Here is a 72,089-nt window from a genome sequence, read left to right as displayed (position 1 = left end):
CAAATGGAACTTGTGTATTATAAAGACCAGAGAGTTTCACCCTCAAATCCTCTTCTAAAATCATCTCTTAAATCATCTTTTACAATGTCTCTAACTGTTTCATCGAAATAATTCCCTAAAATAATAATTTGTTCTGAAAAGATATAATAAAGCCTAATAGTCAGATACCTAAATTAAGGGCCTATAAATCTTTTTGTACCTACAATTTGTATAGAATTAAGTGTTTTTTATAGCAGATACCCCCCCCCCCCCGTGCAACTGAACCCTCCATGTAACTGAACCCCTGTATAACCGAAACGCCGTACAACTGAACCTCCGTGCTACTGAATCCTCGTGCAACTCGACCCCATTTAACTAATCCCCGTGTAACTGAATCCGCATGTAACTGAACCCTCGTGCAAGTCAACCCTCGTGCAACTCAACTCCCTCAAAACACTTTTGAGCCATTTCTTGTTAATTTTTTTTTATTTCTAAACAATTTAAAATTGACAACACTGTGCAAATCAACACTTGTGTATTATACAGTACACATTCATTCCATCTCCTCCAAAACACTTTTCAGTCATTTCTTGTTAAAATTATCCAATCACTAATTACCCCTTTTTTCTCCACCTTCAAATAGACTAAGTCATCGCCCAGTTAACACTAAGATGTAAATTGAGTAATCCTCTCGCAATAACGAACCAAACCAGATTATACCCACCTAATCAGATAAAAAAATGGCGGTCACACTAACTTGATTAGTAATTGGATTCAGATATGCTACGAATGCACTTTCAGTCCTACATTCACGGGTTTCTGCAAAGTGTTATGGGCTTCATTGAAAAAATACCATTTTAAAAAAAATAAATAAACATGTATCCATGAGTTTGACCTCCAAAAAATGGGTGTCATAATAGAAAACCTGTCTGCCAACCCATGCAGAGTTCATTGTAATAGGCAAATGGCCCTGGTAACCCAATTACTTGAAAATATACACACATATCCATACCTCAGGCTTGTGAAAGTGCATGTATATTTTCAATGCATTGGGGCTTTACTACTGAGAAGCAGGGTATTGAAGAGGGAGGCGACTCCTTCATATACGGAATAATTTCTGTTAGTTTTGAGTTTTAATGTTGCTCCTTACTGTCAGTTGAGAAATTTTTTATTATTTAATAGCATAAAGGCTCAAGTTATTAAATAAAATAAAAAATATTATTATATGAAAATCAGGAACTTTTTTTCAGGTTCCTAGCGTTCGTTAGCTAATTTTAAACTTGATGAATTTTAAATATTTAGAGCCACAAGAAAGAGTGGTTTCATTTGATGTATGTATTGTTACCATAACTCCTTTTCTTAGAGATTCAGGTAATTTCAAGCTTTTGTGATGATAGTGTGAAAAGCGCTATGCAGGTTTGCCAACCCTACTGATTTATCACTATCTCTAGTGGATTTTTTATATTGCCTAAATGAAAAATCACTAAATCAGCCCATAAATCACTATATAATTGAAGAAAGTCACTAAATCAACCAAATAACCATCAAAATCTAGTGATTGTTTTCTTCGACTGGCAACCCTGGTACGGCATAGTACGAAAGAACTATAAAGCCTTTAAGCTGATTATTGCGGGGGGGGGGGGAATATCGGGGGAGGAGAATAAAAAACATTTGAAAATTCAATTATACATGTCCGAAAATCCTAGGGAATTTAGGATTCTGGGAAAGGTAAATAAAGACCTTGCAGCCCCTTCCGCCTGTGTAGATCCCTGCGTGCAAGATTTATAGTTGATTTACTTCAAGTCATGTAAGTTGACTCAAGATTGTTTAATGGCAACAATGTGCATTCTATCAGTATTATTTACCATGGCTTTGCTTACGACTTGATTGAGATTCTCGTGGCGAAAAATGGAGGAGTCCCTACATGTATCTGAAAAGATATGATGACACAAAAATCCATGAATGACGGAAGCTATATTGGATCCTATTCGAGTTCTTTAAGGAAACATGAAGTATACTCTTAGATAGAAACACATGGTTTGCTTGTAGGCTATAGCATGTTGCAACGCAATCTCGAAATCAAATCTTTCCGTTCTTTTCACTGGCTTAATATCAAACAGTTCGCGGTAAGCAACTGTAAGCGACCCGGCTCAATAGTAATAGAAACTCTAAAAAATGGAATTTTGATACCAATAGATACATCAAAAGAATCATATTTTTATGTTGATTTCAAATATATAAGTTTCATCAAGTTTTGTTTTAATCATCGAAAGTAACGCACCTGAGATAATTTTCCTTATTTTCTAAAAACAGGAGGAAACACCCCCTATTGTCATAGAAATTTATTGAAAATCACACCATGAGATTCAGCGTATCAGAGAACCCTATTAAAGAAGTTTCAAGCTCCTCTCTGCAAAAATGTTGAATTTTGTATTTTTCGCCAGAAGAAAGACCACGGATGCGTGTTTTATTTTTCCAGGGGTGATCGTATCGACCCAGTGATTCTAGAATATTGCGGGATGGCTCTCGAACGGAAATTAAAAGTTCTAGCGAACTTTTTAAGTGACAAAGAAAATGGAGGGCAGCTAGGCCCCCTCCCACGCTCATTTTTTCCCAAAGTCAACCAATACAAATTTTGATATAGCCATTTTGTTCAGCATGGTCGAAAAATACAATGACTATGTCTTTGAGGATGACTTAATCCCCCACAGTCCGCGGGGGAAGGTCCGCAAATTATTAACTTTGCCCAATGTTCATATATAGTAGGCCTATTGGTTATTGGGAAGTATACTGAAGTTTTCAGGGGGGTTTTTATCTGGTATTTGGGGGCGGATGGGTCGGGTTTTACGTCGGACGATCTTTCCATGGAGGAAGTTTTAATGGGGGAAGGGACATTGCTATGAAGGGAGTGCTGGATTTCCCAGCATTATATTAAAAAACGATCAGAAATTAAATAAAAAAAAAATAATTTTTTCAACTGAAAGTAAGGAGAATCATCAGGACTTAAAACCAACAGAAATTATTACGTATGTGTTTGGGTTCGCCCCCTAGACATTACCACGCTATTTACGCTAAAGTTTTTCTGTGCTTTCATCAGAGCTATTTATTCTAATTAACGGCCTTTGTGATTAAGGGGTGATTCTCGAAAGATTAGTAAACGATTTGAATTTTAGGATAAAAATTAAGACAATGACTTAGAAGTGAACCCTATAATTCGCGTATAAAAACGTACGAACAAGGAACCTTGTTTCGTTGGGTGATTCGGAATTTGCGGCATGGTAAAATATTGAATCTATTTTGCCAAAAAAAAAGAAGCAAAATTAATATCCAAATTTCGTTTTAATTATTCATGCACGGTGAGCCAAAATCAAAGCTGCATCAATTCAAAAACGATCAGAAGTTAAATATACAAAAACAATTTTTTTTTTCTTAACTTAAAGTAAGGAACGACATTAAAACTTAACAGGAACAGAAAGTATTCCGTATATGAAAGGGACTGTCCCCTCTTTAAAGCTTCGCTCTTTACGCAAAATTTGACTCTGTCTCACAGCTTTTGTTATTAGAACAATAAAAAACTTTACAATAAAAATACGGAACAATAAAATACGGAATAATTTCTGTTCGTTTTAAATTTTAATGTCGCTCCTTACTTTCAGTTAAATAAACTTGTTTTTTTTTAATTTAATTTCATATAAAAGAACCAATTAAGTTTTGTAATGTTTTTACTGCTGAAATGAGCGGTTAAGTAGAACATCCTACATAAAAGGCATTTTTTTTCTTTTAGCCTCTTTTCTGACATACGTTTAAGCAATAAAATGATTGGCTTACAAAAATATGTAATAAAAAATAAAACAAATACAATCAAAGACTTTTTTTTTAACACAAAAGTATAGAACAGTAATCCCTCATTTTCTTTTGAACAGTCAATAGAGAGTTTAATCTCCTAACTTTATATTTATATAGGGGTGGCTCAAAGCACCCAGGCCAGGGGTAGGGGGAGATCCCCTCATTTAAACGACTCTTAGATCATATTATACGACTCGTGGAAATTTATTATACATTAATCCTTTATCATTTATACTTATCTGCGGAAACAACAAGAAACTAAAACGGAATGTCTCATGTTAAATGCGCAACTAAGAATAGACATATTTGTATTCGCTCCTTCTTCAAAGTGGACCACCGCTGGACAATCTTGCTTAAGTTAATGACATCGGTGAGGTATTTCTCATTCGCCAACAACATGAAGGAATCTAGACGAGAATCAATAATGGCAATTCTCAGCAAATTCTTAACAAACTTGAGCTTGCTAAATGTTCTTTTGGCAGCAGCAACTGCAACAGGGGCTGTCGCAGCCAATTTGTAATGGCGATTAGCTTACTCAAACTTGTTGCCGGTGATTTTCTTCTCCTAGGACTTCTCTGAAGCAAGTAGAACCGTGGCAAAACTGAAACAGAACTTCAAGCTCTACTTCAAAAACCAGTAGAATTTGGAGTTCTTTGCTAGTTTGTAAAAACATTGTTACAAGGGCAGTATCTGCAACTGAAACCCTTTTCTTAAATGTGGCTGAAGCAAGGAACAAAATGGCTAAAAATTGACAAGGCAAGTTCTGAGATCATCTCCCATCATTGAAGTTAACCTTTCAAGCAGGATTCTAAAATGTTGTCTATAGAACTGATGCATTGAGGTCTCGGCTTGACTCTGAGCTCGGCTGTCAAAACGAGATGGTTCGAGGCGCCAACAATGATGTCTGACAAAATCTGCATCTGGATCGACTTCTCTCATTCTGAAAAACACTTTTGCACTCTGAATGAAATCTTTCATTTCATTCTCTGATTTTTCTTTCGAAAAGTTCCTTCTTTTCTTCAAGCATCTTGATTGCGTCGATGATGTTGATTTCCTCTTCTTCAAGTTTTTCTGTTGCTATCCTGATCTTGTACATGTTTTTTTTTTATATAAACATGAGGCAAGTGATAAATTTGAAGTTTAGAATTGTTTTCAGAAGGCCGCTAGCTTGTGCCTTCGAATTCACATCGGTGTTCTTAATCTGTTTTGTTTTGTAAATGGCTGCAACTATTGCTTCAAACAAAGTAACTACTGCTTATGTGGTTTCAGCCCTTACAGTTCACTGAGTTTGTGATTGGCTTCAGAGATTAAGGTTGTTTTCAATTGAAGAGAGTTTTTCTTCAAGAGCGGAAAAATGCTTTGTAGATGAAGTGAAGAACACGTATATTTCGTCAAGGATCTTGATAAGCTCAACTATTAAAAGAGATGAATTGCAACTATGTTCTATAACAATGATTAGTCTGTGGGCCTGGCAGGGAATATAGGACAAACAGCGATCAAGAACTTCAAATACTTTCATCCGAGCTCCATCAACCTGACCAGACATCGCACTTGCATAGTCATAAGACTGGAAAGCTAGTTTATCCAGAAGAATTCCTCTCCTTGAAAATGTTCCAATTATACTTTTTGCCATACCCTGTCCGGTTTTGTCATTGGCCGCACTAACATCTAATAGTCTCTTTCTATTTGTCCCTTTCAATTTGATATTGCGGACAACGACCAAAAGAATGTTCTTATCTGAATGTGAAGCATCGGGTGTCGAATCCGGCATCACAAAATAAAATTCTGAATCCAAAACTTTTTGGAGGATCTTCTCCCTGACTTTTGCAGAAAATAATTCAATAAACCCGCTCTGAGGAATTGTGTGTTAATAAGTAATTTTGTATGGTCTATATCGGGTATCAAGAGCTCAAGAGCCCTAGAGCTCAGGGCCGAGCTCAAGAGCTCAAGGGCCGCTGCAAATGCCCTAGGGCCCTTGCAACGTCCCTATTTTTTTTTTGAATTTTTTTGTTTCTCTCTTCACATTTTGCTTGCTGCAAAACCTTAGTTCGAGTGCTTTTATCAAGTAGAAAATCCACATGACTGTTGTTGTTGACGAAGTGACAAAAAAAGAAAAAAGCTCCTTTGTGTGACTGGGAAAGTTAATGACTTGCCAGTTTTCCTTTCTTCGCTTTTACTTTACTCTTCATTTGGTGCCATTGTCGCAGACAGTCTTCCACCCAAGCTTTTTCCAACCAAGCATCTTTCTCGATATTGTGTTCTAACTAACCCTCATACCATCCCGCATGAAAATGTCCATGTTTGATTTTTTATATTGAAGGATCAATTGAATATACACTCAGCTTTGGTTGATTAGGACCGCATGAAATAAGCCACTTCCTATGGTTTTCGCTAGACATTGGCTTCCTTATTCCGGGATTCTTGTGGACTATACTTTCAAAATCGTCACTGCAATTTTCAACAGCAACTCCACTTAATTGTTCTAAAATTAAGGCAGTTGGCCCTTATCGACCGTTAACTCTATTAGGCAGTAATAATATCTGGCAGTGCAATCGACCGTTAACTCTTTGCATAGCTCAAACACAGAAGATGACGTAGATTGGATTTCCATCAAGATGTCTTTGGAATTCAACGTAAAATTTTCCAGCACAGTCTTAACAACGGTATTGGAACGAGTGACTAATGATATAATGTATTCCAGCTAGGTAGCACAAGTAAAAAAATACCTTGTTCGGTCTTTGATCGGACATATCTTGCCCTACATTTGACTCCTTCTCATCATTTGTGTCGATCGATGGTGTTACATCAAAAATTACCATAAAGAGCCGAAGGCACACATTTGGAACTAATTTAATTTAATTTAATTAATCTAATTTAAGAACACATTTATCTAATTTCTGTTCTTTATAAATTTTAATGTTACTCATTACTTTTGGCCCAGGCAAAAACTTACTTCTACACATGAATGAGCTATCCAAGTGTTCTCAAAAACACTCATATCTTGGGGACAAAAGAATTCTAGGTACACAGCCAAGTGTTGATTGTCCTTCTCAAGCGTTGTATCCGTCTCAACCTCGTATTGTAATCGATTTTCTTTTCTTGTATGCTTTTCTTTTCTTTCACTGTCATGTATGCTCTTGCTTTGAAAGGGTCTTGTGGGACTCCTTTTCTTTAAATTCCAATTACTTTTCAATTGTTTTTAGAAATTTATTACCTTCTTTTCCACTGGTAGTCAAAGTTCGACCCACATTTTATGCAGGTAACCTTGTCTCTTGCTTTTGTTTGTGCATATTAGTCAGGCTTAAGTTGAATTTTCCCAAATTACTGAACCAACAGACAGAAATAAATCATATACGACCATAAACACATTTCTAAGGCGAGTTGCTATGCAACTAGTCCAGTCTCTTTAAACCTTTTTTAATTATCACGACTCTGTTTAAATTCGAAATTATAAAAAATAATAATTAAACGATAAAATAATACTACTCAATTCTATTTACATTTAAATTCGGTTTTCGGTATCCACGAGTGAAGCCAATCTGTGATAAAATCACCCATTAGTCTGCTGAGAAGTCTGAAAATCCCAAAGTCTTTTCAGGAGTAGGAAATACAACGTAGACTATCTAACTGAATTGAGCGAATGGGAACTGGATGAGGGCAAAATAAACGACTTATATGACTTCACAAAAAGTAGGGGCTAGATCTGAACAACCAGACATAAACAAATCATGAGCGAGCATAATCAGGTTATAAGGCACGAGCTGCTACCTGTCACGTCCATTTAAACCTGATTTAATTTAAAAGGCTTAAAAAAAATGAAATAAAAAAATTAAACGATAAAATATAACGAGTCTATTCTATTTGCAGTCGAAATTGGTTTTTCGTATCTATGACTGAAGCTGATTTTTGTCAAAATCAGCCATTTGTTTACCGAGAAGTTTGGAAATACAAAAGTCTTTCCGGGAAAAGGAAAATACGACTTAGATTGTCTCTGAATTGAGCACCTCGGAGCTCAATGAAGTCAAAATAAACAACTTATACAACTTTGTAAAAACTAGGGGGATGATTCATTCTCCCTCCTCCCCACCCTGCCCCCTTCGAGCTACCCCTGTATTAATTTAACATCATTAGATAAAATTTGATCTAATATTGTTAAGATTTTCTTCAGCAATCATTTGGGAGAAAAAATTTTGTATTCCCTTTCAGCTTTCTTCACGTATAATTTTTAAATAGGCTATTATTAGTCAATAAAGTTTCAAGGATATTTTAAAATCTGATTATTTGAATTGGTCATGGGGAGATTTACACATCCATATATGTTAGAAAATCAAGGAAATAACAGAAATTAAATTTTGATTAGTAAAAGTGGCTCTATATGCAGTTATGAAGCTTTCGGTGTTAGCGGGCGACAAATTAAAAAAAAAGAAATGCGGGGGAAAATTCTACCTAAAAATGAGCTAAGAACAAATGGTGCCAAACAGCTAAAGGATTTGTGGCTTTTCCTTGAAGGTGTAGTTGTCTTTGGGAATCAACATAGAATCAACATATGATTAACGTTTGAATTTTCACAAACAAAAAGCATTGCCAAATTTAGCCAGATAGCTCTCCTTATTACATGGCAAGACTGAGGAAAATGTCGTACTGTCCTAAAACTTCATAATTTTGAAACAACCGAAACAAAAATCTCAGAGAATCATGATTTTTAGGTATGTACAAGGCCGTACCCAGAGGAGGGGTCAGGGGTTTGAACCCCCCCCCCCCCTGAAATGTTTGTTTGACTCGTAAAAACGTAACAAAAATGGACATAAATAAATTTTTTATGCGTTTTCTGAGTTTTTTTGTGTAACTCCCCCCCCCTAAAAAAATCTTTGAGTAAAACCACCTCCGAAAAAAATCCTGGGTACGGCCTTGGGTATGTAAAGACCTAAGATAGCCTAGGGGACAAAAATAGTTGTGTTTTAATCATGGCTGGATAGTCAGTTATAAGTTGTAATCGACTCCGACTCCAGACATTTCAATATACTGATTCCAAGTCTATTCAGAAGAAATTTACTAGGAACCCGACTCCACAGCCCCGTTTTAAGGCTTTATTTAATTAAATTTTATAAGTTATAACCGACTCCAACTTCGACTCCAGGAATTTTCAATATACCAACACTTACTCTGACTCAGACTCCATTCAGAAAATAATTACTAGACTCTGACACTCATCCCACGACTCAGACTCCACAGCCCTGTTTTAAATCTTCATTTAACTAAATGTTATAACTTATAACAATATTCTACTTCAACTCCGACTCCAGGTATTTTAAATATACAAACTCTATCTCGGACTCCGTTCAACAGAATTTTACTAAGACTCCAGACTACGACTCCACGACTTCGACACCACACCTCTGGTTTTACAATGTCCCTGGTTACTTAAAGAATGTAATGCTACACTTTTTTTTAATTTAGCGTTGAACTTGCAACAGGTTAATCGACATCATCTAAGACAAATAAGTTAGAAAAAATAAAATCTACATATAATCCCTATACCATACAGAAGTTGCGCGGGATGTTTGGAGAGTAGTACATTTTCAATCTTAATGAGAAAACGTGGAGTCAGTCATCTCATAGTTTAAATTATGTACGACATCGCTTACTGATAAGGACTTGTTGATATTTAAGCAACGAAAGCATGGGGCATTGCAGCTCAAAATTTTGTGATATGTTACACAATTTCGTTTACTAGAAACACCTTCAATATATTGTAGGTGTAAATGTATTCCAAGAAGGAAGACACGCCTTCCTTCTTGGAAGACGTGAAAAATCGAAGTTGAGGTTATTTTCGTTTTTTTTTTTAGCATTAAACTCTAACTCAACAAATTCCTTGTTCAAACCGAGAGAATCTCAAAGAAGAATAGTAGTTTACTGATACTCTATTAAAGTACCAGTGAGATCAACATCTAAACAGATTTTGCCCCTGAATCCATCTCAGGTCTATTTCGTACCTTCAAATCGCAACCGTTGAATAACTATAAATTATTTTGGGCAGTACCACATTTTCGTCAGTGCTACCACTTTACACCGTCAAAATAAACAAGTAAGACTAATTATTTATATTTGGCAACTTTTGTCAAAATTCAAATATTAACAGCCTGCTCATCCTAAGGTCAACAACGCCTTCAAATAGAAGGAACACCTTCTTATGGTGTTTGGTGTCTAATTTCTTAACTTATTTTTTTGCTGACTTTTAACGTGCTCACCTACTTGTCTGTTATTTTTTCTTTAATTTGGCACCCGCTATTACCAAACACTGCATAACTCTATGCATAACTAATATGAAACATGTTTCATATTGAACTTCCAATTTTCTCAATTTTTTAAATATATATGGATTTGGCATTTATCCAACTTTCATTTTCATTTCATTTCATCTTGTTTTCATCATTTCCTTTTCATTTCATTTCATCTCATCTTCGTCATTTAATTCCATTTCATTTCATCAACAATCAATTTCATTTTTACTGTCCTTCGTACTCTCAGCAAATTTAGTTACTCCAGACTTTGATTTCTGTTTTGTGAGGGGGTGTGAAAAGGGATAGCTTCACCTTTTTTTTGTTTCTAGGCTGTATACTATTCTGGATGTACCCATCTGAAGTTGCAAGGTGTTTCCCATATGAATGATAATTAAAAGGAGCGTGGGCGTAGAAGTACCCCGCAAAAATAAACAAAAAACAGTTAAAGCTAGAGCAAACATGACAACTATTTTTTGTAGAGTCCACGAGACGCATTCGTAGAGTCCACGCGACGCTTTCGTTACCGGATGCGTACTACGAACAGAACTCCTCAAATACAAAAAAGGCAGTACTGTTATCATTCCTTCGACAACAATGTATCTTTTAAACCTGTACAATCAAGGGTGGATCCAGGATTTTTTTAGGGGGGGGGCGCAAAATAAGTTAATCTGATAAACTTGCGTTAGGAGCAAATTTAATTAACGCAAACTTGAGTTAATTAAGTAAATTTCACTACTTTGGACTACGCTAGGGGAGCGCGCCCCCTGGATCCCCCACTGTGTACAATAAACAATTTTCTTTCCCTCGTTTAAATGTGAGTTATTTCTGAACAACCCTCGTACTTATTTAATATACCTGCCTTCCAGAGAAAAGGAGAGAAATTTGATCATAATTGGAAAACTAGTTCAGTTAAGCGGTGTCCTGAATGTGTTAAAGAGCTGCTGCCGAAAATGATATGAAACCGCATCCTATACATGAACACCGATCAAAACTATTCTTTTAGATAGTATGACAGATCGTTTCCGATGTTGTGGTTTTGATTTTTATATATTTTTTGTGGTTTTTCAATATTTTGACGGAAATGCTATAATATTGGACCATATTCCAATTACAATCTTGACAATAAGTATCAATGCGTCTGCATAAATGTTCAATAACTACTCCTGGGAACTACCAGTGTTAATATTAGAACTGCTGGAATTTCATCAACATTAGGTCCATACTGCCAGCAGAGCCTAACGGACGACAAAATATAACCGCAATAGGAAGATAAAAGAAAGCTGTTCGCCCCTCCCCCCTGCTCAACGCAAAATTGTTAGTCCCCTTAAGCAAAGCAAAAAAGTCACAGAAAGTTTCTACTCGATCCTGCAGCACCGGGCAAACTAACTGAATATATAATTTTGGAAAATGGTCATTTAAGGAGAGAATTGACACCCCCCACCTAACTATAAATATATTATGATGTAACCAAAAATGGTCTAATGAATATAGGATAAAAATAGACAACGTCAGGCCGGGGTATATCTTTGGTAACGCCTTCAAGTGATCTGTAGAACACGCATTTTTCTTCATCATTGGCTTTATTTGTAGGGCCGTAGCACACAACGACAGTTTAGCATGTGTTCCGAAAAACCTTGTAGTTAATATTCTCGGGGATGCACGAGTCCATTTTGGGGGTGACGTATGGGTATGCTTTGGCATCATCACGGCAACTCCGGCTTCTCGTATATTTGCTGGACCGCTGTAAATGATGGTGGGGTCAGCATCAAGGTTTTTATTCCTGAGCCAGTCCACCGAATTTCTGACAATGCCAGAAATTCTAGGTGGTAGTCTGCCATCACTTTTTGCACTTGCTCAGTTGTAGATGGTTAATACATTGCTCGTACCCCTGTATATAAATTATATACAGTATAATCACGACTCAGTAATGTTTGACTACTACAGTCTTGGCGCGTCTAAAAGCTCCACCCATATCCTCGTCCATCCACAATTCAGTGTATATTACCCTGGAACACGTATTTTGGCAGAAACTTTCTCAAAATGCCTTTGAACCCAACTCGAGACTTTGAAACCTATATGTAATTTCTAAAAACATCTAATAATAACATTTACACTACTAATTACCGATTTTTATATATGTATTGGAATAAATTAGTTAAAATTAAATTCTTTAGAATTTAGTGTTACAAAGGTGAAGCGTTAAAGAGAAATCTGACTTGTCTACCCGTAAAAAAATCTAATGCGGCTATGTTTCTACGTTCTCCGGAGAACTTGCATCTTGGTCCGGCTTTCTATAATGGTTGACATCGGGAATGATTGTACTGTATAAGTGTATATACAGTGGTTCGTACATTCTAAAAACCAAACTTCAGGTTATTATTCGCTTTCATTAATCGTGTCCTTGGGCACGCTGGTGTTGTCATCATTAAAGGGTTCAATCCGAGGCTCAATCTTATATATTTCAGTTGCTGTTTGAATTTCCCTTAAGAAGGAATGCCTTCAAGGTCCCGGGTATAAGTTGCACGCCCACAGCCCAGCCCTCCACCTTCTTCTAGGCTTGCGACTGGCTGACTGATACCTAAGGCACATTGGCAAGCGGAGTTATTTTGTAGTTTTTGTCAAAAATTATATTTTATTTTAATATTATCTTTTTTGCTTACAAAAAGCACGTAGATATAAAAATTATCTTTCAAATCAACCTTTAAACTCTAGGATGTAGAAAAAAATAATCAAAGGTAAGAAAATATGAATACCTTAAAATTATCAACTTTTATGGTAATTCAGAAGACTTGAAATTCGTTAATTTTACAGTCACCAAACAAAAGTTATGAGCCTGATAAAAATTTACTCCACGAAAAAGGGGTAAACACTCTTAGAACTTCTTTCTTCTTCTTCTTCTTCTTCTTCTTCTTTTTAGAACTTCTTCTTCTTTCATTTGCAAATTGATCTCAGTTTCAAATTTATTCTAGCTAATCTTCCATCATTAATTCCTTTCAAAATCATTGCTTTAGTCGCTTGTTACTGCATAAAAGAAGTTAAGTGCCAGAGAAATTGTGTTAATCCTTGCAAAAATTTTTACACTACCAATCTAGGATGTTGTCAATTAATTTCTAAGTAGGCCTATTGATATATAAAACTTAACAGCAAAGAGTGTGGGGCATATGAGAGGGGTGGTCCCAATCATTTTTTAGATTGGCCTGGGCATGATTTGAAAACGATTAAAAATAAAATTTAAGAAACAAGTTTTTTAAAGGAAAGTAAGGAACGACATCTAAGCTATAAAGGAACAGAAATCATCCCATATTATGAGGGGAGCTGGCTCTCTTCACCTATATCTCTTTATGTTAAAATCTTATACCACTTTACGTTGTCTGATAGTGCTATAAAAGTACTTTTTATTCCAATTAAATGACCCTTGTGTTTAAGCAATCGTTCTTGAAGAATTAGAATGAAAAAAATTAAACTTTAGCGTAAAGAGATAGGATTTAGAAGGGGGCAGCCGTGCCCCCTCAAATATGAAATAATTTTGTTTTTTCTAAGTTTTAATGCTATTCCTTACTTTCATTTGAAGAAACTTTTTTATTTAGCTTGTCAAAATATAACATTAAATATGGCTTCTAATTTCAAGGCCGTACCCAGAATTTTTTTTTGAAGGGGGTTTTACTCAAAGATTATTTTTTCGCTGGGGAGGTTACACGAAAAAACTTCAAAAAACATATTAAATTTGTTAATATTCACTTTTTTTATGTTTTTACGAGTCAAAAAAACATTTCGGGAGGGGTTCAAAGCCCCGAACCCCCCCCCCCTCTGGGTACGGCATTGTCTAATTTCTACCTCTCTTTAATTTTTTCACAAGATATGTGTCACTTTATCACAAAACTAAAGAGTCCGACGAGTATACATCGGTATCTTTGAAAATTTGTGGCATAAAAAATTTAATATTATTTTCATGAATGTAAAATAAACTCATGAAGCTTGTTTTTCATTAGACACTTTTTTTCATTACATTTTTTTTTTTATACTAAGGGGAATGGGTGGGGAATTGTAAAAAGGGAGGTTCAAACCTCATTTAAGGATTTCAGACCGAAGAGACAATAAAGTTACTTCTAATACACTTTCCACCCAGAAGACGCAACATGACACTTTACAATGGTGTAAAGTGTCAAAGACAAACTTACAAAAAGCGCGTTGAGAGTTTCAAAAGCTTTTAAAGGAGCCATTAAACATATCTCTGCGATCTTATGATAACCTCCTAGCTCTGGAAGAAAAAAAGTATTAGAAATAAGCAATTAGATCCATGCTACCAATGTAAAAAAATAGGTTTTCCTCCTTTTTCACGTTAGGGGGCTTAAAATCTCCAGTTGAAGGTCTTAGACCATGACAAACCGGTTGTATTAGAATTTGCGTTTCCAGGCATTTTGACCTCTTAGGGCGAAAATTGAGGTTTTGTGGCACATAGTGGCAGAGCTGCCACTTCCCCGTGGCATGATTTTTTTTGGTACCTTCAAAGGTCATCGTCTCCTAACAGTTTATCAAAAAGCTAGGTGATCACTCCAGCATTCATGTGTTTATCAGCTAACGATTCATGAATAAAACGGAGCTCACATGCAAAAAAGTGATTTTCCTTTTTGTTAAAAGTGAGGGTTTATAATTCTACTATAGAAGGTTTTCGACCATGGCAATTCCAACGGTACACTTTAAATTTTGATCCGACATCATTTTTTAGGAGGTTCGAACTCTCTTTTTTGCGATAAACTTTTAGCATTAAGATTATTCGAAATAATAGTTAAAATTCCAGAATCAGCTACAAATGACAACTTTTTTTTGTTTTGTAAGCTGGAGAGTTAAGATGTCTAGGTCACGTTTACGAAAGATGGATGATAGACTGCCAAAAATTTTCTTTTTGGCCATCCATCTAGGGCCACACAAAAGGGAGGTTCCCTCTACATGGAATGGGAAAAGATAATGAGAAAGAATTTAAAGGGAATATTGAGTTCATGGGAGGAAATAAAGAGTGATGCTTCGAACAGGTTGGGGCGAAGGACAAGCATTTGCAGCTGCATTGGCGTTATGTAGCTCTGTGCTATGGGCCCTAATTATTTGCCAGTTATAAAATTAGTAACAATCGCTGCAAAAAAAGGTGGTCTGTACTCAGTCTGATCACTTTTTTTCCATTTTCGAGCTATTTGAAATAGATTTTGACAGTAATTCGTAATATTTAATGTAACAGTAGTATATAATGGTTATGCAGACCTATGGTGTTGGTTTACATGAGATCCAAAAGAACATAAATTTATTCCTGATTTGTGGACTATGGGTTGCGACCACCCATTCTAAAGCGCAATAATTTTACTCGTTTTAAGCATTTATCGCTCTTTACTTAAAAAAAAAAATTCTTAATGTTCCATTAACTTCCTTTCCCTCTCTTTATACTAAATTTTCCTTGCATGTCTCCTTTCCTTTCATGATATACTTACTTTTTTTTTTTTATCAAAGTCCTCTTTATCTAATACACAAATGTTTTATTTCTGTTAAATTGACATCTAATTCACTGACACACCTATTTACTTTAAGCTGGGCATGTCAGTACTGTGGGCTTAAAGCCCCCGCCCCTTCCGCCCAAGAAATGTTTCAGGATTTTTATGGTTTTCCCTATAATTTCCTGATTTTCATATATATCCCCGTTGTAAATGTCCACAGCAGTGTTGACCACCTGAGATGTGTTCCCTCCTCCTAAAAACATATATCCCAGTATGCGCCTATTCTCAGCATACAATTTGGTGTCACTTCCTGTAAATTATGAAGTTGTATGCATGGAGGAAGGGGACGGGTAAATGTTTCAAAGTGAAAATAGCCTTATGTCTAATATATCTCTTTTGGGCTACAACCTTTCAAATTCTCCCTGAGGATGGAGGAGTTCTTATAAAATCGTTCTTTTCATTCCAGTTTTCAAATGATTAACTAGGCAAAGGTTCGCATTGAGGGACTTTATCTTAATAGTTCTGGATGTTTCGTGCCATCTCAGGGTCACAAATCGGCACATGAAGCATAATAAAACAAAAGCTTCATATGTGGGTAATGCCGTATCCAGGAGGAATTAGGGGGTTTGAATCCCCCCGAAGTGTTTTTCAGACTCGTGAAAACTTAACAAAAATGAATATAAACAAAGTTTTAAAGCGTTTTTTAAACTTCTTTTATAAACCCCCCTCCCCTGAAAAAAATCCTGGATACGACCCTGTATTAGGGTTTTCGATAATTCTAAATTGTTGAGAAATCTCAGAACTTTTCAGTTTGGCTCTTTTTCTCCTCAAAATTTACATTGTTTTAGAGTTTCTTACAGCCGGCAACTAAGCCGGCAACATTGTTTTAGAGTTTCCTTCAGCCGGCAACATTCTTTTATAGTTTCTTTCAGCCGGCAACTAAGCTGGCAACAATGTTTTAGAGTGTCTTTCAGCCGGCAACTAAGCCGGCAACATTATTTTAGAGTTTTTTTCAGCCGGCAACTAAGAAACCATAAATTAGCTCAAGTCAGACACGACTGTAGGTGGACAAAGCCTTGGCCTATATGCTCTTTCCATATTTTGAGATTATGCATTAGTGTTACATCAGCAGTGGGGCCCTGTTCGTCATTTTCTGTTCTTATTTTGTTTACTTTTTTGTGTCACTGCACTTTTATTTAAAGTTAATGTTGCATTAATTGGTTTATAGATCTATCCATCTATACAGTTTGTTATACCAAGTCTTATATTTTCCGTATAACTCACTAATTTTTTATTTTTTTTAACTCTTGCACCCCCACCCCAAAGCTGTTCCTGTACATGTTTTGGTTCAGGTCATGCGTTATATACCTTTATAAAATTATGGGGTAGTTTTCAAAGCTAACTACTGATCTTTAAAATTAACATTCTTAGGGACAACTACAAGCTAAACGTAATTTTAGCAAAGTTAAAGTACTCAAATTTTGGCAACCTTGATATTTTCTATATCATTAGTGCAAAACTCAAGATGATTCCAAATTTTCCGTACAACTGACTAATTTTTATTATTTTTTAAAGTCATGCCTTTCCTCCCCTTAAATCTATTCCTGTGCATACTTGTAGTTCAGGTCAAGCATTATATACCTTAATAAAATTCTGTGGATCGTTTCAAAGCTAATTATTAATCTTTAAAATTTACCTTCGTAGGGACACCTTCAAGCTAAATTTAATTTCAGGAAATTTAAAATACTTAAATGTTTGGCAACCTTGATATTTATTACACTATCGTTGCAAAACTCCAGATTATACAAAATTTTCCGTACAACTCACTATTTTTTATTATTTTTTGAAGTCATGCCTTCCCTCCCCTTAAATCTATTTCTGTTCATATTTGTGGTTCAAGTCATGCATTACATACCTTAATAAAATTCTATGGGTCGTTTCAAAGCTAATTACTAATCCTTGAAATTAATCTCCTCAGGGATACCTTCAAGCAAACCCTAATTTTAAGAAATTTAAAACCCCTAAATATTTGGGAACCTTGATATTTATTACATTATCGGTGCAAAACTCCAGGTTATACCAAATTTACCATACAACTCACTATTTTTTATTATTTTTTGAAGTCATGCCTTCCCTCCCCTTAAATCTATTCCTGTTCATGTCTGTGGTTCAAGCCATGCATTACACACCTTAATAAACTTAAATAAATAAAAAAAACTATTTTTTTTTAAACTGAAATTAAGGAGCGACGTCAAAACTTAAAACGAACAGAAATTATTCCAAATATGAAAGGGGCTGTCCCCTCCTCAACGCCTCGCTCTTTACGCTGAAGTTTTTTTGTTGTTTAAAAAAATAGAGTTGTGAGAAAGTCAAACTTTAGAACGAGGCGTTAGAAACTAGAGCGAGGCGTTGAGGAGGGGACAGCCTCTTTCATATACGGAATAATTTCTGTTCGTTTTAAGTTTTAATGTCGCTCCTTTCTTTCAGTTAAAGAAAGTTGTTTTATTTAAAATCTGAATTTTTTTGAATCAATATGGATTCTGATTTTGTATCACCGTACATAAGTAATTAAAACCAAATTGACATTTTCATCTTACTTTTATTTGGTTAAATGGCTTTCTGGAACGATGTTTAGTTTTATTTAAGAACGTTTTCATTAGCAATTAATATAAGGAAGTTACGAATTAAGTTAAGTAACGAACTTCTATATTCATATATTTTTAATACGTATGTTAGGGGGTCAATACCCTTACCCCTAGTCAATACCTCGCTCTTTGCGCTAAAGTTCGAATTTTGTTCCAATTCTTTAAAAATGAGCCTTTAATCACAAAGGCCGTTAATTAGAATAAAAAGCTCTTATGAAAGTACTAAAAAATCTTTCGCTTAAAGAGCAAGGTATTGACTAGGAGGCGAACTCAATCATATACGTAATATTTTCTGTTCGTTTTAAGTTTTGATGTTGCTCCTTATTTTCAGTGGAAAAATAAATTTTTTAAAATTTAATTTCTGATCTTTTTTTTAAAATAATGCTGGGAAATCCGGCACCCCCTTCATAGCAGTGTCCCTTCCCCCATGAAAACTTCCTATATGGAAAGATCCTCCCACATAACCCCCGTCCCCCCCCCATAACTAGAAACAATCCCCCTTGAAAACGTCTGTATACTTCCCAATAACCAATACTATATGTTAACATTGGGTAAAGTTTATAACTTTCAGCCCTCCCTCCGGGGACTTTGGGGGATTAAGTCATCCTAAAAGACATAATTATCACATTTTCGACCATACTGAACAAAATGGATATCTCAAAATTTTGATCGGGTGACTTTGGTAAAACAATGAGCGTGGGAGGGGGCCTAGTTGCCCTCCATTTTTTTGGACTCTTAAAAAGGACACTAGAACTTTTAATTTCCGTTCCAATGAGCCCTCCCACGATATTCTAGGACTACTTGGTCGATACAACCACTCCTGAGAAAAAAAAAAAAAAAAAAAAAAAAAAAAAAAAAAACACATCCGTGATGTTTCTTCTGGCAAATAAAAATATAAAATTCAAAATTTTTGCAGATGCTGAATCTGAGATTCTGGTTCTCTGATATGCTGAATCTGATGGTGTGATTTTCATTAAGGTTCTATAATTTTTAGGGGTCTTTCTCCCTTTTTTTGAAAATCAGCCACATTTTCTCAGGCACGTAACTTTTTATAGGTAGGACTAAACTTATTAAAACTTATATATTTTAAATCAGTATTAAAATTTGATTCTTTCATGTATCTATTGGTATCAAAATTGCGTTTTTTAGAGTTTTGGTTACTATTGAGCCGGGTCACTCCTTACTTACAGTTCGTTACCACGAACTGTTTGATTCTGTGGATCTTTCAAAGACAATTACTAATCCTTGAAAATAATCTTCTTAGGTACACCTTAAAGCAAAACCTAATTTTAAGAAATTTAAAACACATTAGTGTTTGGCAACCTTGATATCTATTACATTATCGGTGCAAAAACTCCAGATTATTCCAAATTTACCATACAACTCACTAATTTTTATTACTTTTTGAAGTCATGCCTTCCCTCCCCTTAAATCTATTCCTGGTCATATTTGTGGTTCAAGTCATGCATTACATACCTTAATAAAATTCTGTGGATCGTTTCAAAGCTAATTACTAATCCTTAAAATTAACCTCCTTAGGGACACCTTCAAGCAAAACCTAATTTTAAGAAATTTAAAACACCTAAATGTTTGGCAACCTTGATATTTATTACATTATTAGTACAAAACTCCAGATAATTCCAAATGCATAAAATAAAACTGCAGAGTTTGACAATTTATAGCCTCGCCCAAATTCAGGTTTTTATACTACAACTAAACCGCATTTGAGCTGTGAGGTTAATTTTAAACTTAATTATGATGCATATACCTTAATTATTATCAAGAATTCAAACTCGATCATAATTTTGTGTAGTTGTACGTAAATAGCAATCATACTCTTTCAAAGTCTGTACGCATCTCAGTTTTTTTTTTTTTTTTTTTTTTTTTTTTTTTTTTACAAGAACTTGTTTGATCGAGGCATTTTTCCAATTCAGGCTATTTTCATGTAGCTGCCAACTTACTATTATCACCACAATAGCGTTTGCAATACTACCAAGATATTCTAAAAAAAAGTAGTCTTTAAGCTGGCTTGAAAATAGTTATACAGTTTCGATAAGGATTATTATAATCGTAAATAATCGTCAATAAAGATAAAGCAACGGTATAAAATAATTAGTCTTAAAAAAAATGATATTAAATGAAAGTACTTGAAAAATTACTTTGTTTTTTTAAGGTCGCGATAGTTTTCTAAGCTTAGAATCTTATAAATACTCACTAAAAGCAAAGAAAAAAGAAATATAGAACCTAATTTTCTCTTCAACTGAAATTATTTTGACAAAGATTTACAGAAATACTAATCAGACATGGTGACTTTCCTATCTTTAACAGGGGATTTTTAATATTGTGTTGGTTGGGGTTTAAGTATGTTTTGTATCTAATCCCCCTAAACTGTTTTGCATCATGTGCCCCTATAAATCATGAAAAAACACAAAATACAATACATTTTAAATGTTTTCACTTTTTTAATTCTAATAAATAATTATTACGACTTAAATGAATAAATATCAGTTTATATCTATTAAACTGATAATCCACGTTCCTTTGTTGTTTTTTTTTTTTTTTTTCAGTAAAGGGCAAATTATGTTCTGATCTTGTGAAGGCATGGGGGTTATCAGCCCTAGATATTTTAATTTTACTCGATTTTAGTTTGACTCGGTTATTTATTGTAATTTCTATTTGTTTTGGGTTTTATTTATTTATTGATGGGGTTTTGTGGTAGTTTTATGCTTGAAAGATTACTTGACTGTATTTGAAAACTGCTTTCCATTGAAAAACTTATTTTACAAAAAGTTTCTTAAATTAATTATTGTCCGCTTTTTATTGATTAATCTTTTTTATGGAAAAAGAAAAGAATATTGTATGTCTTTTTGGCTTTCCATTTCTACGCTATTCCATAGTTTGGTTTGCTTTTTGTATGTTGGAGAAACTTTTTCTAAAATTTTTAACATTAGCTTATATATCCTTTTGAAAATCTTGACACAAATAATATTTTTAAATTTAGCTTTATGCCTCCTCAATTTAACCTAAAAAATAACACTCAATACCATTCCCAAGAAATAATATCTATATTCTTTCATAACGTGGATACACTTACACTCTTTTGTTTTTGTTAAATTGTAAGAGCAGAAGTGGTAATAGTGGTAGCCCTGAAAGTTTCAACTTAATATCCTCAGTCGTTATTGGGATATTGCTGAGATGTCGTATTGGCTACCAGCATACACACAGTGCTTTTTGGCTTAGCTTTAAAGCACCATTTATTTTTAAAGCACAATGGGAAAATTATATAACTGTGGGGGATTGATATATTCAATATCCCTAGAGACATAGTTTCTGGACTGTTCGACTCTGCTGAACAAATTGGTTGTCTCAAAATTTTGATTGCATGTGTTTGGAAAATTAACCGCCTTGTGAGGAAAGCTGATTGCCCTCAAATCACTTTTGACTCTTAAAAAGACCATAGAACTTTTAATTTCCAATCAAATTAGCACCTTTAAAACTTTCAACAATATTGCTTGTTATGATAGAGCAGTGCCGCCTATAATATTGATGATATACCCTTTTGAAAACCTGAATGCATATAGATTTTTGTTTAACTGAAACCCCCCGGAACGTTCCCTAAAAGTTTCACTTTAATACCCTTAGCGTCATTAGTTACAGTAAATGTAGCAGTAGTATTAATAGTATACACATAGTGCCATGTGGCTAGTTCAAAATCCGCCACAACTTACCTTGAAAGGTGTAAGTTAATAATGTAAGCCGTTCTTGAGACATTACTTTGCCACCCTTTTGACAATCTACATGCTCATAGTTCATTTTGATTTATTTCAACGTCCGTCTAAATATTTCTTGAAAGCTTCACCTTAATAGCTTTTGCGTGCGTAGTAACAGTAGTTGCAATAACAGTAGAAGCATTAGTAACAGTATAAGCTTAGCACGTTTGGTTTTCTTCAACATCCCCTTAAGAACACGCTGAAAGTTTCAATTTAAAACCAACAACCGTTCCTGAAGCATTGCTGATACGTCCTGTTGACAACCTGGGGGTATAGTATATAATACAATTTCAATATTTACCAAAATTTTCTTATTAATACCCTTAGTCTTAGTAGCAATAGTAGTAGTACCACTATTTTTGCCTGAAGTTGCAGAACCAGTTCGCAAGCCTGACAAACTGTGATGAAGACCCTACCACCCGATGGAAACAATTTCGAAACACCACTGAAAAGGTGGCCGCCGAAGTTATCGGCTATGCTCCTGAAAAGGAAAAATTATGTCCCAGAGAAAACTATAAAACTAATTGAAGCTAGGCGGCAGGCATCAAACGCATCAATCGCAGTAAAAAAGTCACTACTTAAACAGGTTAAAACAAGCTTACGTCAAGACCGCCGACAATTTTGGGATAAGGTTGCTTTAGAGATGGAAAAAGCAGCCCGAAATAATGACACGAGTAGGCTGTATAGAACCCTCAAAGAAATAACTGGAATCAAGTGACCTATTTCTAGTCTCTTAAAATACGCTCAAGAAAGTGCAATCCTTGACATACAAGGTGAACTTGATCACTGGAAGAATCACTTTAAAGACCTGCTTAATCAAAATACAGATGGGCAGCAAGCAACACCGATGCTGCCAACAACAGCTGAAAGACCACCATATGAAATCGACATAGCACCACCTTCAGCTTCAGAGATACTAAACGTGATCAAACGGCTAAAAAACAATAAGTCTCCTGGAGAAGATGGTCTCCCTCCCGAGGTCTACAAGGCGTCGCCACACGTTGTAACGGAACAACTAGAAACCCTCTTCAGTCTGATATGGGAGAAGAAAACCTTCCCGTCTGATTGGAGGATGTCAGTAATAACCCCAGTATTTAAAAAGGGGGCCAGATGCGACAGCCACAACTACCGAGGGATATCACCTATGGATATGGCTACCAAAGTATTTTCGATGATTTTGCTTAAGAGGTTTGAGGAAGCAAGGGTTGAGGGGACACGTAAAAATCAATGCTGATACCGGAGAGGGAGAGGGTGCACTGACCAGGTCTTTACTCTTCACCTTATTCTCCAACAGTGCCAACGTTACAAAATCCCTATAATTAACATGTTCCTTGATTTTGTGGCTGCTTTTAACTCTGTAACTCGCAAAAACCTTTGGCGAATCATGTTAGAAGATGGTATGCCAGTAGAATTCATAGAGCTGTTGAAGGCCTACTACGAGCATTGCAAATAGACAGCAAGAGTGCTTGGCGAAAAAACTGAGCCCTTTAATGTTGAAAGTGGTGTGAAACCGGGGTGCATATTGTCCCATGTTTTGTTTAGCTACAGTATAGACTGGATTCTAGAGAGTTCACTCACAAGTCTTGATGGGGTTGTTATGGGATGGCGTATTAACGTGCTTGACCTGAACTACACGCATGATACCGACGCGCTTGCTGCTGGCCCAGAAACTGCCCAAGCACTGTTAAATGAAATAGTACATTTCTCTCAGCTACTGGGTATGAAAATCCACACGGCCAAAACTAAAGTCATGAACCTAAACTTGCACTCGGATTATCAGCTTGTGCTTTACGGACAAGAATTGGAAAAAGTCGACAGCTTCACCTATCTTGGCTCAATAATAGACTCTCGTGGAGGCTGTGACCTTGACGTACAGAACAGAATCAACAAAGCCCAAGCCATCTTCTCACAACTCCGCCGCCATCTGTGGATCTGGCGGGAGATCAGCATGAAGACAAAACTTTCTGTTTATAATGCGGCTGTTAGATCTGTTCTCTTCTATGCAGTAAAAACTTGGCCACTGAAGGCGCTTCATCTCCATGATTTGGAAGTCTTTGACCACCGCTGTCTACGAAAAATCCTGAGGATTCGATACTCCAATAGAATCCCAAATGTTGATGTGCGCCACCGCTGCTGTGACATCTAACCCGCTGCCATGATTGTCAAACAGAGAAGACTGCATTGGCTTGGTCATGTCCTTAGAAGACCCAATGACCGCATCATAAAGCAAGTGCTTCTAGTTGTCCCATTGCCAGATTGGCCCTGGCGATCTGGCGGTCAATTTGAGAATTGGCGGAAAACTGCCAAATACGACCTCGAATCCACTGGCGGATTTCGAAAGTTTGGCAGAACGTGGGAGCGCTGCCAGCTCCGATTTGCTGAAGAGCTGGGACAAGATCGCGACAAATGGGAGTCGATCATACGTAGTCTTCTAGATGCCGGGTGAGGCGTCCGCGTCTGGTCCCGCGACAAGTACAAGTACAAGTGTAAGTAGTAGTAGTGTGAGTAGAAAAAGTAGCATTAGGATGCAAATATTGTCTTTTATTTAGTTCAACACCCCCACCCACTCCCCTAACAAGCCTTGGAAATTTCAACTTCACGTACCAAACTGTTTCTAAGATATTTCTGATACGCTCTTTTGACAACCTGCAGACGGCGTATTTTGATTCCCTTCTCCTCCCTCCATCAAAATTATCTGAAAATTTCACAATCATACCCTTAATTATAGTTTTAATAGTAGTCACAGTAGTAGTATTAGTAATATGTGTGGTAGTATTGAAAGTAATAGAACTGCTACTAGTAACAGGAGCAGTATTAACATATTGCCTTTTGGTCAGTTGAACATCCCTCTTGTCATGTCTTGGAGGTTTAAACTTAATACAGTTAGCCGTTGCTATGACATTGCCGATGTGTCCTTTAGATAACCCGTATATTTATATACTTCTTGAAAATTTCATCCTAATGGTCTTAGCTTTGCAAGTTGTTGCAATAGTACTAGTGTCATAGCATTAATGGTGATAGTAGGAGAAGTAGTGGCAGCATGAGTGTTATATTGGTAGTATTAGTAACCGTAGTAGCTGCAGTATTGATAACAGTAGTAGCATGCACATGTCGCCTGTTAGTCAGTTGAACATCCCACTGATGATCCCCCAGAAGTTTCATCTTGATTCCGATATCCGTTCCAAAGATAATGCTGATACGCCAGTATCAGCAATCTGTATGCACAAAGTATGTTTTGATTTAGTTCAACTTTCTCCTCAAAGTTTTCTCAATTGTTCATTTTATATTCTCAGCCTTGGTAATACTCGCTACAGAAGCAGTAGTTTTAGCGGTAGTAGTAGTAATAGTAGTGGTAGCAGTAGTAGTAGCGTGCCAATATTGCCTTTTTGGTCAGTTGATAATCTCCCTTATCATTGCCTGAATTTTCCAAATTAATATACTCAGTCAGTCCTGAATTACGCCCTTTTGACAACCCGTACGCACAAAACTTGTTTTTATTTAGTTCAATATACTCCCCTTAACATTCTCTTAAAGGCTCACCTGAATGCCATTCGTCGTTTTGGAAAGTAAAGGTCAAACATGCCCACCTTTCTTAATAAAATATTCTATATGTAAACAACGAACGAATTGTCTAACTTACAGCCCTTGCCCTGAGGGCTATGGGGGGATTGAAATCTCCAAAGAAATAAATACTGGACCTTTTAACAATGCTGAAGAAAATAGATGACTCAAAATTTTGATTGGAGGTTTGTTTTGGGAAATGATGGGCGTTGGGGGTGGGGGGGGGGGGATAGTTGCCATCCGACCACTTTTGCCTCTTAAAAACGACACAACAACTTCCAATTTTCAACCAAATAACCCCCATCCAAAGTTTATATTTGGGATAAAATATTTTTATAATACGGAAGGCATTGTTATATGTTCTCGCACTATTTTGAACAAAATGGCTCTGTAAAAAATTTTATCAGATACATTTTGGGAACAAAATAGGGAATGGGCTGTTTGCCCTAGGCTCACTTTTGACTCTTAAAAAGGGCCCTAGAACTTCTGAATTCCAATTGAACGAGCCCTTACCAAAGTTCATACGATCGCCCCTTCCATAAAAACCTTACATGTTTAATAATTGGCGCTTAGTGCAACTTATAGCCTTTGCTCGGAGGGCTGTTAGGGGGAAGGGGCATTTCCAAACACATAATTACTTGACCTTTAAGCTATGTTGAACAAAATGGCTATCTCAAATTTTTGATTGGGTGTGTTTGGGGAAATTTGTTGGCGTGGGGGGCGGTTGGTTGTCCTCCAATCACTTTTAGCCAAAGAAAAAGCACAAAATAGTTACCTGAAAATGTCGATTAAATGCCCTAAGTAGTAGCAAAAGGACCAGATAACAAAAATAGTCTTAGGATAGGGTCTGGTTGGTCTTAATCCTGGACATTATAGGGTATACAATACACATTGTCAATGTGGACATTTATCTTAATGCTAAAATTACCTAAGTTGATCCAAATGATTTTTCATGAAATTATATTTGGTGATGTATAATTACGTATCTGGTACTATAAAGGTGGGACAGTGGGTCATTGTATAGGCTACGGGGTTGCCAGATGTCTAAAAGAGAACATTTCAAAGCCCAAATCATCTAATTCTATATGAGCCTAATATAAAAATAGGAAAAGGTCTAGGGGGAATACAAGTTAATCTATCATCTTCTTCATTTAGACTTTTTCGCTGATCCTGTTTAGAAGCTCTTGCAGACTTTGCTTGCACGACTGTAGCATTGTTTGATACTATCAGTCGCGGAGTTGCGGAGAATGAAGTCGATGATTATCAAAAGTAACGGGGACAATACACAGCCTTGTTTGACGCCAGATATAATTCGAAAGTATCGGGTTTGGCCTTCGGCTGTATTGATGCAACACTCGCTGTCTTCGTAAAGAGCTATGGTAATTGCGATGATTTTAATTGGGATCCCATAATAAAAATGAATCTTCCGCAAACTTTCCCGATCTACAGGGTCGAAGGCCTTAGCAAAGTCTATAAAAATCATAAAAAGCTTTGAACGCCATTTCCTACTTTCTTAAGTGAGGACTCGCAAAATAAATATAAGATCGGTTTAACAACGGTTCGAGCCCGACCCGTATTATTCGTCCCTTAGGTGCTTATCGAGCTTATTTTGGATCCTCTTCAGAACGACATGACACAGTAGTGTACTGAGGACCCAAAGCAAGCTTATTCCTTGCCAGTTTCCTGGGACAGTGGCATTACCCTTTTTGATCAGTCGTATTAGTATGCTGCGCTTCCAATCAACTGGTACCTTTTCATATTCCCATATTGTAGCGAAGAAGGCGGTCCCGAATGTTATTAGTGCTACAACTGAGACCTTTATTATCTCTACTGATATATGATTTTCTCCTGGGGATTTACTATTCTTCAATCTCTTGGCAGCTGCTTGAATCTCTACAGCACTTGGCGCCCCCACACTCATGTTTAGGGAGAAGGATGACGTTGCGGGAATGTCTGGTGACTCATTGGGTGGTAGCCTATTGAGGAATCTTTCGAAGTGGGATGCCCATAACTCATTCACTGCTGCTGGTTCGGTTACGAGTACACCAGATGGGTCAGGATCTGGGTCGTTGAAGGTACTGTTCTTTCCAACGATGTCACTTGTGATCTGATATAGGGCTCTAGAATCTCCTCTCTTGGCTGCTTCCTCAGCAAGTTTGGCGTTGTTCACGATCAGAGTTCGGTGGTCATTCCTTGCGCTCTTCTTTCCGGCTTTGTCGGCTTCGCGGCAGCGTGTGTATATCAAGATTAAACGGCCTGGTGTTTTGCTTTGAATAAGGATTTGTTTTGTGAGTTTCCTCTCCCTTATGAGATTCCAAGTTAGGTCAGAGAGCCATTGGTCTTGAGGGCGTTTGTTATACCCCAGTATTTCTGTCGCCGCCGCATGGAAGGAGTTTTTCGCAGTTTCCCACAATTCTTCTTTGCCTGGATTTTCTAGCACGGAAAGTGATCCGATTCTATTAAAAAGTTCAATCACGAAGTTTCTTTTTTATGTGAACGTATGTCTATGAGGCTTGTGCGCCATTTGCGACTCACTAAGCAGCGGTCGATCTGATTTCCGGTGACGCCATCTGAAAAGATTCAGGAATACTTGTGGATATCACGGTGTAGGAACAAACTCCCACTAATTACTAGGTCATTTGTGAGCGCAAAATCGATTAGAAGCTCACCATTTTCGCTCCGATTACCGAGGCCATGACAACCCATAAAGTGAGGGTAATATTCGTGGTCGTCACCAACTTTGGATTGAAATCACCGACAAAACAAGCTATGTTATGTCTAGGTATATCACTGGCAACTGACTGCACGCTTCTGTAAAAAGTTTCTTTTACATCATCGCTTGCTTCGTTTGTGGGTGCGTAACAGACCACCACAGACAGTTTTTCATGCTGGCTGGCAAACCTAGCGGTAAGAATTCTGGATGAAACTGGGTGCCACTTTAAAAGGGATAGACTGGTTTTTCTCTTCATCATAAGGGCAACTCCGTGTTCTCTCCTTCATTCAAAGCTTTTCCGTCTTGGACAACTAGTGCAGTGTTTGAACGTTCCAGAATCCAAATTTGAAGAAATTTTATGCTGTCAAAAATCCTGCCCCGGGGCAGGCTGTTGTCATAAAAAAACAATCATATCCGAGGCTTTTCTCATTGGATGTTTCTGTTGCTTAGGGTTTTTTTTAACAGGTGTGGGTCGCCAGCCGATGACCAAACCCTTCCTCTTTATCCTGGCTTGGGAAAAGCTGCATATGTAGGCGTATGCAGCCTTATGCAGGCACAAAACATTCTTTATCTAGAAAATGTCTGACAATACCTTATGAATGATAATAGGCACCAGAGAGTACCATAAACCAGTCACAGAGTTCCACAAGCCAGGAATTCACTTGGAGTACCATAAGGGGTTTGCTTGCGAAAACACAAAGCAGTGGATTTAAGAACAATCGTTATAAAAAAAAATGTCTGAAAATATCCCAGGGGTAATGTGATTTGTTTGTAAGAACATGAAGCAATGGATTAAAATCATGATTCATATCAAGAAAATGGCTGAAAATGCCTTAGGATTGATAATATGTGTCACAGCATACCATGGGTCAGCCACAGAATGCTACGGGCCATGAAATGTCATGGAACATCACGATCTATCAATGAAACGGCAAGTCCCGCTGTGCAAATAAAAACATCTGTCAGAATATTTAAACGTCTGGAAACGCATAAGTGATGATGAAAGGTGCTACAGAGTAATATGGGCCCGCCGCAGAGTGCCACGAGCCAGTGCTTTGAAAACGAGTTGGAAGAGAGTAATGATATAACACGAGGAAAAGCTCAGTTTTGAGAAATCATTTGTTTTTATATCTCAAATGTCATCCCATGCTTAAAAAGTATATTTTGATGACTTTTACATATTTTGAATAAGCATAAAAACTTCATTCTTTTGATGTTTATTTCTGTATTCCCTACGTTTTCATATACTTATCTATTTTCCAGTTTTGTTTTTCTGTACTCCATTTGATTTTTGTAAATGACGTTCCGGGCAAAATCAATAGCCCGTAATGTTTTGTTTCTTGCCTCTCATCTCAACCTTTAAAGCAACATGGAAGCCAGGCTATTTGCGAAAAAATCAATATCCCATAATATTTTGTTGCTTGATGTCATTGACAAAGTCGTTTGAATTTTCATATATAGACATGCGAATGAAACAAAAAAGGGACTCCTGGGAGCTTAGCGATCCAGATAAAAATCCACTGAATTTTCCGAGTGGGAAACAGACGTCATTGATAGCATTGGATTGAATTTTTTTCTAAAAACATAATAATAACAATGACTTGTTGGCTAAATTGACTAACGCGTTGTTCCATAGGAAATCTGGCGTCTCATGTTCGATTCTTACACCGGGCAAAAACCTTTGATGTCGGATTATAAAGGTTCCCTGAACCAAAACACGTCTTGCACAATCGGTTTGAGAAATGCCTTGAGGAAAAGTTTCAAAAAAGAAAAAATATGTCAAAGAAAAAAAAACCTCTCGAAGAAAAATAAAAACGTCTCGAAAAAAAAAACGTCTCAAAGAAGGAAAAAAACGTTTCGAAGAAAAAAACATCTCGAAGGAAACAAGTGCGTGTAAATTTACAGATGGCCCTGAGGGGAAAACATCTTGAAGAAGCAGAAATATTGAAGGAAAAAAACATCTATACTATTACGTAATACCCACGTCTGCACAATAGATCAATAATCAATAACACCTGCTGGTTGCTATGGCACAGCGGCCGGATCTGGTTGCTCGGGTGCAGGGGCTAGATCTGTTTGCTAAGGCACTGCGGTCGGAACTGGACCCCCCCCCCATATTTCTAGCCCCTCTTGATTCCCGGTAAAATTTTTGGTCTAAACATTGCGTGCTTACTGTTTGTGAGAAGGGCGTATCAGCAGTATCTAAAAAACTACTAAGGATTTTAAGTTGAAGAAAAAAAAATGTCTCGAAGAAAAAAAAAACATCTTGAAGAAAATACGTGCGTTTGAATTTACAGAAGGCCCTGAGGGGAAGTCATTTTGAAGAAGCAGAAATCTTGAAGAAAAACATCTAAACTGTTACGTAACACCCATGTCTGCACAATAGACCAATAACCAATAACACCTGCTGGTTGCTAGGGCATAGCGGCCGGATCTGGTTGCTCAGGTGCAGCGGCTGCTTCTGGTTGCTAGGGTACTGTGGTCGGAACTGCCCCCCCCCTACTTCTAGCTCATCTTGATTCCCGGTAATATTTTTGGTCAACACACTTTGTGCTCTTTGTTTTTCAGAGGGGCGCATCAGCAGTATGTTAAAAACTTCTAAGGGTTTTAAGTAGAAAATTTTTGGAAGTTTTTTTAATTAATTCCCGTCGTTTTTCATTGCCAAAGTTTTGTCATTGGTTAACATAATGAGTATTTGTGTTGTTTTTCACGGCGTAAGAATTGAAATATCTGATTTTAATTTTTAGATCTAACTAGTGTCTTTCAGTTTATTTAAATATCCCCTCGACATTCCTTAAATTTGGAAGGTCCTGAAAGTGTAACTTTGTTACCCTTAGCCGCTCCTAAGATATTGCAGATACACCCTTTTGATACCCTGGATGCACATATTGGACACAGTACCGATCTTAAGTAAAGGTAATCGCAGTCGCAAGTTGTCACAGTTTCTTCAACGGTTGGGGAGGGGGCGATGTACATTCCTAAAGGCATAGCTATGACTAATTTGAACAAAGTGATTATTTAAAAAATTTGGATCAGTATCAAGAGGGTCTAAAGATGACGATAAGGGCGATTTGCCCTACAAGAACTGTTTAACATGTCCTGAAAGTATCAACTTAATATCCTCAGCCGTTCCTGGCATTTTGATGATGGGCCCTTTTGACAATCATTATGCACATAGTGCGTTTTGATTTTTATCCAACGTCCCCTTCAACATTCCCTCATTGTAGTCACCAGCATATTCAGTAGCAGCTGAAAGTTGTTGCAGTTTGAAGCGGTCACAGTAGAAGTCGCAACTGGTTGTATTTGCAGCCGCAACGTAGTAGCAGTAGTGGCCCTGGAAGTTTCAAGTTAATTCCCTTACCCATTCCTAAAATATTGCAGATAGGCCTTTTTGATAACTTGGATGCAGATAGTTTCTTTTGTTTTATCTTAACATATCCCTCAACATATCCTGAAATTTCAACTCAATACCCATAGCAGCTTCGAATAGACTTAGGATCAGACACACCCCTTTTCCGTATGATAAATCTTGCATGTAAAAATAGACAAGTTGTATAATTTACATTCCTTGCCCAGGGGGCCGTGGGGGCACGGCAGCCCCAGAGGCGTAGCTATTAGTCGTCGTGACTAATTATGGCTTTTTAAGATTTCTATCATTGCTTAGGTGGTTGAAGAGATTTAAAAATTCGAGAGGGAAGGGGAAGGGGCTGGTTGGCTTCCGTTCCTTTTTTGGCATCCCTCTTAACTTGCCTTTACAGTTTCAACTTAATACCCTTAGTCTTTCCTTCAATGTTGCTGTTATGTCCTTTTGACAACTCTCCGGCATGTAGTGTGTTTTGATTTTGTTTGACCCCCCCCCCCTCAATATTTTCCAGAGCCGCGTTTTCAGGCTCAGCGAGTTCGAACACGGGTTGTTCTCGTCTAGTTTCGAGTTACTAGTTTTTCGTCTAGTTTCAGCGGGTTCAAAGTTTCAACCCCGTGTTATCCTCGACAAATCGCTTTGTGAAAACGTTTGATGAACTAGACGAGAACAATCCGTGTTTGAAGACGGGTTGTTCACGGCTCAGCGGGTTCGAGCATGGGTAGTTATCGTCTAGTTCATCAAGCGTTTTCACAAAGTGGGTTCTTGAGGAAAACACGGGATTGAAACTTCGAACCCGCTGAGACTAGACGAAAAACTAGTAACTTGAAACTAAACAAGAACAACCCGTGTTCGAACCTGTTGAGCCTGAAAACACGGCTTTGGAGTTTAACCTTAATAACCCTTAATCTTTTTGGAAACTCAGGATCAAACATGCCCCCTTTTCCCAGTAACCAACCATGTATAAATTAAAAAAAAAAAATAAGTTTTTTAAACTGAAATTAAGGAGCGACATTAAAACTTAAAAAGAAAAGAAATTATTCCGAATATGAAATGGGCTGTCCCCTCCTCAACGCCTCGCTCTTTACGGTAAATTTTGTTGTTGTTTAAAAAAAATAAAGTTGTGTGAAAGAGACAAACTTTAGCGTAAAGAGCGAGGCGTTAAGGAGGGGATAGGCCCTTTCATATACGTAATAATTTCTGTTCGTTTTAAGTTTTAACGTCGTTCCTTACTGTCAATTAAAAAAACTTTTTTTATTTATTTAATTTTTGAATGTTTTTGAATTAATACAGGTTTTGATTTTGGCTCATCGTACATGAATAGTTAAGACAAAATTTGAACATTAATTTTACTTTTATTTGGTTAAATGATTTTCCCGAAACTTGTTTAATTTTATTTACGAACGTTTTTATTAGAAATAAATATACGTAACTTACGAATTAACTTACGTAACGAAATTCTATATTCATATATTTTTAACACGTATATTAGGGGGTTCGCCCCCTAGTCAATACCCTGCCCTTTAAGCTAAAGTTCGAATTTTTTTGAAATTCCTTAAAAATGACCCCTTAATCACAATCAGTTGATCAGTTGAAAAACTTGTTTTTTTTTATATTTAATTTCTGATCTTTTTCTTTAATAATGCTGGGAAATCCGGCGCCTCCTTCATAGCAATGCCCGTTCCCCCAAGAAAAATTCCTTCGTTGAAAAATCCTCCCATATAACAAAAGACCCTCCCCTCCCCCCACATCCCAAAAACAATCCCCCCTGGACACATCTGTGGATGCCACCTTAACTAATATTACCTGTTAAAATCAAATAAACCTCATGACTTTCAGCCCTCCCCCCAAGAATGGCGTGGAGATAAAGTATCCTAAAAGTCATATTTTATCATATTTTTAACTATGTTGAAGAAAATGGTAATCTCAAAATTTTGATCGGGTGACATTGGGGAAAAAATGAGCGTGGGAGGGGGCATAGTTACCTTCCAGTTCTTTTGGTCCCTTAAAAAGGGCACTAGAACTTTTAATTTCCGTTCCAATAAGCCCTCCCACGATATTCTAGGACCACTGGGTCGATACGATCACCCCTGGGAAAAAAAAAAACAAAAAAAAACAAACAAATAAACACGCCGTGATCTTTCTTCTGGCAAAAAATGGAAAATTCCAACATTTTTGTAGATAGGAGCTTGAAACCTCTACAGTAAGGTTTTCTGATACGCTGAATCTGATGGTGTGATTTTCATTAAGGTTCTTTAACTTTTAAGGGGTCTTTTCTCCCTTTTTCGAAAATAAGCCAAATTTTCTCAGGTTCTTAATTTTTGATGGGTAATACTATACTCAATGAAACTTATATATTTGAAATCAGAATTAAAATTTGATTCTTTTGATGTATCTATTTGTATCAAAATTTCGTTTTTTAGAGTTTCGGTTACCATTGAGCCGGGTCACTCCTTACTAACAGTTCATTACCACGAACTGTTTGAAACAACTTATATAACTTACAACGCTTGCCCCATAGGCTAAGGGGGTTGTGTCATCTCTGGAGGCATAGTTATTAGATTTTTAGACGATTTTGAACAAGATGGTTACTCCAAAATTTTTATCAGATAACTTTGAAGAGAGGGGATCTAAAAAGGGAATCGGAGAGAAACAGGCTGCCCTCCGACCACTTTTTAACATTCTGCTCAACATACCCTGAAGGTTTAAACTTAATACCCTCAGCCGTTTTTGAGGCATTGCAGACATGTCCTTTTGATAAACTAGACACACATAGTATCTTCTGATTTAGTTTAACATGCTCCTAAATATTTCTCCAAGTTTCACCTTAATACCCTTAGCCTTTCTAAATACACCCAGGATCAAATATCCCCCTTTTCCTTTTGACAAAGCCTGCATGTAAAAAAGGCCAGATTACATAATTCGCAATCCTAGAGGCTGTGGGGGCATTGCATCCCTGGACGCATAGTTACTAAACCTTTGGACTATTTGAATAATATCGCTTTTTCAAAATTTTGATCAGAGATCAGGGAAGGGAGCATCTAAAAAGAGCAAGGGGGGCTGCTTGCCATCTGATGCCTTTTCAATATCTCCTGAAATTTTCAACTTAATACCCTTAACTACTACTACGAGTACTACTAACAACTCACTGCAGCACCAAGCCGCCTAAGGCTAACACAAGTAAGCACGCTCCTCCTCCATTCCAATTTATTCAAAGTCTCCTTTTTACACCCTCCCAGGAAATTCCCATTTCCTTTAAATCTTCCCTTGTGACGTCCACCCACCCCAGACGAGGACGACTTGCTTTCCTTTTAGCCCTAGAAGGTTGGACGAAAAGGACAATCTTCGGCAATCTGTCTTCCTTCATCCACACAACATACCACACAAAGTTTGAGATAGCTAATCTCAACCTTTCTTTCATTATAGCCCTAGACGACGGCATTGAACCACATTTTTCGTACAGCCTACGGTTTGAAATACGGTCAGTCAACCAAGTACCCAGAACAATCCGTAGGCAATTTCTCTGGAAAACATATAGCAAATCTTCATCCGCTTTTCGGAGTGCCCATGCTTCAGAGCCATATTTGACCACCGTCATCACTGTAGGTTCCAATATCCTAATCTTTATTTGCAGACTTATCGTCCTATGCTTTCAAACTTTTTTAACTGTGAAAAACAACCTGAATCTTGGCTGTTCTACTTTTAACATCTTCACTGCTCCCACCGTCTTTACTAATAATACTACCAAGGTAAGTGAAGCTACCCACCTGGTCAATCTTTTCGTTACCCAACATCACCTTTTCATCTTTATTCCTAGCCTTAGTGACTTAGACTTCTTAATATTAATTTTCAAACCTATTCTAGCACCCTGAACTCGCAAAACCTCTAAAAGTTCATTCATTTTGCTCACACTTTCCTCTAGGATGCTTAAATGATCAGCATAATCTAAGCCCAGAAGACTTTTTGCTCCCCATTTGATTCAGTGGTCTCCCATTGCCTTTCCTGTGCTCCTTAATACAAAATTCATCAAAATAATCCATATAAAGAAAGATAGAACACAACCCTGCTTAACTCCTGATTTAATACAAAACCAGCTGCTAACCTCATTTCCTACCTTAACCGCAGCAGTGTTATTCTCGGACATAGCACTAATCCCTTTAATAAATTTGTCTAGTATACTATACAAGCATAAAACCTTTGCTTAAGCTCTTCTATCAACAGAACTGAATACTTGCTCATAATCTATAAAACTGAGGACCAAAGGTGTTTGACAAATTACTTCTGAATTATTAACCTAACAGTGAAAGTTTGGTCGACACATTCTCTATCTTTTCTACCATTCCATAATTTCGATTTAAAAATTGGAGTATATTTGATTCAATTGGCATTGATTACCTAACAAACAAGACTGCAACCAACTGCAACCCCCCTCCCCTCCTTGCCCTTTTTTGTGCCCTCTCTCCTCAAGATGGTTAAAATTTGTAACTATAATTTTCTCCATACTATTCAAAAGGTGTTACACCTTTAGTCCTTAGTTTCATAGATTATGAGGAAGCGTTTTATTCAACTGATAGAAGAGCTTTGGCGAGGGTCTTGCTCTTGTATGGTTTTAAATTAAAAAAAACAAGTTTTTTTTAACTGAAAGTAAGGAGCGACATTAAAACTTAAAACGAACAGAAATTATTCCGTATCTGAAAGGGGTTGTCCCCTCCTCAACGCTTCGCTCTTTACACTAAAGTTTTTTATTGTTTTAAAAAATAAAGTTGGAAGGCAGATTCAAAATTTAGCGTAAAGAGCGAGGCGTTGAGGAGGGGACAACCCCTTTCATATACGGAATAATTTCTGTTCGTTTTAAGTTTTAATGTCGCTCCTCACTTTCAGTTAAAAAAAACATGTTTTTTTTTTATTCAATTTCTGAACGTTTTTGAATTAATGAACGTTTTTCGTTCGAATCACAAACCCCTGAATCACAAAGGCCGGTTAATTAGAATAGATAGCTCTTTTGAAAGTACTAAAAAAAACTTTAGCGTAAAGAGCGAGGTATTGACTTTTTGGGCGAACCCCCTCATATGCGTAATCATTTCTGTTCGTTTTAAGTTTTTATGTTGCTCCTTACTTTCATTTGAAAAAGAACTTGTTTTTTTTATTTAATTACTGATCGTTTTTTAAATAATGCTGGGAAATCTGGCGCCCCCTTCACAGGAATGTCCCTTCCCCCAAGGAAACATCCTCCGTGGAAAGATTCTCCCCCATAACCCCTACTCTGACCCCCTCCCTCCCCCCACCTGAAAAAATTTCTCCTGAAAACGCCTGTATAATTCCCAATAACCAAAACTATATGTAAACAATGGGCAAAGCTTATAACTTGCAGCCCTTCCCCCAGGAACTTTGGGGGATTAATTCATCCTCAAAGATATTATGAATTAGATTTTCAACAATGCTGAACAAAATGGCTATCTTAAAATTTTGATTGGGTGACTTCGGGAAAAAAATGAACGTGGGAGGGGGCCAGGTTGCCCTCCAGTTTTTTCTGTCACTTAAAGAGGGCGCTAGAACTTTTAATTTCCGTTCAAATGATCCCTATCACGATATTCTAGGACTACTGGATCGATAAGATCACCCCTGGGAAAGTAAAAAAAAAAACAAAAAAAAAACATGCATCCGTGATCTTCTTTTTGACAAAAAATACAAAATTCCACATTTTTGCAGATGCTTGAAACTTCCGCAGTTGAGTTTTCTGATACGCTGAATCCGATGGTGTGATTTTCATTAAAGTTCTATGACTTTTTGGGGGTGTTCCTCCCTTTTTTCGAAAATAAGGCAATTTTTCCGAGGCGTCTAACTTTTGATGGGTATGACGAAATTTAATAAAACTTATATATTTAAAATTAGCATAAAAATCTGATTCTATTGATGTATCTATTGGTATCAAAATTCCGGTTTTTAGAGTTTCGGTTACTATTGAGCCGGGTCGCTGATTTCCAGCCCCAAATCGGTCATTTCGTTTTTCTTTTCAATCTCCTTTATTGTTCTTTATGAAGAGAATTTAAAGTTTCCCTTTTCAAAGAAGAAAAGTTCTTCCATCAACAGTTTCCCATATTTTTCCGGACTAGTAGCTCGGTAGCTCTCCCTTTTTTGTGTTACCGTTAGAAACGGATTGAGTGTTGAAGTGACAGGGACAAATTTGATTTTTTACTTTAACGCTCTCGTCAATTATTAAGGCGACAGAGTTAAAAGGTGCAAATACCGACTTCTACTGCTTCCTATGATTACAATTGGTTTTTGATTTCATTTAAGGCGTCACGCTGAGGGTCCTATTGAGGAAGGAATTAGACGGACTGAGTTTCATAGTAGTATAAAGTAAGAGCCTTATTGATGACAGGGGCAGAACTAAGGAAGGGTTTGAGATGCTCGGAGCTCCATTTCAAAATGAGAACGTTTTTTATATAACAGGGTATCTTAAAAGTCACTACATATTCTTGTCAAACTGGACGCTAAGTATTGATTCGTGAAGTCGTGGCCTTGCAGAGACAGTCACAAAAACTTTTCAGCGCCTTCATAAAGGGTTGCTGGGTCCTACTAGAACTGACTGTCCTATTCTTTAGATTGGATTTCCAAGACAAATCAATATTTCACTCCTAAAATTTCCTAGGTTGGAACCCCATGCCCTATAGGGATATTATTGAACCCCCTTGCTTCGCACAAAAATGTAATCCCAACTACGGCAATGATTACATTTCATAAGTTCAGCTTAGGCTATTTTTAACGGGCTGTCCTGTAAGGGGGACTGGTTAGAGTAACTACACATCACCTGCGCTTTTACAGGACGTCGACCCTTATTGATATCTATTATTCTTCGGTAATCTGTCATCTTTCTTCCGCACAGCGTGCCCTAGCCACCTCAACCTTTCTTTCGTTATAGCACTAGAAAGCGGGATTGCACCACATTTTTGGTACATCCTACTGTTTGAAAAACGGTCAGTCATTTATTGGTCTGCTTTAGGTCGGCCAATTACAATTGGAAAGAAGAAGATGATGAAATAGCATTAGCTGGGGCAATTTCAGGACATACAGCTCAATTGTCTACATTTGATAGACCTCAAAACTTCTTTGAGACTGAAAATAAGCGTGTTTAAACCCCCAGTGTGGTTTTTTAGAAGAAGAGGAACACGGCAAAAGACCAAACGAAATGCTGCACAGTTGAACAATTAATGGGTGGTAATCCATAGCTGCATGTGACCTTGAGCACCTTATCACATCCAACAGTCAAAGGGAGGAAAGACTGATCTAGTGGTTTTATTTGTTTTTTTTTCAACGTTTGCTAGGTCAGGAGAGGTCAGCAATATGAAACTTTTCCACCTTTAACGAAGTAGGAAATACTGTGATGAGGAGTAAAGGGCAATTATTAAACTTTTAAAAGAGCTTTACTTCTGGTTTTGAAAACAATTATAAATCAAGGAGCAGCCCACCATTATGTTATTTGGTGACTGTAACTGTTCTGAATGAAGACACCTTGACACCTTTAAAGTGGGCCACATTTTCGAAAATCCTAGCCATGAAATACTTTTTGAAGAATCTCTTTATTAGAAATGACCTAAGCATAAAACAGATAGTTCGAGAAGCAATTGAAATCAAACTTAAGATTAACAAAAATATTTCCTTAAATAGGGACTTGGGGGAATATTTACTAAACGCTCTATGCGTAAATTTAATTAAAAATGACCTTACAAAATATTAAAAAAACAACAAAAACAGTAGACATTAATACAGAACCGGTCACAAAAAAACTTTGAGGTCAACTGCCGAAACGGCAGGTTTAGCCATAAGAATGTGTTTTTAGTTATTTTTCTTTATTTTAAGAATCGCCTTGTTTTACCTCATTTTATGTATCAGTCCTAGTTGAACTTCGTTGGAGTAAGGATGCCAGGACTGTTTTGAAAAAATTTTGCATTTTCGTTTTATTTGTCGCATGTTGTTGTGAGTCTTTTTTCTTTTATATATTTTTGTTTTGCTGAGGACGGCCATTGGACATAGGGCCGAAATATTCATTCAAAATATCTTCACTGTCTTCTGAAAAGAATTCTCAGTTGTTCTTCTTGTTTTTGTTGTTTGTGTATATATAATGAATCGGAAGTAATAGGCTTGAGACTCTCTCTGCATGATTTCGACTCTTGTTGACAGAAGAGCACCGCCAAAGGCTGAAAACGATGTTGTGACCAAGATGGGCCCAGGATTGCACGAAGCATCCCTTCATACTGGAGGTCCCCAGGGACTTGTTGCTGTCAGTTCTAAGCCGGCTTAAGCCCTTCGGTGTAGACTTGAGAAGATATGTAATCACCGTCCTGCACTGGTAGCTAGGATCATTGCTTTTCCTGAGACCCAAATAATTTCAATGATTTAAAGAGCATGAAAATTGGAACTTGGGATGTCACGACGCTCATCGTATCGACATTTTGACTGACGAATTCAGATGATTCGAACTGAATTTATTAGGAGTTTCAGAAACTCATATCCCAGGGGTAGGAAGCATGAAATTAGGTGATATAGAATTTCTTTACTCAGGCAAGAAGGATGGGATATATAGACAGGGATTAGGGCTAATGATGAATAAGGAAGCTGCTAAGTCTTGTTTAGGCTGGGAAGGTATTAATAATATAATTCTAATTGCTTATTTTATGACTAAAAATGTCAGGGTATTACTTATAGTAGTATATGCCCCTGTAGAACCGACTAACGGAAATACTGGTGAATCAGATGAATCTTACAGTTATAGGAGCAAATAGACAGGGTCCCAGGTAGAAATAAGGTGTTATTGTTAGGAGATTTTAACGCCCAGGTCGGTAGAAATAGAGGAAGATGGTATCCTTGCCTTGGTAAATTTAGTGTAGGAAAAGAAATCAGCAATGGACCTTTTCCATTTTGTAGGTATGACAATCTAGCTATAACCAATATAGTGTTTGATCATAAAATGGCCGATAAGTTGACATGGTATTCGTGTGATGGTAAGACAGCAAACCTTATTGATTATGTTATAGTAAACCAAAGACTGGCAGTGTCAATACAAGATACTAGGGTATATAAGAGTGTTGTTATTGATGTTAGAAGTAAAGATCACCGTCCAGTAGAGTCTAGGGTTAATTTAAAGCTGAAATCTTGTGAAGGCTAACTACCTCCCTGGAAGTTATGATGTTGGTTGACTCCAGGATGAAAATTTGAGAGAAAATTTTCAGGAACTGTTGAATACTAAACTTGAGAGTTTAAAATTTGACAATGTGGAAGATGGTTGGAATACTTTTAGAAAAACAATTTGTGAAGTTGCTGAAAGTGTCTCAGGGAAGAAAGTTAGGACTGCAGCTAGGAATATTGGTGAAAAAGCTTTATGTTTAATAGAGAGGAGAAGGGGCCTGTGCAAGAGTTATCGGAGTGATATATCATGAAAACAAAAGGAACGTAAAGAAATTGGAGAAAGCATTAAAATATGAACTAAGGAGGTGTGAAGTGGAGGCCATCGATAGAACTGCCAAGCCTCTGGAAGATACAGCTAGACGGCAATTAAATAAGGCAGAACCAAAAGAAACAGTAGCAATATTAGAATTTAGAGCTTTGGTAATATCATCTTTATGCTGTTGTAAGCTTTTCTCTAAATTCTGGTGAGTTCTACCTACATATTATTTGCCAAAATCGCATGATATTTGATAGAACCCTCTTTGGCGAGTAATTGAGGTTTTATCTTTACCAGAATTTAGGAAATTTATGAGTTTGGAACTATTGGTAAATAGTACATACAGATTATTTTGTGAGTAAACTTTTTTATTCATAGTGATTTTTGAAATGTAAGGGAGGTAAATTATGTTTGAGGGCTTATCGGAATTCTCACATGGTATACTACCATTGATGTTACGGGAGGCAGCCAGTAGTAAATAAATTAGCTAGGAAGAGGTTTTTCAGCCCGAAAACGCCCCTCAAAACAGACCAAACCAAGAAGAATTATCGATTAATCAGAATCCCGTGCGAATGCTGTGTCGTTTACTAGGCTATAATTTCCTCGAGGGGCACCACTCCTCAAATGGGGATAGAGGTGACCGCAAGTTTCCCAGTCTTGCAGGTACCCCGAAAGAATCGAGGCAGCCCTTTGCAGAGGCCGTTGTCCTTAGACCTGAATCTTACACCCTGTCACAGTTGTCCTCCTATAGAGGATCCTATAGATGGTGTTCTGCGTCACTATGCAATTTAAAACATTACTGGAAAAAGGTGTGTAACTCATGGGACGTGTTGACACGCCATTTGGCCCTGTTGAGTGCACATTTGAGGGACCTTCTTCCTCCTCCACCTGTAATTATGGCCCCGGGCGAGGGTGCCCTTGTTTCTGTTATGGACCCCCAGGAACAGGGTCCCCCCTTGGTCCGTGCCTCCTATGGAGGTACCCTACATATCTTTAGGGCGTTTTTATTCCCACCTGGGGACACACTGAGCGGCCTGAGAGAGGCCCCCCAAAGCTGGCAAATAGTAAATACATGAATAAACATTACAAAAACCCTGATTTGGAATTACTCCGGCTCAGGCTAAAGAAAAATAAACTAGTGGCTATTTTTGGCTATTCAAATTATCAACATGTCAATATTTTCCCCTGAGAATTGGTTCAGCATTTCAGTGATTAAATAAAAAAAAACAAAAAAAAACATTTTCCTCAACTAAAAGTAAGGAGCCACACTAAAACTTAAAATAACATAAATTTTACATATATAAGGGGGGTAACCCCTCCTCAATACCTCGTTCATCACGCCAAAGTTTCTCTTTGTATTTTAAAAATCTCCTAACTCTAATTAAACGGCTATATAATAATTGGGACAAAAAATTAAAATTAGCGTAAAGAACGTGGTATTGAGAAGGGGGATCCACCGCCATACAAGGGGTAACTTCTGTTCATCTTAATGTTGCTCCTTACTCTCAGTTGAAAAATAAGTATTCTTTATTTAATTTCTGATCGTTTTTCAAATAATGCTGGAGGATCCGCCTATTCTCTCAATGGAAAATATACCAAAGAAAATTTTTCCTTTGACTGATTTCCCGCGTCATAAACTTTGGTGGGGCTTATTCCATTGGAAATCAAAAGCTCCAGTGCCCTTTTAAAGAATTGGCCTGCTTTTCAACCAGTTGCTACTGAATGAGTTGTTAACGACTTCAGTTCAACGGCCCTTTCTTATTTCAGTTCAACGCCCCTTGTGTTTCAACAGTCGTTTTTAGAGAATTAATTTAAAAAAAAATTTCCGAAAAATAAGTTTTTAAAAGAAAAGTGAAGGCCATTTTAAACCTAAGCTCAGGAGATACAAATACCTGATAAAATTCAAACTTAAAACGATATGAAATTACTATTAAGGAATAAATGAAACCCAAAACGAACAGAAATTAAATAAACAATCATAGCAAATAACATAAAACAATTAATTATAGAAAGTAATAAATAGATCTTAAAGAGGGTAATGCTTGAACTGAATACGGAAATCAAGCTTAAAACGAAAAAAAAAACATTTTGCTATTAAAGTATAAATGAAACTTAAAACGAACAGAAATTAAATAAACAATCAATGCGAACAGACATACAATATATATTAATGTAAATGAATAAATACATCTTAAAACGAGTGAAATATAAATTGAATATACAAATTAAGTTTGAATCGAATAAAAATAACTACAAACAAGAGTTTGAGTATCACCTCACTGCAGAAGCCTAAAACCTACTGCGTCATTGGCGCCTTACTGAAAACTATATGAGAGTAGTAAGGGTGTATAAGATTTGAACCGTGCTTGCGTAATTTGTCTTATATCTAGCATCTACAAGAATATACACTACAGTTTGACGTGCACATTGCAAATAGCGACCAAACCTTTTATACCTATAAAGTGGTCAAACACGTTTTGAGAGTATAATTGTTTTTTTTTAAATCGAAAACTAGAAATTGTCAAATTGCGTATTTAGGAATGATTTTGTAGGAAAGGCTGTATATCACCCATGCATTATCCACTGTTCCATTTCTTTGAAGTATGTGCTATCAAGACTGGTTTCTGATTTTTTTGGACAATTGCCTTTAGTCAAGAATAGATGGTTATGAATGTGTCGGTAGATAGCATTTGCGAATCGGATCCTATGAAGGTGGAGAAAAAAATGGGTTTAGCATTTGCGAATTGGACTATACAAACGATATTAATTGAATAATAGGGAAAAAAACAAAGCTAGATAAAATATGCAAATTGGATCGAATGAAGGTGGAGAAAAAAAGGGTATAGCATTTGCGAATTGGTGATTATCAGTTAAGGTAACCCCTCGGGGTTGTTAACTCATAGCGTATTTATTATAAATTTGGAACAATATCAATCTATGGAAATGGTTAACGATGATAAAATGGTCTTATGATTTGACCTAGCTTTACTTCTTCGATGTGTTCTGTATAATACACAAGTGGCGTTTGAACAGTGTTGTCAATTTAAAATAGAGTTTAACGTTATAGTATACTAAAAGGTTGATACTAAGAGAGATGTAGATGGCAAGAAAATAATTTTAATAACAGATAGCTTTACTTCTTCGATGTGTTCTGTATAATACACTAGTGGTGGGGTGATGGCAGCGGGGTGTCTTAGAGTAGTTATAGTTTGATAGTTTGGGGGTGTATTGCTTACAAAAAAAACCGAATGAATGAGTTGAAATAAAATTTTTAACTAGAAATGGCTGAAAAGTGTTTTGGGAGAGATCGGTTGATGCCAGAAGGATGTATTAGCGTAGTTATAGTGTGATAGTGGGGGGTGAATTGCTAGCGGAAAACCCAAATGAATGAGTTGAAATAAAAGTTTTAACAAGAAATCGCTGAAAAGTGTTTTGGGGGAGATGGGTCGATGACAGAGGGGTGTCTTAGCGTAGTTATAGTGTGATAGTGGGGGGCGAATTGCTTGTGAAAAACCCAAAAGAATGAGTGGAAATAACATTTTTAACTAGAGATCTCTGAAAAAATACTTTTGGGGGGGAGGTAGTGCGATGGCAGACGGCGGTCAGAGATTCGGGAGCGGTTGCGACGTTGTGTCTGTATTACTTACAAAAAAACACGACTGGCTGTCTGGAAAATAAAAGTTCTAACGAGAAAAGGCTGAGACGTATTTTTGGGGAGATGGGTCGATGGCAGATGGATGTCTTAGCGTAGTTATAGCGTGATAGTGGGGGGGGGGTGAATTTGTAGCAAAAAATCCAAATGAAGGAGTTGAAATATTTTTTAACTCGAAATGGCTGAAAAGTGTTTTGGGGGAGATGGATCGATGACAGAGGGGTGTCTTAGCGAAGTTATAGTGTGATAGTGGGGGGGGGGGCGAATTGCTAGCGAAAAACCCAAATGAATGAGTTGAATTGACATTTTTAACTAGAAATCTCTGAAAAAATATTGTTGGGGGGCGAGAGTGCGAGGGCAGCCGGCTGTCATAGAGTAGTTATAGTGTGATAGTTTGGGGGACGTATTGCTTACAAAAAACCCGAGTGGATGACTTGAAAATAAAATTTTTAACGAAAATGGCTGAAAAGAGTTTTGGGGGAGATGGGTTGACGGCAAAAGGATGTCTTAGCGTAGTTATAGTGTGATAGTGGGGGGCGAATTGCTTGCGAAAAAAAAACAAATGAAAGATTTGAAATAAAATTTTTAACTAAAAATGGCTGAAAAGTGTTTTTTGGGGAGATGGGGCGATGACAGAGGGGTGTCTTAGCGTAGTTATAGTGTGATAGTGGGGGGCGAATTGCTTGCGAAAAACCCAAATGAATGAGTTGAAATTTTTTTTAACTAGAAATGGCTGAAAAGTGTTTTTGGAGAGATGGCTAGATGACAGAGGGGTGTCAGCTTTTTTGTAGTGTGATAGTGTGGGGGGGGGTTGCGAATTTCTAGCAAAAAAACCCAAATAAGTAGTTTAAATAAAAATTTTTATAATTAAACACATAAAAACAATTTGTGGGAGGATATATTGCCATGGCCACCGGCTTTCATAAAGCAGTTATAGTGTGATAGTTTGGGGGACGTATTGCTTACAAAAAACCCGAGTGGATGACTTGAAAATAAAATTTTTAACGAGAAATGGCTGAAATGTGTTTTGGGGGAGATGGATTGATGGCAAAAGGATGTCTTAGCGTAGTTATAGTGTGATAGTGGGGGGCGAATTGCTTGCGAAAAAAAAACAAATGAATGATTTGAAATAAAATTTTTAAATAAAAATGGCTGAAAAGTGTTTTTTGGGGAGATGGGGCGATGACAGAGGGGTGTCTTAGCGTAGTTATAGTGTGATAGGGGGGGGGGGGGCGAATTGCTAACCTAAAATCTGAGCTAATAAGGGTTTATCACCGCAAACTCTAGTTTTTTGTAAGAAAATTATGGAAAATACAATTCTCTGGTTCAAATGTGAAACTTAAGTCCATTTTTGGATAAAAAAAAAACTATTTCCGTAAAATCTGAGCTAATAAGGGTTTTTGACCGTAAACTATAGTTATTTGTAAGAAAATTATGTAAAATACAATTCGTTGGCTCATAGGTGAAACTTAAGTCCAGTTTTGGATCAAAAAATAAACTATTTCTGTAAAATCTGAGCTAATAAGGGTTTTTGACCATAAACTCTAGTTTTATGTAAGAAAATTATGGAAAATACAATTCTCTGGTTCAAATGTGAAACTTAAGTCCATTTTTGGATCGAAAAATAAAACTGTTTTCGTAAAATCTGAGCTAATAAGGGTTTTTGACCGTAAACTCTAGTTTTTTCTGTAAGAAAATTATGGAAAATACAATTCTCTGATTCAAATGTGAAACAAGTCCATTTTTGATCGAAAAATAAAAATATTTCCGTAAAATCTGAGCTAATAAGGGTTTTTGACCGTAAACTCTAGTTTTTTGTAAGAAAATTATGGAAAATACAATTCGTTGGCTCATAGGTGAAACTTAAGTCCAGTTATGGATCGAAAAATAAACTATTTTCGTAAAATCTGAGCTAATAAGGGTTTTTGACCGTAAACTCTAGTTTTTTGTAAGAAAATTATGGAAAATACAATTATCTGGTTCAAATGTAAAACTTAAGTCTATTTTTCGATCGAAAAATAAACCTATTTCCGTAAAATCTGAAATAATAAGGGTTTTTGACCGTAAACTCTAGTTTCTTGTAAGAAAATTATGGAAAATATAATTCTCTGGTTCAAATGTGAAACTTAGGTCCATTTTGGATTGAAAAATAGAACTATTTCCGTAAAATCTGAGCTAATAAGGGTTTTTGACCGTAAACTCTAGTTTTTGTAAGAAAATTATGGAAAATATAATTCGTTGGCTCATAGGTGAAACTTAAGTCGAGTTATGGATCGAAAAATAAACTATTTCTGTAAAATCTGAGCTAATAAGGGTTTTTGACCGTTAACTCTAGTTTTTGCAAGCAAATTACGGAAAATACAATTCTCTGGTTCAAATGTGAAACTTAAGTCTATTTTTTGATCGAAAAATAGAACTATTTCCGTAAAATCAGAGCTAATAAGGGTTTTTGACCGTACACTCTACTTTTTTGTAAGAAAATTATGAAAAATACAATTCTCTGGATAAAATGTGAAACTTAAGTCCATTTTGGATCGAAAAATAAAATTATTTCCTTAAAATTTGAGATACTAAGGGTTTTTGACCGTAAACTCTAGTTTTTTGTAAGAAAATTATGGAAAATACAATTCATTGGCTCATAGGTGAAACTTAAGTCCAGTTATGGATCGAAAAATAAACTATTTTTATAAAATCTGATCTAACAAGGGTTTTTGACCGTAAACTCTAGTTTTTTGTAAGAAAATTATGGAAAATACAATGCTCTGGTTCAAGTGTGAAACTTAGATCTATTTTTGGATCGAAAAGTAAAACTGTATCCGTAAAATCTGAGCTAATAAGATAAAAATTTGAAAATCTGAGCTAAAATTTCACCGTAAACTCTAGTTTTTTGTAAGAAAATTATGGAAAATGCAATTCGTTGGCTCATAGGTGAAACTTAAGTCCAGTTACGGATCGAAAAATAAACAATTTCTGTAAAATCTGAGCTAATAACGGTTTTGACCGTAAACTCTAGTTTTTTGTAAGAAATTTATGGAAAATACAATTCTCTGGTTCAAATGTGAAACTTAAGTCTATTTTTGGATCGAAAAATAAAACTATTTCCGTAAAATCTGAGCTAATAAGGTTTTTGACCGTAAACTCTAGTTTTTTGTAGGAAAATTATGGAAAATACAATTCTCTGGTTCAAATGTGAAACTTAAGTCCATTTTTGGATCGAAAAATAAACCTGTTTCCGTAAAATCCGAGCTAATAAGGGTTTTTGACCGTATACTCTACTTTTTTGTAAAAAATTATGGAAAATACAATTCTCTGGTTCAAATGTGAAACTTAGGTCCATTATGGATTGAGAAATAAAACTATTTTCGTAAAATCTGAGCTAATAAGGGTTTTTGACCGTAAACTCTAGTTTTTGTAAGAAAATTATGGAAAATATAATTCGTTGGCTCATAGGTGAAACTTAAGTCGAGTTATGGATCGAAAAATTGACTATTTATGTAAAATCTGAGCTAATAAGGGTTTTTGACCATAAACTCTAGTTTTTGTAAGAAAATTACGGAAAATACAATTCTCTGGTTCAAATCTGAAACTTCAGTCTATTTTTGGATCGAAAAATAAAACTATTTCCGTAAAATCTGAGCTAATAAGGGTTTTTGACCGTATACTCTACTTTTTTGTAAGAAAATTATGGAAAATACAATTCTCTTGTTAAAATGTGAAACTTAAGTCCATTTTGGATCGCAAAATAAAATTATTTCCGTAAAATCTAAACTAATAAGGGTTTTTGACCATAAATTATAGTTTTTGGAAGAAAATTTTGGAAAATATAAGATTTTGCTTCATAGGAGAAAGTTAAGTCCAATTAAGGGTCGGCAAATGTACTGTTTTCATATAATCTGAGCTTATAAGGATTTTTGGCAATAAAATCTAATTTTTTGCAAAAAAATTATGGAAAGTACAATTATTTGGATCAAATGTGAAATTTAAGTCTATTTTTGGATCAAAAAATAAAACTCTTTCCGTAAAATCTGAGCTAATAAGCTAAAAATTTGAAAATCTGAGCTAAAATTTGACCGTAAACTCTAGTTTTTTGTAAGAAAATTATTGAAAATACAATTCGTTGGCTCATGGGTGAAACTTAAGTCCAGTTATGGATCGAAAAATAAACTATTTCTGTAAAATCTGAGCTAATAACGGTTTTGACCGTAAACTCTAGTTTTTTGTAAGTAAAGTATGGAAAATACAATTCTCTGGTTCAAATGTGAAACTTAAGTCTATTTTTGGATCGAAAAATAAAACTATTTCCGTAAAATCTGAGCTAATAAGGGTTTTTGACCGTAAACTCTAGTTTTTTGAAAGAAAATTATGGAAAATACAATTCTCTATTTCAACTGCAAAACTTAAGTCCAGTTTTGGATGCTCATAATGATGAGAACTGATGGTTCTAATTCAATATATTTTTCATAAGAACAAACTATTTTTTTTAAACTTCGAAATTATTCAACTTTTTTTTTGTACGTATCTTAAAATTACAAAATATACTTACGGCTCTAACAATTGTACTCTAAGGTTGGTCAGAGACATGATGTGAATTTCCCACTGGTATTCTATATCCGGTTATTGACATTACCGAGTCTATTATATATATTAAATCAGTATTTTTACTCAGTGGAAAGATAAGCACATTACTTATATCTTTAAAAAAAAAGTTAAGATGGAGCATTTTAATTAAGTGTGTTCACATAAAAATATGATTGTAGTATGGAATGCCAAAAAGGAGAAGTATTTAAACTATGAGACAAGTACAAGTCGTAGCATTATTGGAAATGTATGCATGCAGTGTCATGACAGTAAGGAATTAAATTTTTTTGGAATACCGAAAAAAATCAACTTTTATGTCGGTTGTTATGCGAGATTGAGATTTTAAAAGATGATTGAACTCAAACAGAATGCCAACATAAAAATAATCGTTGATGATAGGGGATAACTCCTTGATGCTGTTGCAGGTAACATATTACCTACTGATACATCGTATAGTCAGCTTTCGAGTAATAGCATTCACCGGAAGGTCAAAAAAAGAAAGGCCTACTCTTCTACTAATATCGTAAACCATATCTTGTCTACGTGCCGAAACTGTTACTTGTGTAAAAATAATGTGATAATAGACAGTAAAATTGCCAGAAAAATAAAAATTAAAATAATTTGGGCATTGGCAGAAAATATCACTATGGAATATAAAGATGAATCGATGAAAAAAAAGTACCAGCAACTGTTACTGCCATTGATCAAACAGTCAATGAACCAAATAATACCAAAGACGAAAAGTATATTGAGCCTGTTGATGACACACCAGTAAAAATTGTGTATGACTCAAAATGGAATAATGATTATTCTACTGATTACGAACTAAGAGAAGACAATAGCTACAATATCAAGAGAGAACATGGTGAACTATTTTATTGAAAAGATTCAATATCTCCAAAGTTAATTATTGATATTAATAATGTATCATAATATATTTTTGTATTAATATTCTACATAGCATTATGTCATTAAAAATATATTATGCATTACATTGTTATGTGTTCATTATTTTTAGAGTAAGCTAGCATATCAAACGTTTTTAACGTCTATTAAAACATCGAAGATATAAGAAAAGAAATTTGAATACATCTACTGTCACATAAAAGAGATAGTACTGAAAGAATCGGGGCTCCAGTATAAATAAATTTCATATTTACATCTGTTCATTTATATGTCATTGTGAAAAAAAATTGTAACTAAGTAAGTAAATAAGTAACAATGTCTTTACGGAATTTCACCTCTGTGGTAAACAATACAGAAACTTAATTCCGGACATTATGATAAAAAAATTAAACAAACTCTTTATTAACATTCAATTGAAGTCGCTTCCTAGCCAGACCATACAGCAATTTCACAAAATACAAGCACAAGAGTTATTAAATTCTATATAAATCTCCATTTCTCGGGTACAATGGAAAAAGTTAACGTAATCTAAATTGTGGAGTGAATAAATTTTATTCATCAACATCCTCTATCAGATACATCAGATAAAATTGACAGAATCTAAATTTCAGAATGAATAATTGCTTGAACAAAATTCTTTATTGGATATGTTGGATAAAATTGATAAAATATAAGTATCAGAGTGACTAAATTCTATATCAACATCCTATTTCTCGGATACATAGGATAAAATATCGGATAAAATTGACAAAATCTAAATATCAGATTGATTAAATTCTATATCAACGTCCCTTTCTCAGGTAAATGGGGATAAAATTGACAAAATCTAAGTATCAGATTGATTAAATTCTATATCAGCATCCCTTTCTCGGGTACATGGGATAAAATTGACAAAATCTAAGTATCAGAGTGAATAATGTATTTTTTATCAACATCTTTTATCAGTTACAACAATTATAATTAACAAAATCTAAATATCAGAGTGAATAAATGCTTTTTCAGCATTATTTGTCGGATATGCTGAATAAAATATGCAAAGTCAACATAGCTTTATTTCATTTTTTAAGGTTAATTTAGACGAGGTTACTTGCGCGCACGTAACCTCGTCTAAATTAACCTTAAAAAATGAAATAAAGGGGGGGGGGGGTTCTAGTTGCCCTCTTATCACTTTCGACTATTAAAAAGGGCACTAGCCCTTTGAATTTCCTATCGAATGAGCTTTTTTGAAGTTTCTTAGACAACGCCTTCTTCAAAAACCTTATATGCCCCCAGGGCATGACTTAAAACCCTTGCCCTGAGGGTTGTGGGGGAGTGTCACCCTCAAAAACATATTTTCTATCTGGAAATCAACTATGCTGGACAAAATGGCTATCTCAAAATTTTGATTGGATGTGTTTTGGGGAATGATGGGTGTGGGGGGGGGGCTAGTTGCCCTCCAATCACTTTTGACTTTTAAAAAGGGCACTAGCCCTTTGAATTTCTAATCGATTGAGCCTTTTTTGAAGTTTCTACGACAACGCCTTCTATAAAAAAGCTTATATGCCCCCAGGGCATAACTTAAAACCCTTGCCCTAAGGGTTGTAGGGATTGTCCTCATCAAAAACATATTTTCTATCTGGAAATCAACTACGCTGAACAAAATGGCTATCTCAAAATTTGTATTAAATTTGTTTGGGGGAATGATGGGTGTGGGGGGCCTAGTTGCCCTTAAATCACATTCGACTATTAAAAAGGGCACTAGCCCTTTGAATTTCCAATCGAATGAGCTTTTTTTTGAAGTTTCTACGACAACGCCTTCTATAAAAACCTTATATGCCCCCAGGGAATAACTTAAAACCATTGCCCTGAGGGTTGTTGGGGAGTTTCCCCATCAAAAATAAATTTTCTATCTGTAAATCAACTACGCCGAACAAAATAGCTATATCAAAATTTTGATTGGTTGTATTTGGGGAAATGATGGGCGTGGGGGGGGGGCTAGTTGTCCTCCAATCATTTTCGACTATTAAAAAGGGCACTAGAACTCTCGATTTCCAATCGAATAAGCCCCCAAAGAAGTTTCTACGACGACCCCTTCCATAAGAAGTACCTCTGGGGAAAAAAAAAATAAAACAGTGGAGCCGTATGGCCTTTACTATAGGCAACGCTACAGCGTTGCCTAAGTAAAGAACGATGTGGGCACAATGTTTTTTTTTCTCCATACCCCGGCACTTCGTATCGAAGGAGCTGAAGTAGAAACTTCAAAAATGGCTTATTCGATTGGAAATTGGAGTGGCTAGTGCCCTTTTTAATAGTCGAAAATGATTGGAGGGCAACTAGCCCCCCCCCACGCCCCTCATTCCCCCAAACACAGCCCAGCCAAATGGTGAGATACGCGGTGTGTTCTGCGTAGTTGATTTCCAGATAGAAAATATGTTTTTGAGGAGGACACTCCCCCAAAACCCTAGGGGCAAGGGTTTTAAGTTATGCCCTCAGGGCATATAAGAACGATGTTAGCACAATGTTCTATGTATTATTTTTTTCCTTTAGAGCAGGGTATTTCACATGGAAGGGGTTGTCGTAGAAACTTCAAATGGGGCTCATTCGATTGGAAACTGAGAGTTCTAGTGCCCTTTTTAATAGTCGAAAGTGATTGGAGGGCAACTAGTCCCCCCCCCCACGCCCATCATTTCCCCAAACACATCGAATTAAAATTTTGAGATAGCGATTTTGTGCAACATAGTTGATTTCCAGATAGAAAATATGTTTTTGAGGAGGACACTCCCCCACAACCCTCGGGGCAAAGTTTTTAAGTTATGCCCTGAGGGCATATAAGAACGATGTTGGCACAATGTATCATTTATTATTTTTTTTCCTTTAGAGCAGGGCACTTCATATGCAGGGGTCGTCGTAGAAACTTCAAAAGGGGATCATTCGATTGGAAATTGAGAGTTCTAGTGCCCTTTTTAATAGTCGAAATTTGATTGGAGGGCAACTAGCCTCCCGCTCTCGACGTCCATCATTCCCCCAAACACATCTAATCAAAATTTTGAGATAGTCTTTTTGTTCAGCGTAGTTGATTTCCAGATGGAAAATATATTTTTGAGGAGGACACTCCCCCACAACCTTCAGGGCAAGGGATTTAAGTTATGCCCTGGGGCATATAAGGTTTTTATAGAAGGCGTTGTCGTAGAAACTTCATTACAGGCTCATTCGATTGGAAATTCAAAGGGCTAGTGTTCTTTTTAATAGTCGAAACTGATTGGAGGGCAACAAGTCCCCCCACACCACGCCCATCATTCCCCCAAATATATCCAATCAAGATTTTTAGATATCCATTTTGTCCAGCTTAGTTGATTTCCAGATAAAAAATATGTTTTTGAGGAGGACTGTCCCCTAAAACCCTCGTGGCAAGGGTTTTAAGTTATGCCCTGGGGGAATATAAGGTTTTTATAGAAGGCATTGTCGTAGAAACTTCAAAAAAAGCTCATTCGATTGGAAATTCAAAAGGCTAGTGCCCTTTTTAATAGTAGAAAGTGATTGGAGGGCAACTAGAACCCCCCCCCCCCCCACGCCAATCATTCCCCCAAACACATCCAATACAAATTTTGAGATAACCATTTTGTTCAGCGTAGTTGATTTCCAGATAGAATATAATTTTTTTTTAGGAGGACACTCCACCCAAACCCTCAGGGCAAGGATTATAAGTTATGCCCTGGGGGCATTTAAGGTTTTTATTGAAATCTTTGTCGTAGAAGCTTGAAAAAGGGCTCATTCGATTTGAAATTCAAAGAGCTAGCACCCTTTTTAATAGTCGAAAGTTATTTGAGGGCAACTAACCTACCTCTCACGCCCACCTTTTCGCCAAACACATCCAATCAAAATATTGAGATATCCATTTTGTTCAACGTAGTTGAAAGTTTTGGACATTAAATCTTTAAGGATGACAACCCCTCCAGCCACAGCCCTGAGGGCAAGGGTTGCAAGTTATGCCCTGGGGGCATATAAAGTTTTTTATTGAAAGTGTTGTCGTAGAAACTTCAAAATGGCTCATTCAATTGGAAATTAAAAGGGCTAGTGCCTTTTTTAATAGTTGAAAGTGATTAGATAGCGACTAACACCCCTCTCACGCCCACCATTTTCCCAAACACATCCAATCAAAATTTTGAGATATCCATTTTGTTCAACGTAGTTGAAAGTTCTGGAAATTAGGTCTTTTAGGATGATAACCCCCTAAGAGCCCTTAGTGCAAGGGTTGTAAGTTATGCCCTTGTGGCATATAAGGTTTATAAGAGAAAGTTGTTGTATAAATCATATGCAGCGCGATCGTGGTGCCTAAGTAAAGAACGGGGACACTCGAAAACGAGACAAGAATCGGGGACTAAGTAAAGATGAGGACACTCGCCCACAACCCTAAGGGCAAGGGTTTTAAGCTATGCCCTGGGGGCATATAAGAACGATGTTGGCACAATGTATTATTTATTAATTTTAACCTTTAAAGCAGGGCACTCCGTATCAAAAAAGTGTTGGTAGAAACTTCGAATAGGGCTCATTCAATTGGAAGTTGGAGTTGCTTGTGCCCTTTTTAATAGTCGAAAGTGATTGGAAGGTGACTAACTCCCGAAACACATCCAATCAAAATTTTGAGATAGCCATTTTGTTCAGCGTAGTTGATTTCCACATAGAAATTATGTTTTTGAGGACAGTACCCCACAGCCCTTAGGGCAAGGGTTGTAAGTTATACCCTAAGAGCATATACGGGTTTTTTACTGGACGTGTTGCCCTAGAAACTTCAAAAAAGGCTCATATAAATGGAAATGCAAAGGGCTAGTGCCCTTTTTAATAGTCAAAAGTGATTGGAGGGCAACTAACCCGCCTCTCACACCCACTTTATCACCAGACACATCTAATCAAAACATTGAGAAAGCCTTTTTGTTCAACGTAGTTTTAAGTTCTGGAAATTAGGTTTTTGAGGATGACCACCCCCCCTCCCCCACAACCCTCAGGGCAAGGGTTTTAAGTTATGCCCTGGGGCATATAAGGTTTTTATAGAAGGCGTTGTCGTAGAAACTTTAATAAGTGCTCATTCGATTGGAAATTGAAATGGCTAGTGCCCTTTTTAATAGTCGAAAGTGATTGGAAAGCAACTAAAACCTCTTCCATGCCCACCATTTCCCCAAACACATCCAATAAAGATTTTGAGATAGCAATTCTGTTTCACGCAGTTCAAAGTTCAGGAAATTATACCTTTGAGCAAGATAATCCCCCCAAAGTCTTCAGGGCAAGGGTTATAAGTTATACCCTGGGGATATATAAGGTTTTTATTGAAATCTTTGTCGTAGAAACTTGAAAAAAGGTTCATTCGATTGCAAATTCAAAGGGCTAGTGCCCTTTTCAATAGTCGAAAGTGATTTGAGGGCAACTAACCCCCCTCTTACGCCCATCTTTTCTCTTAACACATCCAATCAATATTTTTGATAGCCACTTTATTCAACGTAGTTAAAAGTTTTGGAAAATAGGTCTTTAAGGATGACAACCCCTCCTCTCCCAACAGCCCTCAGGACAAGTGTTGTAAATTATGTCCTGGGGGCATATAAGGTTTTTATTGAAAGCGTAGAAACTTCAAAAGGGCTCATTCAATTGAAAATTGAAAGGGCTAGTGCCTTTTTTAATAGTTAAAAGTGATTGGATAGCGACTAACGCCCCTCTCAAAGTCATCTCTGCTCCAGAGATCCACTCAAACTTTTAAGATATCCATTTTGTTCTACGTATCTGAAAGTTTGGGAAATTATGTCTTTTATGATGATAACACCATTAGGGTCCTCAACATCAGGGTTCTAAATTATGACCTGAGTACATATAAAGTTTACATAGAAAGTTGTTGTAGATATTCCAGAAAGGGCTTATTTGATTGGAAATTAAAATTGCTCTTTTTAATTGTCGAAAAGGGAGTGGAGAGTAATTAACCCCCCTCTTACACCCACCATTTCCCCAAAAACATTCAATAAAAGCTTAGAGATAGCCATTTTGTTCAACGCAGTTCAAAGCTCTGGAAATTATGTAGTTAAGGATGACCAACCCCCCCAGAGCCCAAAGGGCAAAGGTTGTAAGTTCTGCCCTGGGGGCATATAAGGTTCTTAGAAATAGAATAGTAGCAAAACTTCAAAAGGGGCTTATTCAATTCAAAATTAAGAGGGCAAGTGCCCGTTGTGAAAGTCAAAAGTGATTGGAGGGTAACTAACCCCCTCTCACGCCCACCATTCCTCCAAACACATCCAATCAAAATTTTCAGATATCCATTTTGTTCAACGTAGTAGAAAGTTCTGGTAATTGGGTCTTTGAGAATTACACCCCCCCCCCCAGCACTCAGGGCAAGGGTTGTAAGTTATGCCCTGAGGCATATAATAATAATAATAATAATAATTTAATTACCCACCATCTACAAAAACATTATAGTGGAGCACAACAAAAAAGAAAAAAAAATACGAAACTCAAACAAATGCAGGTGAAAAATGACGTCTCATCAAGCTGACTTTGAACACTGAATTGTCCTGAATGGCCGACCATTGCTAGGATGGCTCCGGAAGTCCATATTTTTCCAGTCGAGAATTCCGGTATAGCTTGGATATATACAGTACAAATTTTGCATACTTATAGTAGCACTTTCGGATTTTTTTGCAGTCTCTCACTGTCAGCACATGGAATGCACCGGAAAGGTAGATGACATGTGGCTGGCAAACTGAACGATAAATTGAGGCTTGAGATTTCCTGGAGTAGCGTCCGTGATTCGGCACTATAGACCCGTAAGCACGTTTAATGGCGGTAGTTGTTTGCTTGACGATGGATTGCCTGGTTTTGCCGATCGTTTCTGCAATCATGATACCCAGATATCGTAGCTCAGACACTGCAGGGACTGCATGATTGCCGAGGGCAACAGATTCACTTTTAGGTGCGTTGAAGGTTAAAAACTCGCACTTCTCTATATTGATAGAGAGCCCGATAGAAAGAAAGTCACTGTGGAGTCGACTCAGGTTATCTTGTAAGTCAGCTTTCGATCTACTGAGCAGAAGGACATCGTCAGCGAATGCAAGGTAAGACAGGTCGGTACCGTGAAGTAGAAGGGAGAGCAAGATGCGGTCCAGAATCTTGGAAATCGCATGTTTGAAAATGAGAGGACTAAGAACGCTCCCTTGCCTCACGCCTCTTTTGATTTTGGCGGGATCTGATGTTCTATCTTTCCATTTGGCAGAAACTATTGAATTTTCATACCAGAATTTCAATGTTTTCACTATGCTCGCACTTACACCACTCAGTAGTAGAGCATTCATTGCTTGCATCTGGTTGACGCTGTCGAACGCTTTTGAAATATCTATAGTACACATATAGAGAGGCGACTTGTTTCTCTCTGAGTCCATAAGTACATTAGCAAGAAGGCGATGAGCCTCTGGACAAACGAGACCTTTCTAGAATCCAAGTTGATTACCCCTGAAATCTCCATCATCCAGTTAGGAGAAGATCACATACTCAAAATCGTTGCTTAGGATGCAAGAGACTGTTATGGGTCTTTAAGATCTAGAGTCATTGGGATCTTTTCCTTTCTTGGGGATACAAGTGATGAATCCTTTCAGGAAACTTTTTGGAACAAAACCCCTGGTGATGCACATCTGGAAGATAAGCTGAAGGTGGGAATAAAAACTTTCAGGTAAGTGCGTGAGATGTTTTGTTGTGAGACGGTCGCCATCTGTCCCATTTTTTCCTTTGGAAAGTGCCTTTTTTACCGCGATTTTGATCTTTATCAGGGATATGGGAACAACACAGCACTGGCCCGAGAAGTGCGCAAGCCAGCTGTTGACTTCATTATCATCCTGGTTGGTTATGGAAAGATTCTCGTTTCCGTATACCAAAGCATAGTAAGAGGGCCAGTCATGCAGTGTCAAAGAAGTATTAGGTACACAGTCGTCCGGTCTAATTAGACTTCGCCATGATTTCTTGTTCTCAGTGAACTGTTGCACTGAAAGATTTCATTTTATTTTATTTGATTGGGAATTGAAAGGGCTAGGGCCATTTTTAATAGTTGAAAGTGATAGGAGAGTACTATCGACCCTCTCACTTCTACCATTTTCCCAAACACATCCAATCAAAATTTTGAGATAGCCATTTTGTTTTACGTAGTTGAAAGTTCTGGAAATTCGGTCTTAGAGGATGACAACCACCCTAACAGACCTTAAGGTAAGGGCTGTAATTCAGCACTGGGGCATATAAGGTATTTATAGGAAGCGTTGTCGTTTCCAAAAGGGCTCATTCGATTGGAAATCGAAAGGCATAGCGCCATTTTTAATAGTCGAAAGTGATTGGAAGGCTTGAAATTTTTATAGTAAAGATCGAAGTGGGTATAACGTATTATTTTTTGTTGTTGTTGTTGTTTAGACCAGGGCACTTCGTATCGAAGGAGTTGTCGTGGGAACTTCGAAAAAGGCTTATTCAATTAAAAATAGAGAGGGCTGATGCCCTTTTTAATAGTCGAAAGTGATTGGAGGGCAACTAATCCCCCTTCCACTCCCACCCTCCCACGCCCATTCTCTCACGCCCACCCTCCCATTTGCGCATTATGTTTAAAAACTAAATGTTGCCTTAAGATTAAATCAAAATGCAGTGTGATAATGCTAATTCCCAATAAGGCATATCAGCAGTATCCCAAGAACGACTGAGGGTCTTTTATTCAAACTTTCGGAGCTACTCATGCTCTTAAGATTTAAACGAATCAGAGGAACGCAAATGTATGAAAGTTATTAAACAAAGTAAGCATATTTTTTGGAAAATGATATCAACTTTTCTATTTAAGGTCAACTAGAGGAGGTATAGAACTAAACTAAACAGTACTATTTGTTTTAGGATTTTCAAAAAGGCTTTCGTTGTTAAAAATTCATGAAAATTTTTCTCCAGCATACAAATAGCAGGCCAAACTATAAAGTCTTAAAAAAAAAAGATTTAAAGTATTATTTTCTTTTTATCTGAAAAGACTATGTCAATATAAAACGAACAGAAATTAATTAAGAAAACTTTTTCAACAAAATAAGTTTTTCAAAGAAAAGTAAAGAACTCCATTTAACAAAAAATTAGCAAAAATAAAATCACATAATCTACCAAGCGTCAAACTACCGCAAATCAGCATCGATAAATAAATGAAACCCAAAACGAACAGAAATTCAATAATTAACCGAGTCAAACTCAAAACCAGCAGAATTTAACATAAGTTGGGCGCAAAACCCCTATGCCTTCCCAAGGCCAGAACAAAATTTGCGCTTTACTGAAAAAATACAAATGAATATTGTCAGTTTGATATACATATACTGAAACTTAGCAATCAAAATGTTAATATCATTTAATTTATTAAAGTTAAAAAAGTAAAAACATTTATATTTTTCAGTAAAGTAAAGTATTTTTCACTTTACATTACAGCATTTGCGATGAGTGTGAAGTTTATTATTTTCACTTTATTTGTAAGAAAATGTGTGCTTAATTAAATCATGGATATATTTTTTTATTTTCTCCAGGTGTAAGGCGTAGTTTCATTAAAAAAGGAAAAAAAGGTGCGTATTATATGTGAATAGTTGTGCCGAAAACTGTTTTTATAAAAACTGTTTTCCTTTGAAACTGTTTTGCCGAAAAACAGTTTTCGGCCTTTGTGCCGAAAACTGTTTTTATAAAAACTGTTTTCCTTTGAAACTGTTTTGCCGAAAACTGTTTTGCCGAAAAACAGTTTTCGGCCTTTGTGCCGAAAACTGTTTTTATAAAAACTGTTTACCTTTGAAGTAAATCGAAAACGATTTTTTCTCAACTAAAAGTAGAGAGCAATTACCTAACTTACAATAAACTTTAAACTTCGCAAAAATTAAACATCAAAATTTAAATTGAAGCAGAAGCTAAACTTAATCTTAAAATTTAGCAGAAATTAGACATCAAATTAAAAATTCAATCAGTAACTAAGTAGCCATTAAAACTGACAATGAGTAAAAAGTAACTAAATAGGACCTTAAACTATGAAAAAAAAAAAACAACAGAAATTACCATAAAAACCTCTGGTCCGCTGTCCCACTCTAGCATTACTTAATGCTATAATGTAATTTGTGATTTAGTGAAAATAATATATATATATATATATATATATATATATATATATATATATATATATATATATATATATATATATATATATATATATATATATATATATATATATATATATATATATATATATATATATATATATATATATATATATATATATATATATATATATATATATATATATATATATATATATATATATATATATATATATATATATATATATATATATATATAAATATATATATATATATATATATATATATATATATATATATATATATATATATATATATATATATATATATAGTATTTCTATTTTATTATAATGTTAAAAGAAATACCAATCACACTTCCAGGGAAAAATTATCTCGATATAACTGTATTTGTGACAATTAATTTAGTTTCACAATAATTAAATTTCCCATATTTTCATTAATACTTTCTCAATTTCCATTGACAATACTGTTTTTGTTAAGAGATTAATTCTGTTCTTAGCTACAGTAAGATAAAACCCAGAAAAGCCGATTGGTATTATTAAAAGTAATAAATTTAGACTTGATTAAAACGCAAATAACGTTCTAGGTATCCCGCCACCCAAACCTAGCCCCCATCAGCTAGGCTAATAGGGAGCCTGAGATGCATTCCAGTCTGCAGCAATTTGTGTTAATTTTGGTCTCTTTTTACCTTTTATTTCGATTTCCGTTGATTTTTAGGTAGCAGCATTTATAGTAGTTCCTATTTGTTTGATCTTGATTTCTTTTTCTATTTACTGAGATTTTTAATATTACTCTATACTTTTAATAATAAAACATAGCTAAATTATATATATATTTTAACTTGGATAGTTTTGAAAGATCTTGAGCCGAACTGGCCAGCCATAACAAAAAAAAACAACAAAGAGAAAAATCTTAAAAAAAAGAGAGAAAAAAAAAATTATACAATTGGGGCAAACTATGTGCCAATTATATAATTTTTTTTTGGTGGTGGTTTCATTGGTTTTCTAGTTTTAACTTGGTTGTTTTTTTTTATCTTGTTCCTCTTGTGTTTCTTTCGTGTTGAAGCCGCCTTGTTTGGATACAGGCAAAATATCCGCGTTGTTTTGCATTTTTCATTTCTTTTCTCTCCACTGGCCACAGTCTCGTTTGTTGTTGTTTTTTTCACTGAGATTTTTCTCTTTGTTGGTTTTTCTTTTATACTTTTATCATATATTAAAAGTAATGATTTTCATAGTGGTATTAGGAGCATTGTCACGAATTCAAGTACCCATACTATCTCTATTTTCAATATCACCTTTCGGATCCCCCATCCCATCCATTTCATTACCCAAAGCGCTACTTAGCTACAAATGAAAAGTACGCAAATGAAAAGCAGTAGCTAAACTTTAACCACTCTGACTTAGGTTGTTTACTCTCACCTTGAAGCATTTGCTTCAAAGGGTAGGGGGAGAATTCCGAAGCGGAAATAGAAAAATGTGTAAGCGTATTTTGACTTTTTTGAAAATTCTCCTCGCCGTTTTATTAAGTTCACGTGTTTTCTGACTTTTTGATAACTGTTCGCGTGTTTCAAAAGCTAACATAGGGGATACGTAACCTTTCGTTAAAATAATTAACAGCTAGATTTGGTTAATCCAACTTTTTGAAAATTCTACATTAAAGAGTGTTTGGGGAATGGGTGGGAATCTTAGGGATAGTTTGTTTTGGACATGGCAACAAAAAATTGAGAGGCTATACATCCAACTAAGTTGAATAACCTATATTAATGAAATTGAGACATTACAGAACATACTTTGATAATAAAGGAATGATTACAGGTATTGAGATGAAAATGAATCTTAAAGTGAGGCGTGGTAAAATCTGAATCTAAGCTGGTAATTAATTCTTGCGGTAGCATAAATTTGCCACTAATAAGCTGGAACAAAAAAGATAAAAACTAAAATGCTTGCCAAGATCGTAGCATTAAAACCCATGACTGTGAGAATATGTAAATATTTCCAATGCTTTCTGAAACCAATCCCAAATTTGGAAGAGACAAAAAATGGCATGTTTAGCAAAATAAATAAGCTTCCCATCACGGCCGTTGAGGTTTTGTTCTCAAATTTATAGGGCTTAACAACCTTTAAAACTACTTTCATAGTTTCACTATCACGTCCTAAAAAAACAAGGTTTTCTTATTCTTATACAACTAATTTTTTAGTTTTTGTTCTTCCCCAATTTGCGACAAACTGGAATTAAATTTCATAAACATAATTATGACGTAGATAATGTCGGAGACCACACTGCCTTTCCATGACGATAAATAAAGAGTTTTACTGCTGATGACGGTCTGGGATGCCAAATGGACACTTTTATTGGCTTTTGGACACTTTTTTACTCTGAGGGACACGGGGACACTATTGGGTCTAAAAGGCAACTTTTTGAAAAAAGGGCACTTTTTGGACACTTTTCCAAATCAAAAACCAAATGTCTTTATTTTCTTCTTCTTTTTGTAAATACGACTGCTTTTAACTTGTACTTTACTTTTAAGCTTTGGTAACGTCTTGGGGATTTTTCTTATAGATGTTTTTGCGCACAGGTTTTTCGACACTTTTTTCACAGATTTTAAAAGTTCATAGTGGCCACCCTGTATATCTGCTAATTTTCTAGAGGGACACTAAAAGTGTCCCTTTTTGGCCGATTTGAACACTTTTGTCCCTAAAAGTTTTGGCAACCCTGATGACGGTCATTGCATATGTGACGGAAATATCTAGTATTTTTTGTGAAATTTTATCACTGTTTGTGAAGATCACTGTCTATTACAAGGATTTGATCCCTATTTGAACTTTTATTTATTTATAAACATAATTAAAAGTTATCTTAAGAAGGACGAATTGATTTTATTTTTCCATCTTTTTCATATAATGAGATTGTTTCCCCTGGGGGTAGGAGCAGGAGAATATTTGGTTGATTTTATTGATTGATGAGAGGTGAAATAGTGTCTGAGACTAGGAGTGATGACCTCTATTTATGTTTAAAAATGTAAATATCGGGGTTCTCAGCGTCCAGGAATGGATGGAAATGTTTTTTAAATATGTGAGACTTTTGTTGTCAATAAACCCATTGAGCATTGATTCGTTTGTTATTGTCAGTTTGTTATTATCAGTTTATTCTTATTTTTCCTTGTTTTTTTTTATGATGGGGTGGTATCTCTTAGGGCTAGGAGCTGAAGAGTATTTGGTTAATCTTGTTGCTTGATGAGAGATAAGACGTGTCTGAAGGTAGGAGTGATGACCACTTTAAGTATTAATGTTTAAAAATGTAAATTATGTAGATAATTTTGAAGACCACACTGCCTTTCCGAGACGGTAAATGAAAATTTCAAACAAGGATAAATCATTTTAACAGACAGTGACGAATTATAAAAAATACTAGATATTTCGGTTACTGCATATATGACCGAAATATCTAGTATTATTTGTGAAATTTATAACTATCTATTAAAAGGATTTATTCCTGTTGGAACTTTTATTTATTGTAAATGTTGTGGTTCTCGGCATCCAGGAATGGATTGAGATGCTTGTTTCTTTTAATGAAACAAATGATATGAGATTATATGAGATGTTAATGATATGAGATCTTATTTTTTGTTTGTTTCTTTTCTGTCAATAAATCCCCTGAATATTGAACATCGATCTCCAAAACTAAGAACCTTGTACTGAATCCTTTGTTCTTGACTAAACTTTTGTACAAGATTAATTCTCAAACCAAGTGTCAGTTAATGAAATGATAAACTTCCTGGCAAACGTATGGAATAATAAATTAAAGCAAAATAAAAAAAAAAATAAAAGGTTTTCTTATTCTTAAACAAAGCTCTGATGCTTCAGAGCTTTTTAACTTTTTAGTTTTCATTCTTCGCCGATTTTCGATATTTGAAATTATATTTGGAAAACAGTATTTTACGAATAACCTAATAAAGACTAAATATTGAAATGGCAATATAATTTCCAAAGTTAAGTAGCTTGGACTGAATCGATTGCTTTTAGAAAAAGTATTTACTTGAGACTAATTCTCAAACCAATTTTCAAGTAAGAAATATGAGACCTTTCCTGGTAAACGGATAGAATGACCGTTCTTTACCCAGCTGTAGTTTTACTGAACCAAATAACATTTAATTTTTTTTAAACATTCAGGACAATCAAGTGAAAACAGAATACTTTTGAAAAATGTACTTAACTCGTTTGGTATACAGGCACCTTTCTCCTGAAAGTATAAATAGTAATTTAGAGCTGTGGCGTACGGGTGAGGTTAAGGCCGAGGAGCTGGCTTCTTTCAAAATCCTAAATTTTCTCCGAATTTCTTTGCACTTCTAATTCAACATATCAAATACGATTTGTTTGTTATTACCAGACCCCTTTCCGAAAGAATAATCCTGCGAAGACGTCAGGTTTTGAGTTCTCTCCTTGAAACAACTTTAAGAAAGCGTGATCACGCCCATCATCGTGCCACTAACATTTTGATCTGTGCTGCTGAGAATGATGAGCTGCTGTGCCATATGACATTGTCAAGGTTCTGCAATGATGACAAAAAACCGTTTGCTACGCAGTAACAGTTCTCAAACAAAAATCAATTAAAATCAAGTTGCCATCAAGACATGGCTAATTGGAGAAAACAGCCGAGACAGATAGTCTGAGTGAGAGGCAAAGCTGACATAAGCCTTTTTTGGGGGATTGTATAAAAATAATATCATTTTCGGGAACAGTTCCTCAAAAGAGGACCATCAGGAAAATGTATATCAGAAGGATCTCTCCCATGACATTGATCCTACATGTCCCAATTAAAGTTAATTTATGCTCCCTATCTTTGCTGAATAATAGTTTTATTGCGCCCCATCCGAAAGTTAACATGAACTGGGAGTTAAAAGGTATGTTGATGGGTTTTCAGTAATGTTTTTTGTAAATATCTTGAGAATTTAAGGGTCGGAGGAGTTGTCGGGAGTACGGGCCTAGGGGGCTCACTTATCCCCTAGGCAGTATTAATACCAGTTGCAGTACTAATACTACTGCTGCTATTGTCGACCGGCTTCAACGCCAAGAATCGTGATCCAGATTTTTCCTCCATGCCAATCTATTCAAAGCTTCACCTTTTACACTTTCTGTGAAGTGCTCATGCTCTTTAAATATTTCTTCATAACCAAATCTCAAACCCCATTTGGGAATGACCTACTTTTTGTTTGGCCCTAGATAGAATTGTAGGAAACACAGGCCTAAGGGCTTCACTTAGGACCTCCATCCGCAGTACTACTACTGCCAGTATTGACAACCAACTTCAACGCCAAGAATCGTAAAGCATATTTCTCCTCCTCCATAATTTATTCAAAGCTTCACCTTTTATGCCCTCTGTGGAGCACATATGCTCTTTAAATCCTTCTTTATAATATCATATCACACCCCATTTGGGAATGACCTGCTTTTTGTTTAGCCCTAGATGGAGTTGTAGGAAGCATGGGCCTAAGGGCCTCACGTAGGACACTCCAGTTGCAGTACTATTACTACCCACTATTAACAACCGACTGCAACACCAAGAATCATGAAGCGGATTTCTCCTCCATCCCAGTCTATTCAAAGCTTTACATTTTATGCCCTCTATGGAGCACATATGCTCTTTAAATCCTTTCATTATAACATCATATTATACCCCATTTGGGAATGACCTACTTTTTGTTTGGCCCTAGATAGAATTGTAGGAAACACAGGCCTAAGGGCTTCACTTAGGACCTCCATCCACAGTACTACTACTGCCAGCATTGACAACCAACTTCAACGCCAAGAATCGTAAAGCATATTTCTCCTCCTCCATAATTTATTCAAAGCTTCACCTTTTATGCCCTCTGTGGAGCACATATGCTCTTTAATTCCTTCCTTATAACATCATATCACACCCCATTTGGGAATGACCTGCTTTTTGTTTAGCCCTAGATGGAGTTGTAGGAAGCATGGGCCTAAGGGCCTCACGTAGGACACTCCAGTTGCAGTACTATTACTACCCACTCTTAACAACCGACTGCAAAACCAAGAATCATGAAGCGGATTCCTCCTCCACCCCAGTCTATTCAAAGCTTTACATTTTATGCCCTCTATGGAGCACATATGCTCTTTAAATCCTTCTTTATAACATCATATTATACCCCATTCGGGAATGACCTGGTTTTTGTTTGGCCCTAGATGGAATTTAGGAAACATAGGCCTAAAGGCTTTACTTAGGACACTCCATCTGTAGTACTACTACTACCACTATTAACAACCGACTTCAACGCCAATAATCATAAGGCACATTTCTCCTCCTCCCTAGTCTATTCGAAGTTTCACCTTTTATGCCCTCTGTGGAGCACATATGCTCTTTAAATCCTTCTTTATAAAATAATATCACACCCAATTTGGGAATGAGCTGCTTTTTGTTTGGCCCTAGATGGAGTTGTAGGGAACATGGGCCTAAGGGCCGCAAGTAGGAACTCTAGTTGCAGTACTATTACTACCCACTATTAACAACCGACTGCAATACCAAGAATTGTGAAGCAGATTTCTCCTCCACCCCAGTCTATTCAAAGCTTTACATTTTATGCCCTCTATGGAGCACATATGCTTTTTAAATCCTTCTTTATAACATCATACCATACCCCATTTGGGAATGACCTGGTTTTTGTTTGACCCTTGATGAAATTATAGGAAACATAGGCCTTCGGGCTTCACTTAGGACACTCTATCTGTAGTACTACTACTACCACTATTAACAACCGACTTCAACGCCAATAATCGTAAGGCACATTTCTCCTCCTCCCTAATCTATTCGAAGTTTCACCTTTTATACCCTCTGTGGAGCACATATGCTCTTTAAATCTTTCTTTATAACATAATATCACACCCAATTCGGGAATCATCTGCTTTTTGTTTGGCCGTAGATGGACTTGTAGGGAACACGAGCCTGAGGGCCTCACGCAGGGCCCTCTAGTAGCAATACTATTACTACCCTCTATTAACAACCGACTGCAACACCAAGAATCATGAAGCAGATTTCTCCTCCACCCCAGTCTATTCAAAGCTTTACATTTTATGCCCTCTATGGAGCACATATGCTTTTTAAATCCTTCTTTATAACATCATACCATACCCCATTTGGGAATGACCTGGTTTTTGTTTGGCCCTAGATGGAATTATAGGAAACATAGGCCTAAAGGCTTCACTTAGGACACTCCATCTGTAGTACTAGGACTACCACTATTAACAACCGACTTCAACGCCAATAATCGTAAGGCACATTTCTCCTCCTCCGCAATCTATTCGAAGTTTCACCTTTTATGCCCTCTGTGGAGCACATATGCTCTTTAAATCCTTCTTTATAACATAATATTACACCCAATTTGAGAATGACCTGCTTTTTGTTTGGCCGTAGATGGAGTTGTAGGGAACACGAGCCTGAGGGCCTCACGCAGGGCACTCTAGTTGCAGTACTATTACTACCCTCTATTAACAACTGACTGCAACATCAAGAATCGTAAAGCGGATTTCTCCCCTCACCTCACTCATTATGATTGAGCGACAGAATAACAGGCTCTACTTCAATGAAGGATATTAGGTTGGGGGTATATCATACAATTACCATTTTGACTTTAGCTTTTTGTAAAAAAAAAAGAAAAAAATTACTTGATGTACCAAAAAGTGACGTTTTAAGTGTTAAGGCTTGGTCAACAGGAATAACCAGTTAAAATGGCGAATACATTTTCAATGCCAAGTTTGCAAGTCAAAACTGGTTTTTATAATGATCTTTCTTTAATTTTCCAGTGAGATGTTCAGGTGGTGAAAGGATTTTTGTTTTCTCTCAGTACATTAGATAAAGTTGCTCAAAATGGTCATAGTCATTTCTATTATCTCCTCTTTTATTTGAGAAGTACTTATAAATAATTAAGTATGTTGGTTACAAAGTACTATAAAAAAATTAAACTAAAAACTAAATACTTTAGGGAAACTGTGATTAAGTAAATTTTACAAATAAATAATATTTTTATTGATATACCTTCATGCTGTTTTGTTTGTTATTTTTAGGAGGGGGGCAAGAACTTAGAGTAGATGAATGGTTTTGGGTTTTCGGCCTCCAGCTAGGCCGTGAATATTTATTATAATATATATATATATATATATATATATATATATATATATATATATATATATATATATATATATATATATATATATATATATATATATATATATATATATATATATATATATATATATATATATATATATATGTATATATATATATATATATATATATATATATATATATTGTGTGTATATATATATATATGTATATATATATATATATATATATATATATATATATATATATATATATATATATATATATATATATATATATATATATATATATATATATATATACATATATCATATTTACATATTTATATATATATATATATATATATATATATATATATATATATATATATATATATATATATATATATATATATATATATATATATATATATATATATATATATAAACATATAAACGTGAAGCAGTTTTGTTGAAACCGGATATTTTATTTAGAGAAACGCCGTGATTACAAAAATTTAGGGCCGTGCTCCCACATAAGTAAGATTGGGTCTGGGCCCCAGGAAGACTGTCCAAGCAGTACAAGTTATTCTCCAATCAAGCGTGATTTAGCTTCACAGACCCGTTTTGGTAGGTATTACGAAGACAATAATTTGAAGTCCCCTCCCCACAAAAACGTTGACTAGGGAATAAACCCCAAAAGACACACATTGTATATGTTTTCCTGTTTCCCCCCAAGTTTAGCTTAAATTAGACAGCCTCTTTTAGTAGATATCCTCAAGGGAAAAATCTAGGGACCCAGCCTTCCACAGATATTGGACACAAATCAGGAATTCACATAAAGGGGGTGACTTTGACCTACACAAACTGCCAAGATTCAAAAGTGGCAATATTTCATAATGCTAAAACACCTTTTAGTAACTCAATAATTACAAAAAGAAATCCTTAAACTCTAAATTGCGTTTTTTTTTTGCCTGCAAATTTTGGAAAATCCTGTCCTTTGTAGGGCCGTTTGAAAAGTTAGCATTCCCACAAAACTTGACGTTAAGTACTAGAATTTGAAGCTAACTTATTTGTTTAATATTGTTTCTTCTTTTCTTTTTTAACGTTTACAATGATCCTTAAACATATTAATCTTGTCTATTCTACGCAGTTTATTGTTGCAAGCTATTGTGCAAAAAAAAAAAAAAAAAAAAAAAAAAAAAAAAAAAAACAGCCTATGCCTTACAAAACCTTGGCATGGCTGATTTTAAAATAGACACGTACGTCGAAATGCTCCAAGGGAGGGACAAATTTGGCGAGTTTTAGGATTTTAGGGGGCCCGGAGGCCCCCTCTCTATGCACGAGCATGAGTTAAAGGGCTTTATTTTATTCTTACCGAACTTAGTTCTTTTTTTTCAAAAATTTTGTATTTTGTACAATTTTAGTTTTTTTATACAATTTTTTTCTACAAAAAATACAAGATCAGTTTTATTTTCTTATGGAAGAAACTTCAAAAATAAAACTTTCTCTTGTCAACTCTCCATTTTCCGAAATAATTGTATCCCAAATATGGCTTTTTATTATGCTAGAAAGCCATATTTTGGGTACAATGTGCCAATTCACAATAAAATCGGGGGGGGGGGGGAGAGGATTCTTCTTCAGTTTCATTTGCAATGAAGAACAAATCAGTATCCTCAACTTATAAAAGAGGGCCAATTTTGGCTTTTTCGATTTTTTTTTTATTAAAAAAACCAGCAGGAAGGTATTTTCAAAATCTATGGCGCAATAACATCTCCTCCCATACCAATTTATGCTCCCTGTTTCCTGGTGCATAATAACAAGCACAAATGTAATCAAGATAAAGAGAAGCGTTTAGAGAAAACAAAAATAAAGTAAATAAATAAGTAAAAACAATTAAACCAATTAAGTAAAATAAATAAAGAGGAAAAAAGAGAAACATTTATAAACGTCTTTTCTTTCTAACGTATATTCAAAACTTTAAGACCCTTCTGCATTAGAACACGAACTTACAAAGAAGATACAAAGCAAATTACAAATAAGATGAGCCAGACACGCACATCTGAGTGGAAGAAGAACACAAGGATTTGGCATTATTTCAATTAAAAAGAAAACCTAACAGTTCCAGTTTCTACCTTTTAAATGGGATAACGACCTCTCGAACAACAAAAAAACTAAACTTCGTTAACCAAACCTAAACCTCATGAATATGCTAATTGAATCAATGAGTATATTCCAAGCGTGTAAATAAGCTATTTTTTTAATCGTGTTTTTAAAATGACATCAGAACTTATTACCGAACAGATGATCGGTCACGATTATAACTCGTAGACCAAACATACAACCATAGCGAATCGGATATACTGGATTAATGAATTGAATACAATCAAACGTAAATTAAATTGTACAATCCAAAAACGTAACGAATCACAGGTGAGTTCGCATTCGACAGTTTTGTATGCTTATACGGAAAGTAGAAATTTGTTCGCATTTTTACTGCCTCCGGCACACAAAAGAACAGTAACGCATTGCCTATGTTAATTGAGAGTAGCATTTTGTGGGATGTTGAATTTAATTTTTCCTCGGAAAAAAACTGATATCGTAGCTATTCCGGTTTGATTCTGTGGACAGAGGCAGACGGGGCCGGGGCAAGAGGGCAATGGCCCCCTAGGCCAGTCGGTTGTGGGCCGCTTCGGGCCGGTTGTTTTTTTTCTACGTACAAAACTGCAGTCGACTTAATATTCAACAAAAAAATCCGCTTGAAAATTTTTCGGCTAAGATATCAGCATTTTAACCTGGGATATTAGTTGATGGATGGCTATTTTTTGTTTACGGATGGTCGGAAAGGGAATTTGAACCAAGGTTTAGCGTCCTGGCTTCAATGCCCGCTATATTTTAAAGAAGTCTTGGGAGCTTTACCCTACTTTGGCTGCTCGTGTTTCTGGGTGTTCTCATAATTATATTCCATTTTTTAGAAACATATCGAAAAAGCACATGACATCAAACCAGTTTCAACATAGGGTGAGCCAACATCGTCAAATACTGTGAAGCCTTCTGAACCAGTAGAACCAGTAGCTGAGGAATCTACACCGTATCGGAACCAAACTGTAACTGGTGACACGGACGTGAAGCTAAATGATGGTGAACCACTCTTGCCAGTGAGCGTGTCTATATCCTACTCTTTACCGCCGAATTCGACACTATCTCATAAATAGAATTTCATGAGGTTACATCCGTTTCACTCGTCACCACCTAAAAAATAGAAAAACATAGGTTTGCTCTATGATGGCTAGGACGGCTATATATATATATATATATATATATATATATATATATATATATATATATATATATATATATATATATATATATATATATATATATATATATATATATATTTTTCTTTAATGTTGTGCTGAAGACGGCCCTTGGACATAGGGCCGAAATATTCACCGATTTAAATTGTACTGTCTTGAAAAAAAATTCCCCATTGTTTTTAAGTTGTGTTTGTTTGATATGGAAAGGCAGTGTGGTCTTCGTCAATATTTACAATAATACACTGTGCCAGTCCCCCAAAGGCTCCTTGGGTTGCGATTAGGGGAGTATATACGGATCATAAATTTAGAGAACAATATTCAATTACCTAGTGAGAAAAAAAAAC

The 72,089-nt window shown here is 36.1% G+C and overlaps 1 protein-coding gene across 1 annotated transcript; it reads right to left on the bottom strand.

Moving 5' to 3' along the window:
• Positions 1 to 27,138: 27,138 nt before the first annotated feature.
• LOC148949657 (uncharacterized) lies at positions 27,139 to 34,384 on the bottom strand. The gene is made up of 3 exons (XM_089092749.1): positions 34,333 to 34,384; positions 29,898 to 30,021; positions 27,139 to 28,018 (listed from the first exon to the last, which is right to left on the bottom strand). The coding sequence occupies exons 1-3, from the start codon at positions 34,382 to 34,384 to the stop codon at positions 27,139 to 27,141; spliced, it is 1,056 nt and encodes a 351-aa protein (XP_088948875.1).
• Between the last annotated feature and the right edge of the window lie 37,705 nt (positions 34,385 to 72,089).

The sequence above is a fragment of the Artemia sp. Qi Xiang Cuo genome, chromosome 8, assembly GCF_049724085.1.
Source record: "Artemia sp. Qi Xiang Cuo chromosome 8, ASM4972408v1, whole genome shotgun sequence".
Taxonomy (NCBI): Eukaryota; Metazoa; Arthropoda; class Branchiopoda; order Anostraca; family Artemiidae; genus Artemia; species Artemia sp. Qi Xiang Cuo.
The sequence above is the reverse complement of the archived record's forward strand: the minus strand, read 5'-3'. Positions and strand labels throughout refer to the sequence as shown.

Coding starts and splice junctions, on each gene's coding strand:
- LOC148949657 (XM_089092749.1), bottom strand. CDS start 34,384: ATGTCTGCAATGCCTCAAAAACGGCTGAGGGTATTAAGTTTAAACCTT. Junction 30,022..34,332: donor ATTAAGTTTAAACCTTCAGG/GTATGTTGAGCA, acceptor CTTTTCCTCAAG/GCATTTCTCAAACCGATTGT. Junction 28,019..29,897: donor GATTTCCTATGGAACAACGC/GTTAGTCAATTT, acceptor ACTTTTTAATAG/AATCGGATCACTTTCCGTGC.